The sequence below is a fragment of the Cucurbita pepo genome, chromosome 4 (assembly GCF_057944985.1).
Source record: "Cucurbita pepo subsp. pepo isolate OVF chromosome 4, ASM5794498v1, whole genome shotgun sequence".
Lineage (NCBI taxonomy): Eukaryota > Viridiplantae > Streptophyta > Magnoliopsida > Cucurbitales > Cucurbitaceae > Cucurbita > Cucurbita pepo.
The window spans coordinates 5,012,168-5,084,256 of NC_141801.1; the positions used below are offsets into that span (position 1 = coordinate 5,012,168).

At 37.1% G+C, this 72,089-nt stretch overlaps 5 protein-coding genes across 5 annotated transcripts; 2 read left to right on the forward strand and 3 right to left on the reverse strand.

Moving 5' to 3' along the window:
• Positions 1-228: 228 nt before the first annotated feature.
• LOC111794028 (Peptide chain release factor 2) lies at positions 229-7,964 on the reverse strand. The gene is made up of 7 exons (XM_023676132.2): positions 7,488-7,964; positions 6,994-7,206; positions 6,269-6,370; positions 1,380-1,517; positions 877-1,181; positions 643-796; positions 229-538 (listed from the first exon to the last, which is right to left on the reverse strand). Exons 1-7 carry the CDS (start codon positions 7,857-7,859, stop codon positions 416-418), a joined length of 1,407 nt encoding a protein of 468 aa, XP_023531900.2. The 5' UTR covers positions 7,860-7,964; the 3' UTR covers positions 229-415.
• Positions 7,965-8,699: 735 nt separating this feature from the next.
• On the forward strand, positions 8,700-9,881 carry LOC111792117 (uncharacterized). Its single transcript, XM_023673451.2, has 4 exons — positions 8,700-8,775; positions 8,870-8,934; positions 9,028-9,253; positions 9,444-9,881. Exons 1-4 carry the CDS (start codon positions 8,700-8,702, stop codon positions 9,563-9,565), a joined length of 489 nt encoding a protein of 162 aa, XP_023529219.2. The 3' UTR covers positions 9,566-9,881.
• Positions 9,882-14,432: 4,551 nt separating this feature from the next.
• On the forward strand, positions 14,433-15,360 carry LOC147792823 (uncharacterized). The gene is made up of 2 exons (XM_087123135.1): positions 14,433-14,783; positions 14,884-15,360. The coding sequence occupies exons 1-2, from the start codon at positions 14,433-14,435 to the stop codon at positions 15,358-15,360; spliced, it is 828 nt and encodes a 275-aa protein (XP_086979261.1).
• Positions 15,361-26,003: 10,643 nt separating this feature from the next.
• LOC111793735 (uncharacterized) lies at positions 26,004-28,665 on the reverse strand. Its single transcript, XM_023675761.2, has one exon. The coding sequence runs from the start codon at positions 28,570-28,572 to the stop codon at positions 27,406-27,408; it is 1,167 nt and encodes a 388-aa protein (XP_023531529.2). The 5' UTR covers positions 28,573-28,665; the 3' UTR covers positions 26,004-27,405.
• A 30,352-nt stretch (positions 28,666-59,017) lies between these two features.
• LOC111792696 (disease resistance protein RGA2-like) lies at positions 59,018-62,712 on the reverse strand. The gene has a single exon (XM_023674250.2). It carries the CDS (start codon positions 62,690-62,692, stop codon positions 59,249-59,251), a length of 3,444 nt encoding a protein of 1,147 aa, XP_023530018.2. The 5' UTR covers positions 62,693-62,712; the 3' UTR covers positions 59,018-59,248.
• Between the last annotated feature and the right edge of the window lie 9,377 nt (positions 62,713-72,089).

Below are 72,089 nucleotides of genomic sequence, written 5' to 3' on the forward strand. Positions count from 1 at the left end.
AGGGTGGAACACAATTTGTTAAACTAGATGAAAGGGATGTAAGATGAAATGCACGTTGACCAGATGTTGGTGAACAACAACCAACACATAAAAAAGAAAGATAACAAAAACCGCCAACCCTTTCTTTTGTTGTGGATCATCTACTTCACTGTTTAATCTATGAACTTATCATTCTTCATTTATTCACTAACATAAATCTAAATCTATTTCGACTGTTCAACACCTGCCTTTAATAATAAGTCCCTAAACTTTAAAAGTTATCAAAGGTACTTGAACCTAATTGGTTCCTTAATTTTGAAAGTTTAGTCAAGAATCAATCTATTATACATAAAATCAATATTATGCTCTAAACTATGGTTTAATAAAATTCAGATGCTAGATTACCATCAATTGTAGTACAACTTTAATGTCCATCTTAATCTTTGTCCAAGGATGTCGACAAATAGTTCAAAATGAAGCTGTCAAGATCTCCCTCAAGAACCGAGTCAGGATCCGAAACCTCATAATTGGTACGAAGATCTTTTACCATTTGGTAAGGCTGAAAAAATCAAGCAATTGGTATATTTAGTAATGACTGAAGAATAATTCATAAACAAAACACTAGAGGTAAAATCAAATTGCACCATGCTAAAAACAACTCACATGAAGCACATAACTACGGATTTGGTTTCCCCAAGTGATATCAGATAAACTCTGTGTGTGCTGTGCATTCATCTGAGCTTGTCGTGCCATCTCGAGCTGATTTAATCGAGACTGAAGTACCGCCATAGCTGAGGCCTTGTTTTGATGTTGCGATCTGTGTTATTTCCCATTCCAATAAGCAATGATCCAGCAGTAGTTTTATTCATCATGTGAACTACCTTTAGTCTTTCTTACCTTTCATTTTGACAAGTTGCTGTAATCCCTGTGGGTATATGGACTATCCTCACGGCACTATCAGTGGTGTTAACACTCTGACCACCAGCTCCTCCAGATCGGAAACGCTCAATTCGAAGATCTGATTCATTGATCTGTACATGAGTTGAAGCATCACCTGTGATTGGAATGACAGCTACAGCAGCAAATGAAGTATGTCGTCGCTTGTTACTGTCAAACGGAGAGATGCGAACCAATCTGTGAACGCCCACTTCCGCTTTAGCATATCCAAAAGCATATTCGCCATCTAATTTTATTGTCGCTCGCTGGAATAACAGAATAATTTGTCAAAGCTAGTGGTTTATAACTCAGGCCAGAGCTTGAATCTGTTCTGGCTAACTTATGATTAATAGACCTAAGATATAAGAATCTTTAACTGTTAAAACATTATACTAGCTACCAAGAACATTTTTGTAAGATGTCACAATGAAGAAATGGACAAATGAAGTTAGCAGAGAGTGAACCTTGATTCCTGCAATCTCACCCGGCATTTCTTCCATAACAGTAACCTTGAAACCGCGCCGTTGAGCCCACATTATGTACATCTGCATGACCATTGCTGCCCAGTCCATGCTCTCAGTACCTCCAGCTCCAGCTTGTACCTGTTCGATCAACAAATATGCAAAAGGTTGCTGCCTGTACCTCTATATTTATGTGAAATAACAAGAGAGAAACTTTTCTGTATATTATTATGAGAAGAACGGTTCCAAAATAGAAGAAACACTCATTTAAAATAAGGAAATAATATTCCAGAAATATAATACTACAAATACTGATTAACTAAAAACGAAAATAACCAGCACTCCCCCTCGAGCTGGTTTGAAGATATCTTCCATTGCCAGCTTGTCGTTCATCTTATCAAATTGTAACTTTGGGAGCCCCTTTGTAAGTACCATCACAAATTTGCTCTGTCATAATAAGGTATGGAACGCATATTACTCGTGCATCAATCTTCTCCTTTATAAAAGGTTTATCAACCTTTTATCCATATACCCTCGCAAATTCCATGGACTGAGGACCTAACTCAAGTTTAATACTACTTTTGGCTACTACATTTTATTTTTTGCTTCGCCAGATAACTAGATTCCCTTCAACAAAAGAGCAGTGTAACCTGAATAGATTATCATGTGGTGTTGCTTGCCCAGTCAGCATCATTGTAAACTTCAATATGCAAATAGTATGCTTCTTAAGCAGTATACATTTTCCTAGAGTACCTTTGAAGTATCTTAGGATTATATCATTGCTTCAAAATGAGTTGGTATGGGAGCATGCATAATTCGACTTACCATGCTAACTACTAAAGCAATGTAAGTTAGTGTGTGAGACAAGTAAATGATCCTTCTCATAAGTTGTTGATATTTTTCTATCTATGGGAGTTTATGTTGTTTTGCATCCAAGTAACCTTGTTTCTTCAAATAAATCAATGATATACTTCCCTTGATTGACAAGAATTTCATCTTTCGACCTACGAAATACTTCAAGACTCCCAAGTCCTTGATTTGGAGTTCCTTAGCCAGTTTTTCCCTCAAGGTTCAATCATGCCTTGTTATTCTCTGTAAGAATAATGTCATCAACATATACTATTCAAATAGAAATCTTGTCATTTTTAGTATGTCTATAAAAAATAGTATGATCTGCTTGACTTCGAAGAAATCTATAGCTCGTGACTGCTTTTCCAATATGTTCTAACTACGTGCTATAGGAGACTGTTTAAGGTTGTATAGAGATATATTTAACCTACAGACTTTGTTAATCTGCATTGACAGCAATAGATAACAGAACTCTATTGAAGTTAATTTTGGCTGCAGGAGCAAACGTTTTTTGATAATCAATTCCATAGGTCTGAGTAAGGCCTTTAGCAACAAGTTGGGCTTTGTGTCTTTCAACACTAGTGTCAGCTTTGTACTTTATAGTCACACCCATTTGTATCATACTGTTTTCTTATACTCTAGTAATTCAACTATGTCTCGTGTGCGATTTGGTTAAGAACATTCATCTTTTCAATAACTGCTATCTTCCAATTTGAATCATCTAGAACCTCTTGCATATTCCATGGAACAAACATATTGGCTATCTATCCTAAAGGTAAAAGCTCTATGACTATTGCACAACCTATAGTAAGAAAGATAGTTTGCTATAGAATATTTGGTACAATCTTGGGTACCTTTCCTATGGGCTATTGGAATATCAAGACCAAGTATATTAGATTAAAAAATCTAGGGAAAGATGAAGAAATGGGAATCCAGTACATGGGTCCTTGGAGTCTTTCATTGGAGTACTTGGCATTAAAGAACTAGAAAGGTTAACCTTGAGGCTATGATATTAGGAAGAGGAGAAGAATTACTGAACTTATCTTCTAAGTTTAGTATCATCTCCCCTCGAAGAGAATTTTTTCCAAAAAAATATTCAATTTCCAAAACAGGAGACATCCAAACTTTCAAGTACGTTTTGGTCAAAGGGTCAAAACATTTATAAGCTTTATTGTGAGAGACATAATCTAAAAAGATGCATTTAACAGTTTGAGAATCTAGTTTAGACCGAAAAAAATTAGGAAGGTGAACATCAGCAGTACATCCAAAAACTTTGATCGATAAGTCAGAAAACGAGAAGACAATGGGGGAAAAGGTCTTTAAGTGATCCAGGGGTTTTAAATTTCAAAATTTTTGTAGGCATTCAATTAATAAGGTATACAACCATGAGAATAGTTTCTCACCACAAAGAAAGAGGAACATGCATAGAGAACATAAGAACACAAGCAACTCGAGTAAAAGTCAATTTTTTCATTCAGTAATACCAATTTGTTAGTCAATTTTTTCATTCAGTAATACCAATTTGTTGGGGAGTGACTTGACGCGTAAATGGATGAAAATCCTCAAACTTGCAGAAATCAATCAAGTACTCATTGAAATATGCATCGTCATTATCAGAGTGCAGAATGCTAATTTTAGTTTGAAACTAAGTTTCAATCATGCTGTAAAAATAAATAAAAAAGATCATTCACCCTAGACTTTTTTGTTAATAAATAAATCTAAGTTAAATAGGTGTGATCATCACTATGAGTCAAAACTTTAGAGGTCCTCAAATATCACTATGAGTTAAGTAAGACGGTGAGGAAGCCTTGTAAGGCTTGGCAAAAAAAATATGGATCAGTGATTTATTTGCAGAGATACTTCCAAAATGAAAAACTGAACAATCAATTCCTTTAAACTAAATTTGGGAACAAATACTAGGTATGAAAAACTGGGATATTTAAGTCTACGATGCCAAAGCATTATAGTTTCTTTAACAGAAGTAGAACTAATACTACTCAAGCTCTGAGCTCTTTTATGACTAGATGGAGATTCATCGAAGTAGTAGAGACCACCGAGTCTTCTAGCACACCTAAACATCTCCCCCAAGTCCTGATCTTAAAAGATGTAATGGGAATCAAAAAGGTAACACGACAATTACATCCTTAGAGATTTTACTCACAGATAACAAATTATAGGCTAATTTAGGAACATGAAAAATAGAATGTGAAGTAATGTGTGAGGTAATTTAATGGTTCCTTTTCCCACAATAAAAGTGAAACTACCTTCGACAATTCAAAATTTTCCATTACAATACAAGTTTGGAGGAAATAGTCATATGATCAAAAGTTCCAGGATCTCGAATCCCTCAAGATGAGTTGAGACAAGAGAGAGTTTGAGGATAATAGCCTGTTTGTGCCAACGAAACACTAGAATTACCAGATGATAAAGTGGACTTTAACAGTTTCAAGACTTGATCAACTTGTTCTTTGTTGAAAGGGTTCAACAATATCAACACGAGATCAGTGTTCTTCTCACTTTGCTTAATTACTCTTCCTATTTTCCGGTTTTCTGTGAAGTTTCCACCACATTCACGAGTATGCCAAGGTTTGTTACAGCAGTCACGTCAGACACGAGGCATTTCATGGGTCTTGTTTGATTGATCAGAAGCCTTGTATGTGGTAGCTTTAACCACCAAAGCTGAACTTTCTATTGAATCGATGAGTTTCTTCCTACTCATAACATTCTGGCGATTGTTTCCAACGCACTTTATTGTAATGGTTGGGAGGTTAGTTTTACCAAGTATTCCGCCTCTAACCTCATCAAATTCAACATTGAGGTCAGCCAGAAATTTGTAAATATAACCATCCTCCATTATTTACGTGTGGTGTTATTCTCCATAAACTTCCATTAATACGTATCAAAGAGATCGAGGTCTTATCAAATCCTCTTTAGGGACTTTAGAGAGTGAAAATACTGTGTAATTGGGTTACCTCCGTCATATGTCACCCAATTTGAGATTCAACTCAAATACTTGCGACTGATTTTCCAAATCTAAATACATCTAAGTCACACTATCCCGTAGTTCGCTTGCAGTATAGTAACAATGGTTACAACTGATAACTTCTACCATGGAATTAACAAGCCAAGTCATAAACATGGAGTTTTAAGCATCCCACACAACAAATGAATGACCATCTTTGGCAGGCACTATTTTATCTCCAATAAGGTAGTCAATCTTCCCTTGTCTACAAATATACATGCGAACACTTTGGGACCAATGAATAAAGTTATCTCCATTGAGTTGAATGGATATAATTTGGATAGTAGGACTGTTGGAATGGATGCGATTTATTTGAGACTTCAGCAACTGAAAACTTATTTCCCAACATTATTGCTAAAATCAATAGGCTTCAAGGCTGGCAAAAAAATAGAAGCCAAGTCCACAGAAGAAAATAGCAAGAAAGAAATGATTGAGAGCCAAAAACTAGGGCAAGTCAGCACGATACATAGGCTGAGCAATGGCAGTGGCGCAGATTACAAACAATGCAGACAGCAACGGTTGATGGTCACAGATTATGGCGGTCAGCATCAAACGCAGCAGCGGCGGTCTCTGACCGCGAACTCAAGGTCTTGTGTGTGATGTGTAATGTGAGGTCGAGATGCCAAGGGTAGACAACTTTGTCAGTAGGCAGCACTAGGTAAACACAGACAATTAGCGACAGCGACAAAGATGTCAGCAGCGCAGCTTGGGTTAGGGTTTCTAAAAATTAGGATTTTCTGCTTTGATACCATATATGAAATATCAAGAGAGATGACATTTTCTGTACATTATTATGAGAAGAAAAGGGTTCCTAAATCAAAGAAATCCTCATTTACAAATAAGGAAATAATGTTCCAGCAATATAATAAAATAAATATAGATTACCTAGAAAAGAAATAGCCAACAATATTATTCACTGTTAACATTTTTCAAAACTTTAATCCGGCAATGAACAAAGTAATGCTACATATGAGAAAATTCACACAAGAATCAAATATTAGCAGCAGAAAGTTAAGCTGACCTCAATATAACAAGAGCAAGAATCGTTCTCCCCAGCTAACAAAGCTTCAAGCTCTTTCTCTTTTGAATTTCTTCTCATACTCAGTAGAGCATTTAGCGACTCCTGTAAAAGGCCGTGCATATTACAGGATTAAAAGAAAAGAAAAAACTGTCTACTCTCTAAAAAATTTGGTCTAAATTCAAATGAAGATATTTATCTCACCGAGAACAGATGACAGCTTCAGACATGCACGAAGTGTTTGGTAAAGGGAAAGGAATAATACGAAGCAATAATAACAGAAATCTCTGTCGAACCTAGAACTCTCAATAAATATATACCAAAATGGAAAACTCTATATTTCCTACCAGTTTCTAGTAATCAGAGCAATGGTGTTTGCATTATTCTCATTATTCTCATGACGCACCCACTAATTCTCAAGGAGACTCAATCACTCCAATGTCAGCTCCAGGAGGCAACAAGAGTTTAAGTTAATAAGTTTGAACCCAGAACTCTGATCACCAAACATCTCGGGTTCTTAAGGGCATATAAGATAAATCTTTCTCTCACTATAAAAGTATCAAGTTCAGGACATTTTTATTTACTCTGTTCTCGATTGTGAAAAGACATTGACTACATGATTACATAACATACTGAGAAGAATGGATGCACAAAACTCAGCACCTTCAAAGAGAAAAAAAAAAACAAAAAGAAAGAATTCATGCCTAGAAGACGAATTTAGAGCCCACCGATTCCAACTCTGCATCATTCTCTTCTCTGGCAAGCTTTATCATGTCGATGTGCTCAAGCAATTCTCTCTCAAATGCCTTTATCTCTTTAATCTTACCCATAATAGAACCATGCTCCCGACTTATCTTCCCTGCATGTGCAGGATCATCCCATAGATCAGCCTTATTCAACTCCACAGATAACAATTCCAATCTCATCATCAGCTTCTTCCACTGCCATCGCCAAAGATTCACAGCCATTACAAAATGATAATCAAAACTTTGAGGCCCGTTTCATAACCAACTTTCATTTTATGTTTTTGAAAATATTCCAACCCAAGTTCTGAAAGCTAAAAAAAGTCATTTCATAACCATTCCAACTTTTTATAAACTAGAAGGTAAATGTTATGAAATGCAGTAAGCATTTAAAAAAAAAAAAAAAAAAAAAAAAAACATCAACCGACTGAAAAGCAGAAATAGTTGATAAATTCTGATTAGGAGATCAAGCAAAAAACCTGTAAACGCTTCTTGATTAGATGAATGGATTGGGCAATTGCAGCAGCATGGCTCCTCCAATCGCTCTCGCTCTCCTCAAGAATCGTCCATCGATTTCCAATAATTCCTTCGACTGTAAGCCCATCAGCTGTTGAGGGCTCAATCGCAACCTGCGTTGAAAACAAGCGCAACGCGCTAAAGGGGAACCCAGAAATGTTCTTAAAATCAGAAACCCCACAATTGAACAGGACATAATTTTGAGGCGTAGCTGATGAACATTGGAGCTCAGTGAATAACCGGCGCCTGGAGATTAATACCCCTCCGTGATTGGAATTGCGGAAGAGGGCATAGACTCGATTGCACAATCGTTTTCCGAGAGCAAAAGTGGACATATTTCGATTTCAATTGAATTAAGAATCACAGACTTTCATAACCAACCGCCATGCCCTCCCTCTTACTCTCCTGGGTTTAGGGTTTTGGCGCTCCAGATTCATTTTACTTTTTTTATTAATTTTAAATTTAATGGTATTAATTTTCTTATTTAAGTTTTAATTTCTTTTAAACAAAAAAAAAAAATAAATAGTAAATTTTGATTTTCTCCTAAATATTTCCCTACACATCTTCCAGACCATGTCTGAATGTCTCGATTCGGTGTACATGTCCAAGTTGGGTTTGGTTGAGAAATTTTCTTATCCAATTCAAAAATTTGGGTGGGTTGGATCGGTAACCTAACCAAAAGATCTTCGCAACCCAACCCAACCCAAAAATTTTCACAACTCAACCCAATTCTCTATTTTCGTTAAAAAAAATTATTTATCCACATGTAATTATTGTAATGTAATTTGAGATAAAATATATTAAAAGTTCACGAACAAACTCAAATCAATCTATAATTATTAAAAAAATATTAACATAGTTTAACATTATCATAAAACTTTATAGGACAGTTAAACAAGGAGGCTTCTTGAGAATTGATCAAAGTAAAAAAAATATAAATAATGGAATTATAAGTTAGATAATGTGATTATTTGGTGTATCCATAGCTTATTTTATTTTAATACAAAGTTGTTGGCCTAAACTCAAAATATGTGTATGATTTTATCCCCAACACAAAAACTACCATTCCCTTTTTCCACATCTTGCGTTGGCCTAATTCCCAACTCCCATCTCCCATTCTTCTTCTATTCACTTAACTATATATTCTCACAATTCTTAGTTTCCTCACAACAACAATGGCTTCCCCACTTCCCATCCTTCTCCTTCTCCTTCTCCTTCTCCTTCTCCTTCTCGCCCTCTACTGCTCCTCAGGTCTTCCTCTCGTTCCGATTCGATTCGAATATGGTTAGTTCTCGCCCATATAATCATCCATTTGGTTAAATGGTTGTTGTTGTTGTTGTGACAGTTTGTGGTGAGGAGCTTCAAGGACAAGGGGTGACCCAAGCCTTCCAATGCTTTGACAACAACCTTGTGTGTTCTTATCTCTCTCTCTCTCTCTCTCCTTTGGTTTTGTTTTGTTTGATGAGTTTCACTTATGCACATTCCTTCACTTTTGTTATATAGATATACAATGGGTGTGAAAGTGCATATAGGTTGAACCCAACTGGGAATTTGAATGTCCCTCTCCAGGCTACTAATTTGTTTTGCAATGGGCCATGCCTCATTGAAACACAACTTCTACTTAACTGCCTCGATCATGCGTTCCATAACTTCTTGTTCTACAACAAAGCCACCGTGCTTGGCGTTCAAAACGCCCTTCGCGCTGGATGCAGCTACTCAACCCAAAGAGGTATATATACGTGTAGTCATATTTAGGAGTCTAACATTGGCTAATTACGTGGATGATCATAAGTTTATAAGTAAGAATACGTCTCCATTGGTATGAAGCTTTTTTAGGGAACCAAAAGTAAAGTCATGAGAGTTTATGGAGACTTATAGTTTCTAGCATGTTGTATAACGTAAGTTGTTCATTGCTGCAGGGAACTTCAATCCAGGATATTTCATGCAAGGCGAAATCAGTAAAGGCCACACCGCCTTACAAAAATGGGTCACACTATATTATGTTCTTTTTCTTATTGGGTGTTGTTTTTTTATCTTATAAGCATCACGCTAAACTTCATCTAAGTTCAATTTCAATATTCGTTCATCAATCTTATGGTCAGATTTCATTTCCAAAACGTCACTAAGATTTCAAATAATCGACATTATTTTAATTCAATTCAAAAGAATTTTTTGGCCTTCTGTAAAAACCGGTCGAGAAAACGGCCAACAATATTGAATGAGTCAAAAAATGCTCATTTGGGTCTCGATCACGTGGTTGGGATATCGAGCAATCAAGAGAAAGAAAAGAACAAAACAACAAACATAAGAACGGAGGAACTTAAATATATACTAAAATCAAGTTTAGTAGCTACATTTGTGTGTTTGGAGGCTTCACCATCACAAATGGGTCACATGAAGAAACATAATGTTTCAAGTTATGCTCTTTCAACTTCTCTATGTACTCTTCTCTCTTCGCAAATTTAGGCTTCACTTTGTCTTCTTTCTTCGCCGCCAAATACATTGTATCGAAATCTACTTATCTAGATCGTTACCGAAATCTAGAATCGCTATCGTCATTATAATGTAATCATTTTGTGCGGAAGTAAGCGTTTGAACTTTATAAAAAAAAAAAAAAAAAAACATAAACTTCATCTTAAAACTATCATGGACTTACGTGTTCGAAAACATATTTAAAACGACACAACGAAAAGCTAAATGAAATAAATAAATGTTAAAATTAAAAACATCTTATTCTAACCTAATGTTAAGAAAATAATTATAACTAGTCGATGTACGTGTCATCGTATTAGTCTATATTCCTTAGGCGACTATTTTAAACGAGCTAATTGGAATTGTATTTACTGTTCTAGACACGGTCCACACATGCGAGTATGGACTCACCGGTCGTTTTGCACACCTCCTAGACCCCTGTCTTGTGAGGCGGGCCTTCTCTGATAGTTGTTAATGTCGGACACTCGTTTAGGAATAGAGACCGCCGCAACATCAGGATAAACATAATGATCGTTTCCCTGCCTAACCATGCAGCATCATATAAATATAATTATTATTTTCCTGTCTGTCGTCACAACATTATGATAACCATAATGATCATTTTTCTGTTTCGTAACGTACGTCTGACAATTGTAAAAAGGGGTATTCCCCGATGCATGAACATACAATAATGCATGAAGTCCCAACAATTTTCATTTTTCATTATCATGTATGACAACCCCTCTAGCGTTTTCCTTCCTATCATATCATTATCATAACTTTTCATGTAATTTTGGGATTGTGTATCATGTCGAAACATCTTATTGCATGTCATTCATATCATATATCTTATCATGTCACGTGTTTCATATCATAAGCATATTGTGTCTCCCAACATATTATGTCATATCGTACATGTATCATATCATAAAGCATATCACAATATGTGTTGTATCATTAAACGTATCGTACAATAACATATATCATATCATTCACATAACATATCATAGTCATATCATTTCGTCAAATGCATCGTACCATAACATATATCATATCATTCACATATCATATCATAACATATATTATATCTCAAAAATTTCGTCAAATTCATTAGGTCATAACATATATCATAAACATTCACACATATCAAACATATGACACGTGCAGAACCACATGGCACGTGTCATCATACAACAGTAATTTCTAACCATGCCGATAGGAAGACCACTAACTTAGCTGGCCTTAGCCAAAGTTTTATCTAGCTCCAAATTTGGATGCTTTCGTCCTTCAAATTCGTTCTCACTTGTTGAGATTTCACCTATTTTGAATACCACTTAATTATCTTATTAAAGATCGAATTTCATGTTTTCATTGTTTCTAAATTGTGTTCGAAAGTAAAACTTCATAAAAGAATATTTAAATATTATTTCATTAGGATTTTAAAAAACAATTTAACCATTTCTTTTTTTTTTTTTCTTTTGTATTTTTACTCTGTTTTTTTAATTACGTTGATATTCTTTTCAATTTTTAATCTATTCTTAGTTATGGTATGAAATAATCTTGTCCATTTTTTAAATAATTCTAATGATTTTTTTTAATTTGTCTTATAGTCATTTACTGCAACTCCTATAAACTTATTTGTATTTAATTTTTATTTCAAAGTTAAATAATTACAATAAAACTAGGGAAGCCCTAAATAACTAGCTAAGTGTAATATCTTATAGATAAAAGAAAAGGAAGATTTAAGATATATTTTATACCAAACTGACCTCTCTCTTTCTATAAATCTGCCACAAAATAGGTATGCCTATCAATTTTATTTTGCTAACATGTAACCATTCGAAAAAGAAAAAGAAAAAGAAAAAGAAAAAGAAAAAAAATACTCAGTTATTGGGCGATCGTTGTATTTCGCCGATCCCACGCGAAACAACAACCACAGCCCGTTTAGCCTTTAGCCCAAGACTCCCAGAACACCTCAGAATACCTGCAAACAGAGAAAAGAAAGAAAATAAGAGAGAGAGAGAGAGAGAGAGATTTCAAGTAATGTCGATGAGTTTCTAATTTTTCCCGACAAGCCCCAAACCACCCGAAAATTGACGTCAAACGCTCAGTTATCATCACGAGAAGGATCCCTGACGACAGCACAACTTGAGTTATTGAGCGTTTGGACCAAAAAATCGTATCTTGAGTTATTGACGCCAAGCGTTTCCGTTCCGAGAGACAGTCCGACTCCTTTCCCCTCGGCCTCTGCCTTCGACCCAGCCTAACAACAGCGGCCCAAACCTCAATCCAGCCCTGAAGCCCACGGTTCAGCTGAACCAACCCGAGACTAGACCCATGGTCCAACCAAACAGGCCTGCAACCCAAACACCTGCGGCCCAGTCCAGTAAACAAAGGCCCAACGACCAATCCGCCCCAGTAGCCTTCTGCAGCCGCGACCCGAACCACAACTCGAACCAGAGTGTGACCCGCGCCTCGGCCCAACGCCACTACACGATGTGGTGCGTTCTACTTCTGTCATGTGGCACACAGAGACGTAGGTGGTCCCTCGGCTTGGCTTAGTGCAATGAGCTTCGGCGACGCTCCGGCGGATCCAAGCAGTTGTTTCGGCTCGGCTCACCTGTTTTCAGTGTGGTTACCACTGTTTCGACCCTCCTATATCTGTTTTCGGCCCCGATTAAGGTAATCAAGGCCGTTTTAGAGCCATATTTCACATTTATTGAGTGATTGATAATTTAATTGTGAAATACTAACGGAAGGTGGCGAACAGTATGATAGGAAACAAACTCTGGCAACGTAGGAAGCAGCTCTCAAGGAACGGGAGCTTACGTAGCTAATTAGGGAGTACTTCGGCCAAGGCCAACCAAGTAAGTGGTCTTACTATAGGATAGGCTAAAGATTGTATGAATTATGATGATGTATGAGTATGATATTGTGTTGTGATGTGTGTTATACGTACGTTATTTATGTTGTGATGCATGACGTACATGTTATATTTGATGCACTTGATGACTTTTATGATGAGTAGGATGTATGCATGGCGATGTTTTCCATGTTGAGCATGCTTTATGATGTTGTGTGCCACATTGCATCACGACGTTAGATCGACATAGGACACAATCCTAAGAGTATAAAAATGATATTAATGTAAATATCCATAAGCACGTGTTACATAGTGTAACAAAGAGATGAAACTAGAGGGTTGTGTCAGAAGAGACGTATAATTGGATTGGAGGGACCTCATGCATATTGTGTGTTCATAAGCATATAGGGCTACTTCCCCTAGAGATGATGAGTGCAGATGCGCACCATATGATGATGAGCGCGAATTCGCACAGATGAGGGTGTTCATGAGGCGCATGAACTTCCCCTAGAGATGATGAGTGCAGATGCGCACCATATGATGATGAGCGCGAATTCGCACAGATGAGGGTGTTCATGAGGCGCATGACACTATGGGTGTAAAGACCCAAATCCACCGCTAGCAGATATTGTCCCCTTTTCGGGCTTTCCCTTTCGGGCTTCCCTCAAGGCTTTAAAATGCGTCTGCTAGGGGAAGGTTTTCACACCCTTATAAAGGGTGATTTCTTCTCCTCCCCAACCAATGTGGGACATCACAATCCACCCCCTTTTGGGACCAAGCGTCCTCGCTGGCACTCGTTCCTTTATCCAATCGATGTGGAACTGATAGAAGTATTATGAAAGTTTTAAATTCTCCACTATTTATGATGAGCTTTTTTAGAGTTATATTTCTCATTTAAGATGAGCATGAGACGTTGGTGGAGACTCTAGATATGTGAAAATTTAGGGTTGTTACAGTTGGTATCAGAGCTCTAGGTTTTAGATTCTGTAGACTAGCCTACGATGTAGGCTTGGTGTCACGGCCATGCTCGTCCAAGGCGTGTTGCCCATGGCCGCATGCCCATGACAAGCCAAACCCTTTATGTCTTTTCATATTCTAGTATTTTACTTATGTATTTCTAAGAAATATGACCGTTTTAGAAATACCATGTTAGGCCTGTCAGACATGAAATGCCTCAGAATGTACTATAGGGGGATACGACTAGTTGTCAACTTCTCCCTACCCAAGGTTATATACTGTGAGTCGTTGTTATTTCTCTCTTGTTTGCTTATATAACGTCTCTTTCGAAAATCTCTCTCTGCCCTCGTTTTCTAAAACATTCTCTTAAAACCGAGGCCAGAGGCTCGAGCATACGTCACTTGGCCGTAGGCGACGCAAGAACGAATTGGCTTAGCTCACTTGTCATTGGAAAGTGAGTGTCGCACAATCGCAAGTCCGCTGCCATTAAAAGTGCGATTGTGACAGTGGTATCAGAGTTTTGTTAGCTCCATGACATAGCAAAGACCAAAAATATGTCGACGACAAAGTCGAACCCAAATCACAAGCCGACTGACTTACTTTAATAGAGGAGGAAATGTTGTTCCTCAAAGAAGTCCCTGACACCATCCGCTTCCTAGAAGCACGGGTGACAGAATTGAATGGAAAAGTCGTAGAAATGGACGCAATGGGCAACCGCCTGGATGGGTTGCCAATAGCAGAACTGATGTTTCGAGTGACCTCGCTCGAAGAAAGAGTTGCTTCTACGAGCAGCCCAAGACCGTCTGGTAGCCCCGATAGCTCTGTCGCGCACAAGGAGGGATGTGGCGAAGAGTTCGACGTGCTACAAAATACAATGATGAGTTTGTTCAATGGATTAGCTGATGAATTTAGAACAACGATCGATGACATCCAAGAAAAGATGGCCGTCATGAGCACCCGAATTGAGGTGACCATGAAAGCTGTGGAGAACGTCCACGGCTGGGCAAACTAATACAGGATCCAACAAACTGAAGTTCCTAGACCCTAGACCTTTCAAAGGGAATCAGGACGCCAAAGAGTTGGAGAACTTCATCTTTGATGTCGAACAGTACTTCAAAGCCACAACGGCTTGTACCGACGACATAAAGGTGACAGTAGCCTCGATGTATCTCATAGACGATGCCAAACTTTGGTGGCGTACGAAGGTGCAAGACATCGAGAATGGATTGTGCACCATCGACTCATGGGAAGACCTCAAGAGAGAGTTGAGAGACCAATTCTTCCCCGAAAACGTAGAACATCTAGCAATGGAAAAACTAATAGCCCTAAAGCAAACCGGAAGCATAAGGGACTATGTCAGACAGTTCTCAACCCTGATGCTAGATATCAGGGACACATTAGAGAAAGACAAGGTATTCTTCTTTATAAATGGGTTACAACCATGGGCCAAAACAAAAATACACGAGAAAAAGGTCCAAGACCTAGCTACCGCAATTTCCAGTGCCGAGAGACTCCTAGACTATGGGAACGAAGCGGATTACTAACGAAGAACAACACAGGCCCCAAACACTGGGGGCAAAACATATAAACCGTCAGGTCATCGAAATGGAAGCCCTAATAGGCCAAACAGAAGTAACGACAGACCAAGCGGGTGGACAGATAGACCTCCTCAAAACAACCAAGCGGGGACATCTCGAGGACCTTACCCTTAAAAGAACCACCCAACAACACCTTTACAATGCCTGTTGTGTAAAGGCCCCCACAGACTATCCTACTTTCCTCATCGGGCCTCTCTCAGTGCACTCTAAGTGTCCATTCAAGAGAGCAACGACACAGGAGTCGGAACGATGCCAGACAAGAAGGAAGATCAAGACAACCCCCGAATGGGCGCGCTTAAATTCTTGTCAGCCCTCCAACGGAAGGTCGACCCAAAGGAGATAATATAGAAATGGCTCATGTTCATAGATGCGACAATAAACTCTCGACCAAGCAAGAGCACGTTGATAGACTCAGGAGCGACCCACAACTTCATCGTCGATCAAGAAGCACGAAGATTGGGACTCACCGTAGAAAAGGACCCTGGAAAAATGAAAGCCGTCAACTCCGAGGCCTTGCCTAGTGTGGGAGTTTCCAAAAGAGTCCCCTTCAAATTAGGGGCTTGGACAGGAGAGTTGGACCTTGTCGTGGTTCGCATGGACGACTTCGACGTGGTACTTGGGATGGACTTCCTCCTAGAATACAAAGTTATCTCATTGCCACTGGCGAAATGCTTGGTGATCACCGACTGCAATCCCACCATAATACCTGCAAGCATCAAGCAACCAGATAATCTTAGAATGATCTCGGCCATACAATTGAAAAGAGAACTCGCACTGTAATGCCCAAAAATAAATAAAGAAATAAACAAATAAAAATAGTTAAAAAAATAAAAATAATTAATTAATTAATTAATTAATTAATTAATTAATTAATTAATTAATTAAAATTAAAAAAATATATATATTTCCCCACTTCGGCAACTGAAAGAGAAAAAAAAAATAATAATTAATTAATTAATTAATTAATTAAAATTAAAAATATATATATATTTCCCCACCTCCGCAACTGAACGAGAAAAAAAAAAAAAAAAAATGGTCAAGCTTTCAACATAGTGCAGATTTAGAGATTTTTTGTCAGTTATTACGGTAAAATTCTATCTCGATTTCCTTCTCTTTTATAGTTATGGTTATAAGAAATTAATTTAGGATCAAATCTTCTTTTATATTTTAACCGGTTAAAAAAACAAAAAAAAAAATATATTTCGCAACTGAAAGAGAGAAAAAAAAAAAAAAACAATGGTCAAGCTTTCAACATATTGCAGATTTAGAGATTTTTTTGTCAGTTATTACGGTAAAATTCTATCCCGATTTCCTTTTCTTAAATAGTTATGGTTATAAGAAATTAATTAGGATCAAATCTTCTTTTATATTTTAACCAGTTTGTAATAATCAGATCTCATATCCAATTGATTAGATTTTTGTTAGCATTTTAAGTTAGACGAAATAAGGTTATACGGTTATATTCAATAAAATTTTAGTTGGCAGATCTATAAACTAGAAGATCATAGCCAAACAATAACTTACAATTGCCTAGTAATATCTATTTACACAATTGGAAAACCTATTTACAGAATGAAAATAATGAGATAGAGAGAGAGAGGGAGATTGAGGAAAAATTTGTTGAACAGGGTTTAACAATAAAACAGTAAATATCAGAGGGCAGTGAGCTCATTTTTAAATTTTGTCTAACACGAAATATCATAATTTTACGATGACCAATGTATATTAGGGAAATAATTTTATAGAGTTCAAACTTGAAACTGATGTCATGAGCTCATATAGGTTGACTCGGATTTCAAAGGACGGAATCGAACTTTCATTAAAGATATATTTATGACAACGACTTAAGATAGCCAGATAAGTGACCTTACTATCGGCATGGTTATATTTGATGTTGACACGTGCTATGTTGTTCTGCACGTGTCATATATATTGATGTATGAATTGTCTGTGGATCGATATGCTTCCTATATGCTATGTTATGTTATAATATGTGGTTTGTATGATAATAAATATGGTATGATGTGCTCAAGGATATGTTTGAGATAGGATACGAGAAGGATGCACAAAACGAAATGTAACGATAGGAGTAAGATACGTTCATGAAACGTTAAGGTTAGGTTACATACCAGAGTGTTATGGATAAGAGAGATTGATGAAAGAATACGGTTAGGTTATGGATAGAAAGGGATAGGTTTGTGATAGATTGATAGAACGATAGCGTTAGGGTACGTTCTTGTGACGATATGACTAAGGTACGTTACGTAATGATATGTCTGTGATAGGTATAAGAACGTTAAGGCTATGGTAAGTTAGAGAACGATATGCTATGAAGTGTTTACGTTATGACTGGTTTATGATATGATACATTGTATGCTAGATTATTGTGCTTAAGTACGTAGTTATGTGAACGTGAATGTATGTTATGTATGCTTTTAGTCTGATGTGATGTGTAATGCATATAACGATACGAGGTCCTTGAATGATTATAGCATGTTTGTATGGAATATGTGAATGTGAACAGCATGAATTGTATGACATGAAACACGGTAAACTGTCTGGAACCAAACCCCGATAGAAATGTGTATGAAATGTGAAATGAAAATGAGAATGACATGAAGCCTGGAACGTGACAGGGGGGTTATGGTCATTAAAGATAAATGTAGAAATAGGGGGACCTCATGCATTGAGGAAACAACTAGATGAGTTGTTGACGACAGGATTCATCCGCCCGGCAAAGGTGCCTTATGGAGCCCCCGTACTATTTCAGAAAAAGAAGGATGGGACGTTGCGTCTGTGCATAGATTATAGAGCCTTAAATAAGATGACAGTACGCAACAAATACCCACTGCCGATAATATCCGACTTGTTTGACCAACTTTAAGGGACCAAATACTTCACGAAGTTGGACTTACGATCAGGGTACTACCAAGTACGTATTGCCAAAGGGGACAAGTCCAAGACGACGTGTGTAACAAGATATGGGGCCTTTGAGTTCCTGGTAATGCTCTTTGGCTTGACAAACGCCCCAGCTACATTTTGCATGTTAATGAACCACGTTTTCCACGAATACTTAGATCAGTTCATCGTAGTATACCTCGACGACATAGTTGTATACAGCACTACCCTAGAGGAACACAAGGTGCACCTGAAGCTAGTGTTTGACAAGCTACGGCAGAATCCATTGTACGTCAAGAAAGAAAAATGTCCCTTCGCACAAACATGTATCAACTTCCTTGGACATGTCATTAGTTGTGGACAGATCGGTATGGATAGCGATAAGATAAAAGCTATCCAAGAGTGGAAAATCCTTACTTTCGTATCTGATGTGCGATCCTTCCTAGGATTGGCAAACTACTATAGGCGTTCGTCGAAGGGTTTTCATGACGAGTCGCCCCATTAATAGAGCTCCTGAAGAAAGACCACCCTTAGTCGTGGTCAAATAAATGTCCAATGGCCTTTGAAGATCTGAAGGCAACCATGACGAGGGGTCCTGTCCTCGGGTTAGTAGATGTTACAAAGCCATTTGAAATAGAGACAGATGCTTCCGACTTTGCCCTAGGCGGTGTCCTTATTCAAGAAGGCCACCCCATCGCTTATGAAAGTTGAAAGCTCAACGATGCTGAAAGGAGATACACTGTCTCCGAAAAAGAAATGCTGGCTGTGGTCCATTGCCTACGAGTCTGGAGACAGTATCTCTTAGGATCATAGTTCGTAGTAAAGACAGATAATAGGGCCATTTGTCACTTCTTCAATCAACCAAAATTGACGGCAAAACAAGCCTGGTGGCAGGAGACGTTGGCTGAATTCGACTTCAAATTTGAATACAAGGTAGGAAAGAGTAATTAAGCAGCCAACGCACTGAGTCGGAAGGGCGAACATGCGACCCTGTGCATGTTAGCCCATATTCACTCAAGTAAGATCGATGGATCGATGCGTAACATCATCAAAGAACATTTACATAAAGACCCATCGGCCAAAGCCATCGTCGAACTAGCTAAAGCTGGGAAGACACGACAGTTTTGGGTCGAGGGAGACCTTCTAATGACTAAAGGAAACAGATTATACATCCCAAGAACGGGAGAACTGAGAAAGAAGTTCATTCACGAATGTCACGATACTTTATGGGCCGGACACCCTAGGTGGCAAAGAACATATGCCCTAATAAAAAAAGGGGTACTTTTGGCCAAATATGCGGGACGACATCATGCAGTACACCAAGACATGCCTCATCTGCCAACAGGACAAAGTCGAGAAAGCTAAAGTCTCGGGACTCTTGGAACTTCTACCTGTGCCAACAAGGCCTTGGGAAAGTGTGTCTCTGGACTTCATAACACACCTCCCAAAAGTCAGGGAGTATGATGTCATCTTGGTTATCGTAGACCGGTTCTCGAAATATGCGACGTTCGTCCCCACTCCCAAATTCTGCTCGGCTGAACTAACAGCCCAACTATTTTTCAAACACGTTGTAAAGTTATGGGGCATTCCGTCGAGCATCATCAGTGATAGGGATGGTAGATTCATTGGCACATTCTGGACTAAATTATTCACCTTCTTGGGAACGACTTTAAACATCTCCTCGAGCTATCATCCTCAAACCGATGGACAGATGGAATGGTTCAACCGCTTGCTCGAAGAATACTTATGTCACTTCGTCGACGCTCACCAGAAGAACTGGATACAACTGCTAGATGTCGCCCAATCCCGTTTCAATTGTCAAACAAGCTCGTCTACGGGAAAGAGTCCCTTCAAAATTGTAAGTGGACGACAACTAGCCTTGCCATATATTATTGATCATCCTTATGCAGGAAAAAACCCTCAAGCTCAAAACTTCACAAGAAAATGGAAGCAGACAACAGATATAGCCCGGGCATATTTAGAGAAAGCTTCCAAGCATATGATGAAGTGGGCGGACGAGAAGCGTCGCCCCCTCCAATTCCGAGCAGGAGATCAAGTCCTCATCAAGTTGAGACCAGAACAGATCAAATTTTGCAGCTGAAAGACCAGAGACTAGTTCGAAAATATGAAGGTCCGGTTGAAGTCCTTAAAAAGATCGGGGCTACCTCCTACAGAGTTGCGCTACCCATATGGATGAAAATCCACCCAGTAATTCATGTGAGCAACTTGAAGCCCTATCACCTGATCCAGACGACGACTAGCGAAATGTAATCACGAGACCGTGCATCGATCTGAAACAAAGAGACAACAAAGAAATAAAGGAGATCCTAGCCGACAGGATTAGGAAGATAGGAAGACCTGTACAGACGATTTGTGAATTCTTTGTCAAATGGAAGAATCTCCCTACGAAGGAAACCAGCTGGGAACGCGCCGAAGACCTGGACTCCGCCACCACCCACATTGCCAGGCTTGAAAGTAGTTGGTTGACAGAGACGTCAACCAATTAGGTGGGGGAGGATGTCACGGTCATGCTCGTCCAAGACGTGTTACCCATGTAGAAAATAAATTGCTCTGATACCAATTTGTAGAAAAATAAAGCCACTCCGATACCAACTTGAGAGAAAAAAACGCTCGCTCTGAATCTAACTCGTTTAGATAACTCTCACGAATCTTTAAAGAAGGTGTCGAAAGGGGAGAGACAATGAGACAAAGAAGTTCTCAAAAGGTTTTTTTTTAATTACACACTAACTCAGACAAATCTGTTGTGCTACTCTCTGTTGTTCTTTCTTGTTCTCAGTTGTTCTTTTCTCTCTATTTTCTCTGCTTTCTTGTTCTCAGTTGCTCGATAGCTCATTAACTGTGAACTTCGTCAGGTCTTTTGACTCTTCTATAGCACACACGACATTCTCGAAGTTGTCTGTTAACGACCTCAAGATTTTCTCCACAACCCGCGTCTCGGGTAACATTTCTCCGTTCCGATTTAGCTGATTTGCCACAGTCTGTACACGTGTAATGTAGTCAGATACATTTTCTAACTCCTTCATCTTCATGCTCTCCAACTCACCACGCAGAGTCTGGAGACGCACCTGCTTGACTCGGTTGGTTCCTTTGAACACCTTTTCTAGAGTGTCCCACGCTTCTTTTGAAGTAGTTGCCCTTGCAATCTTCTCAAAGCTCGACTCGTCAACAGCTCGGAACAGCATGTATAATGCTGCTTTATCCTTTAACTGTAATTCCTTTAGAGCCTTGTTTTGTGCCATCATATAACCCGTGGTATCAATCGATTCTTCAAAACCGTCTTCGACCACCTCCCATGCGTCTTGCGAACCGAGAAGAGCTTTCATTTGGATGCTCCAATTCTCGTCTTCGTCAATCGTGGTAGCGGCATTTGTCCCATCATGTTCGCCATCAGCTCTGATACCAATTTGTAGAAAATAAATTACTATGATACCAATTTGTAGAAAAATAAAGCCGCTCCGATACCAACTTGAGAGAAAAAAAACGCTCGCTCTGAATCTAACTCGTTTAGATAACTCTCATGAAACTTTAAAGGGGGTGTCGAAAGGGGAGAGACAAGGAGACAAAGAAGTTCTCAAGAGGTTTTTTTTGTATTACACACTAACTTAGACAAGTTTGCTATGCTGCTCTCTATTGTTCTTTCTTGTTCTCACTTGTTCTTTTCTTTGCTATTATATCGATAAGTGAACCACTTCTATAAGCTTTCCTAAGGCCAAAATTGGCCTTAACTACCCATAATTTTCTCACCCATTTGCTCTCCTTTCCTGAGATAATTATGCCCTTTCGACTGAATTAAAAAAAAAATTTCATTTAAGTTTATTTTCCAACAACCGATGGCCGCATGCCCATGACAAGCCAAACCCTTTATGTCTTTTCATATATCTAGTATTTTACTTTTGTATTTCTAGGAAATATGACCGTTTTAGAAATATCATGCTAGGCCGGTCAGACATGAAATGCCTTAGAATGTACTATAGGGGGATACGACTAGTTGTCAACTTCTCCCTACGCAAGGTTATATACTGTGAGTCGTTGTTATTTCTCTCTTGTTTGCTTATATAACATCTCTTTCAAAAATCTCTCTTTCGAAAATCTCTCTCTGCCCTCGTTTTCTAAAACCTTCTCTTAAAACCAAGGCTAGAGGCTCGAGCATACGTCACTTGGCCGTAGGCGACGCAATAACGAATTGGCTTAGCTCACTTGTCATTAGAAAGTGAGTGCCGCACAATCGCAAGTCCACTGCCATCAAAAGTGCGATTGTGACACTTGGCAAGCTCCATGGTCCCAACATCAATGCCCCGTCACTGTCAGGTACGCCTTGCATAAGATAAGAAAGGAGAAACATTTTAAAACTCACATGCATTTTCTTGTTAATATTGCTGAAATTATTGTATATTTTAAGTATTTAATAATGAGTATGATATGATGTATAGCATGTTGAGTGTTTACTTCTGTGGCATTATGTATTATATAATGTGTATATTGTTATTTATATATGCATAGTATTAAGGCCTTAGACTTACGCAACCTTATCTTGGTTTCTAGAACTATGCCCAGAGAACAAAGAAGAGGAAGAGGAAGAGGAAGAGGAGGAAAGGGGGCGACCCCGTCTTAGAGGAATAGGATGAGGAGTGGCAGTAGAGAGCCCACCTCGAGAAGGATCAGAGACTGGGTCGATAAAAGTTACGCCATCCCCAGTCTTACCACCAGTTGCGCTGCCACCGCTAGCGCCTCCACTACTACAAGCTGAGCCTCCACCACAAGCTGAACCTCCACCCCAACCTGCTCTGCCACCACAAGCCGCACCTGAGGCTGTACCCCCAGCGACAGGAGTAGATGCTAGTACTAAGCTAATGTGTGAGTTTATCCAAGCCCTAATTCAAACCCCGGTAACCACTCAGCAAGCCAATTTACTAGCCAGCCAATAGGCCCAGGAACTATCACATGCATGATGCGTTTTGGTACCTATTATCATGTTGAAGGGCGAGGAGACGACTTGTTTTGGTACCTACACTTACGGCGTCTCTGTTTGAGATGAGTGATTCGTTGAATCAAACTCAGTTGGAGCCTTACCACTTCTACTACCTTTGGCATTGCCTCCTAAAGTTCTAAGGGTCATAATCTAAACCTCATGCAATAATAAAATCTAGGTTACTAGGCATTCTAACCAATGTTAACCTAATTAGGTTCATAAGATATCACTGACATATGCATATAGTTCACACAAGAAGTTAGATCATACTTGCTAACTTTACTACATACATACTTGGCCGAGTCAAGGCGTAGCTTAACTTGAGTTGTAGGGGATCCAACGACCCACTTTTTGATATCAATTTGTCTAGCAGATTTAACCAACTTAAGGCTTTGGTATCAATATGCAACCATTTAACCATCCACTTTTTGAGGTTTCAAATCATCGATTAAACTGTTTAAAGGACAATAAATGTTTTCCATTTTTAAAATAGGTTAAGGAGAAAATTTAAATTACCAAAAAAATTCATACCTAAGATAAAAATATACAAAATAAGTTGTAAAATACGAAACAAGAAAAGGACACAGATTTAATGGTCTGTACAGCTACACACCTCCCACAATCAACTACCAACCTATGATCGATCTAAAAAAACAAATAATAGAAAAAATGAGTATAAAAATTATTTAGTAAACAACCTACTTATAGGCTCTCATCAAAGTCCGTTAACCAACTAATTCATTCTCAGTAGTACATCGAAGTCTGTCATACTAATGACCAACTATCACGTTTACATCTAAGGCATGTCCCGCTACTATTACTTGTCCACTCTTTACTCTATTCTTAGCAACTAGGTCTACTCCTACTAGGGTACAGTGTCCCTGGACGAATAAAGTACGTGCACCACTGTGCCGAATTTTCCAATGTCCCTACTGGTTGGAAGCATACACTCTACTTGAGAGCGAGGGTCTACATAGGTCTCTCTACACCACCTAAGCCCCTTGGATTCATAGCAATGTGGCCCTTCTGGCCACACTTGAAACAAGCTTTAGATCCGGCCATGTGCTGCTGCTTTCCACATTCATTGCATTGTGGTTTCTCATTCCATCTGGCTTGTGGTCTGTGTACCAGTGATGGAAGATTTGGCTCCATCTGTTCGTACCGTCTTTTCTGTCCTATGATAACCGTCGGCTCTCGACGTTCTCCGACCTTGGGCTCCTCCATGGCTTTTGTAGGGTGACCTCATAAGTTGTAGGGTCTATGGCATCTACAGTATAGTGGATCTTCGTGTCTAGATTGAGCCATCTTTAATTCCGTGTCCACCTACTCCGGTGCAAACCGCTTTAGTCTCATGAATTTTTCTTGCATAGAGAGTGATAGAACGTCCACTTTGTGTCAACTGGGCGAACTCCTGTTGTTTCCGTAATCGAGTATTACTCTCCCAAAAATATCTCGTTGAATTGGGACCATGATATCACCCTCTGTTAGGGGTGAGCATCTCGTGCTTATCTTCCCACCATAGTTTTGCGTCACCCTTCAGCATAAATGACGCACACGCTACCTTCTAATCATCCAAACACTTCATCAATCGAAAGATAGCCTCCATCAACTATAGCCATAGTTGTGCCACTGTTGGATCTTCTGAGACATCGTTAAGGGTACGAGGATCGTACGATTTGAAATTCCATAGTTACCTCGCTTCTCACGTAGACTACACATTGTTGGCCTGTTAGGTAGTCACCACCGGTTGCATCACGACTTGGAATGAATGTTTGCGCATAAGAAATCACAAATCTTGCATATGATAGCGACCTTATTATTGAATGAAAAATAGGTCGTTACAATATCCTTATATATATTTAGCTAATTTGAATCTCATTCATACTTCAAATATATTTTTATTTTATTTAATGTATCTAACTATTTATTTAATATATATAATATATTAAATATTAATTTGAAACATTTCAAATTAAATCTATTATCTCATTTACGTTTATTATATCTAATATATTAAATATTAATTTGAATCCTCTAAATTTTTATTTCAATTAAATTAAACTTTTTAGTGTTATTATGAGCTAGTAAAGGAACCTACACTCTTACGCATGGTAGTAATGTAATATTACACCTTCTCCGATGAAAGCTTTATATTATACAAATTCAAGCTTTCTATAACATAAAGTTCTAGATCCACCAAAGTAGTAGCTAGCAGACCTTTTTTAATTTAGTTGATCATGTATATACTAAGTAGCTAACTAGTTTAAAAAACGAGTGGCCAATTTCTAAAGAAGTTAGCATCAAATTATTTTTGTTTGATTTTGTATTCGATTCATCAAAAGTTCTTTACATAAAAGTTGTTTTAGCAATAAGAATTAATTTGAGATTTAAAACACATGATGAGAGAGTTATGATTTGGTACAATTGAGGGCAGATGGGGAGTAAATATTGAATTGATGTTGGGGTCTCTTCTGTTTGGGCTGTCTACAAAAATGACAATTGTTTTTGAGTCACTATTTTGAGACTTCCCTCTCAATTTTTATAATACATTCAAACAACAAAACTACTAAAATTTTAGCTTATACACGACAAAGAGAGGAGAGAAGAAAATAAGGAACATGTGAACGAGAAAAATGAAAAAAGATGCATAAAGGAGTTTTAGAGGACTAAGGTAGGTGGGCATATTCAGAGAGAGAAGCTATTCACAATAAAAACAGGTGGGACCTCACCTCTTCGTTTCAATTTCAGGAATCCCTTACATCTTGACCCATCAACATCACTCACCCAACTCTTTCCTCTTTTCCTTTTTTTTTTTCCCTTTGCATCTATTCATTCCAAGCAATCCCCAACCTGTCCAAAGAGGACAACATCGGCTAACGGTGGACTTAGTCTATTACAAATGGTATCAAAGTCAGACACCGGATGGTGTGCCGGGGATGGTAGGCTTCCAAGGGTGGTGGATTGTGAGTCCCACATTGGTTAGAGAAGAGAACGAAACATTCCTTATAAGGGTAAGGGTGTTTAGACATCTTTTTTGTTCTAACTTTGAATAATAACATGTTTGTTAGCCAGAATAAGTGTGTATCTACTACTATTTGACAAATTCACATGAATTTCCAAATATGGAGAAGTGTATTACCAAACAATGATTCAAGCATCACATGAAGATATTTGACAAATTCACATGAATTTCCAAATATGGAGAAGTGTATTACCAAACAATGATTCAAGCATCACATGAAGAAGACTGACACCAAAAAGATGGAATCTAAAGATAAGCTGCCAAAAGGAGTAGACAAAATTGTGTGGGTTTGTTTTCACAGAAAAATTTGACCACACTCATTATCTCAAACTGCTTTATGCATCAATGTCTAGAAACACAGACAAAATATCCATTCACTTCCAAATAAATGAAGCTGTTTTGGAGTGTTAATAATAAGAAACAAACATTTAGGACCAAAATGAAGCTGTTTTTGCCTAAACTTTTGAATATGCTGTTATAATCTTTCCAATTTGCACTAAAATAAAAGCATTCTACCCATAGTTGTTAGTTTTCCAAAACCTAAAGGATTGTTTTTATAAGATAACTAAAGAAAGTCTTAACAAATCTTGACCTTGAATGCTACCTAAAAGCTATTCTTAAGTTTAGAACACCCAACCAAAATAGCCACTCCAATCAACTCTTGTTTTCTAATCATCCCAACAACTGACATGATCCAAACATGGACTTGAGATTTGATGCAACAAACGAAAAGTTGTGTCATCTTCCTGCAGTTAATAACAAGCATGGCCATGAGGCCTAGCCTAGCTTAGCTCAAAAGGAATTCTAATTCTTCATGGACACGAAAACAAGTAATTTATGTGGACATCAGCTTACAATGTCAGTAGAATGAATTCAACATCAACCCTTCTCTTGTTGAAGGGTGCACAAAAAAGGGCGAAACAAAGACAGATGCAGTAAGAACTAATTCATATTCCATAGGGATAAATTTACAGAGGCACCATATTGGGGGCAAAATTCAGATCGGCCTTTTTCCTTCACACTAAAATGGACAAGAAGCCATTATGCCACCATGAATCTATATATAGTTGAGAAGAAGAGTTTACCTGGAAGAGACAGAATTCAAAGCTTTGGCAAATCCACTCACAGCTCCATATCCCTTTGAGCTGAATCCCAAGCAGCCAAGCAATCCTTGCCTGTAAGGCAAGTATGTCTTCTTCTTCATCTCCTCTGAGTGAGCTCTGTTAGCCGTGTAATGACGCTCATGTGGCGATGGTGGAACAACTCTCCTCTTTCCAACTCCATTTCTAGGCTTTCCACCCCCATCTTTCTTCGCCCCAACTCTTCCTTTTGCTTTCTTCCCCACTGAAGATCGATCCACCAATGGATTTATGAACTCTTGCTTAGCAACACTCTGGTTTGCCCCTCCTGATTTCTTTTCTTTCACAGGAGTGAACGATATGTTAGACCAAAATTTGGTGTTGCTTCTTCCTTCGCTTTTACTTCTGTACAGAAAATCCTTCAGAAAAATCCATCTCTTCGAGCTCCTTCCTGCAGAAGACGATCTCGAAGAACAAGCGGAAATCGAAGGAGTACTCGCCTCAGAATTCGGAGCTGTTTCTACAACCTTCTCGATTACTTCACTCTCTTCAGAATTTTCCTTCTCAGTCACAGAGCATTCCACACTGATTCCCTCTCCATTCTCGCTCTCCGTCCACTCAATCGGCGAGTTTCTGAACGGCGACATGGATCTAGTTCTCCGCCGCTGTAGTTTATCCCTCAACCTCAGATCCCTCCCTCGAACAAACTCAACGACTCCGTCCCCTTCTTCTTCATCTCCAAGCTCCAAGTCCAGCAACGGCGCCAATGGAAGCTCCAAGTGCGTCGAAAGCTTCATCGGACGTATCTTCCCGTTATGAAACAACTCATCGGCGGAGCTCATCGACGCCGTGGAACTCGAACCGCCATTAGACCCAAACCTAGCGGAGAAATCGAACTCAAACGAAGAAGACTGATTCTCCATGAAAGTAGAAGAGGAGTTGGTAGGGTTTTTGGTGATGGCAAAGTGCATAGGACTGGCCGGAGCACTGTAAAAGAAGCCGGAAATGGGGCCGCGGCAGGGGCTGGAATGAGCACTGACGTAAGGAGTGGAGGAAGCGCTATCGAAATCATCATAAAAGAGGTCGGGGTCGATGGAATCGAGACACTCGCCATAGATGGCGGTTTGAAGCTCTGTTTGGGAGAGTGTAATGGGGGATTGGGATTCCATGAATTTGGTGCTCAGTTCACAAAGCTTGAAGGAGGCTCCCTGCTAATTAACAGAAAACAATATTTATATATTATAAAAATGTGGAAGAAACTTTAAAATATAAAAAATAAATTAGAAATGTTAAAAGAGTTAGTAATTCCAAAATAGTGAAAAATAATTGGTGTGACAATAAATGTTTGCAAATTTTACAAAGATATCATGTTTTTTCTTTTTTCCTTCTTATACTAATAAGTAGTAACATGCTTGTCCAAGACGTGTTACGCGTGATCACGTGTTAGTTGTCGCAATCATACTTGTCTAAGACATGTTCTTCGGCATGCTTGTTCTGTACTCCTTTTTACTTACTTCCTACTCGAGTCATGCTATCAAAGTTGTGGTTGTTGGTTATTTACTTTAGGACTACAACTTTGCTTTCTTATAAATTAATTTCAACACATTTTCTCGTTCACAATTTCTAAACGCTTTCTCTTAAACGTAATCGAGGCTTGATTATACATCTGATTTGTCTGTGAATTATGATTTTCACACGGCTGACTTGTTCGTCGGATTAGAACAAGTGTCGTATATTCATTGTCTCGCTACTACAAGAGTGTGATTGTGACAAGTGGTATCAGAACCGAGTCGACTCCTTGACTCGTAGTAATCAAACATGTCTGCTGCAAAACAATTGGGCAAGTCCCAAGTTGACCGATTGGTAGACATTGAAAATCGATTACTCTACTTGAGTGAAGTTCTTGATGGAATGGGGCTTTTGAGGTCTCACATGAAATGGCAGATATGATCGACGAAATGGCAGGTTGACTTGAAGCAATACTTGTCTATGAATTAATAGTTAAGGTTGAAACCCTAAAAGACAATGCCACAATTGTTGACGGCTTCGAGTGTGGGGATAACTCGATGGTCTTTGTTGCCTAGATGGAAGAATGTATCAAGAGCTTAGATAATGCCCAATAATTGATTGTTCAAATGGTCTTAGAAATATTTGAAGATTTAAGAACAATCTTTGGAGTGGTTAAGGTTGAAGTGGCGGATATGAGTGTCAAGCTAAACCTCACCATGACAGCAGTGAGGAACCAAACTCAAACTAGGGGTGTGGTCCACTTCAACAAGGTGAAGGTCCCAAAACCTAAGCCCTTTGTGGAGCTTGAGACATTAAAGCTTTGGAGAACTTTATCTTTGACCTCGAGTAGTACTTTCGAGCCACAAATATCATGGCGGAAGGGGCAAAGGTCACATTCACCATAATGTATCTAGCTAATGATGCAAAGCTATGGTGGAGATCCAAGTACATGGACATTCAAGATGGTCAATGTATGGTAGATACTTGGAAGAGCTTAAAATAATAACTCTGCCCACAGTTTTTCCTAGAGAATGTCGAGATAATAACAAGAAAGAAGTTAAGGGAGCTGAAGCATACTGTGAATATCCGCAACTACGTTAAGCAGTTTTCTGGGCTTATGTTGGATACTCGTGACTTGTTCGAAAAAGACAAGATCTTTAATTTTGTCGAGGAGTTGAAGCCATGGCGAAGACCAAGCTTTACAAATAAAGAGTCCCAGACCTTTCCATGGCCTATGTTACAAAACCAAACTTCCGTAAGTGGGGGTAATAGAAATTACTGACCCAACTCCCCCAAGGTAGTGACAATCAAGGCCTTAATCTTGCTTCATATGTAAGGGGGCATCGAGAATATGAATGCCTACAAAAGACGGCACTCTATATCTTCCATGCAAAATTTGGAGTGAATTCAGAAGCTAAGTACTAGATGAGAAATGTTAAGACACCACTAGTAGAAAGCTTGGGAAAAACCCGCATGGGAGTCCTAAAGTATTTATTTGCTTTTCATAAAAGAGTGAGAGAGATATAAGAGCTAGTCGAGCGCAGTCTTATATATGTCGAGGCTAGGGTTAACCACATAGTGGCCAATAACACTAATGTCGACTCTGGAGCCATCCATGACTCCATGGTAGAGACCGAAACAAAACAAAACACCTGAACATCCTTGGCATCGAGATACATGAAAGATGAAAGGTGTCAATTCAGCAGCACTACCTGTCTTACGAGTTGTGAAATACAACTCCAATCAAGTTGAGGACTTGGATTGGACAAATTGACTTTGTGATAGTCAAGATGGAAGACTTCAACATCAGTTAGGGATGGATGTCCAGCTTGAATACAAAATCATCCCCCATACCCTTAGCAAAATGCTTAATTGTAGCGGGGTCCAACCCGAGAATCATTCAGGCTAACACCCGACCCAAGGGGGTGGAGATTATATCGGTATTACCATGGTTGAATGGGGCTCCAGTATGTTTTTCAGTGTGAATCCCCGGACAGAAGGGGCACGTGTCGTGACGTCATTCATGGGGAGAAAATCAAACAAAAAATATAATGTCGAGCAGGACTTAAAGGTTGGCAGACCACAATACGAAAACTCGTGTGCAACCCGGTTCAGAGACCCGTATCTAACTCCACTCCACTTGCACCACGTGTCAGCGTAAGAAAATTTGAGGCTTCTAAGGGCACGCCTCCAGGTTCAAATTTCTACCCTCAACCTTGAAACGGGCAATCGTTGCACTCCACATGCTTGGCTATAAACACACGTCTAAACCCCCTCGAGTGCTTTTGTACTCATGCGTGACCGCGAGCGCGGGAGTTCTCTCGATGCATGGAAGTACGTGAACAAGTGTAGTAAGCTCTGTTTAATCGTTTTGGCCACTCATTCGCTTGCTTTTCATCCCAGTTTCAATACTGTCCTTAACTTCACTTGATTCAGGACCTACTAGTGAGTTTTCAAAAAATTTGGAGCCTCATACTAGCGGAAAAGCAAGATTCAAAGGGAACACACTTCATCTCAATAAGTAACCACATTGACTATAGGTAAGTAATACTTATAGGGATCACTACGACATGCTAGCATAGGAGCACAGTTTACCTTAAGTGGCTAGAATATGCATGACTAGGACTTAGAATAAGAAATTTGGATGAAAAGGACATGTATGTTATAAAATTAAGAAATTGCCCATAGAACAAGAAATTGAGAAGCATGACTATCTTAATGTCTTCGCTGTGTTAGAATGAAAGATGAGATTTTGTGATCTATACCCCGGATGATTGATGGATCTCCCCATTGAGTTTGTTTGATTGCATATATGATTTATGTTTTATGATTTTCATACATTAGGTGGTTGATAGGAATATCTCCCTAATATCCTTGTTAAACATGTACGAATGAGTAGAACACGTTTTTCGTGCTATAGGTGATTGATAGAAATATTCCCGTGGTAAAGCATGCATGAGAGAATTCAATTCAAATTAGGGCGTTACAGCTAGTGCAGTTTACATGTAGACCCAGGTCAGTACGTTTTCAGTAAACCTTGTACCCCAAGATCGTGAGCGATACGAGATTTAGGTCTATATGCACCTAGAGACTAGTTTGGCTCGAGGTGCTAACCTCGAACGTCCTAGAAACGAGAAAGGGGGTTTAACCTCGAACATCCTAGATGTCCTTAGTAGACCTCTACAACATTTTGATACGATTAAAATAGTTGATTAGAACCCCAAGACTAGTCGTGTTGCTATTGAGTGTAGAGTAGGAACAGGGTTGATGTCATGACAACATTAAACCAGTTAGAAAGAAGGACTAAGGACTACACAAGTAGTTAGCTCAAGACAAGGATCTCTATTGAGTAGAAACTGGTCAACCCGTAAACCAGTCCGAGTTGGACTTGGGACTACATGGGTAGGCATCAAGAAGAGAACCCCTCTTGAGTGTATGAATGGGTAAAGGTCAACGCCCCGACTCCATAAACCGATCTTGGAAGAGATTAGGGATTACATGGGTAGGTGGTTTATGGTGAACACTTCTATTGTGTGTTCGGTGAACACTTCTATTGTGTGTAGGAACGGGTCAAGGCTGACGCCATAAACTAGTCTTGAAAATGGACTAGGGACTACCCAAGTAGATGACTCATGATCAATCTCTTGGGAATTTGAGACCTACCCGAAAGGTTAGAGCGTTGTAAAGGGTAGATCTAAACTTTCCAAGGACCTGAGGAAAGTCACGAAAACCTATTAGGTTACTTAATGCATATTTTATACTCACCCTTTCCATTTTTTTCAGGTATCAACCGAGGTGGGGAGGTATTCGGGAGTTGTGCTATCACAAAGGGGTGTCGACCTGGGGCGTTAGTTAATTTGCATTCTTTTTAGAGTTGGCAATATATTTTTTTGTCTCTCACACTCATACCCCATTTACAATAACTTGGATAATATCGGGTTGCATTCACTTTTGGATTTTGAAATTTTGACACTGTTGTTGTATGTCTTTTTATTCGTGCAAAATTTAATGGTATTTTATGTATTTAAATGTCTAATTTATTTTAATTTTACTTTATTGGTTTTGACTTTCGTCTTTTCGTTGCAGATTGGCTTCTCGAAGTCTCGAAAATCTGATTGCGACACTAGTCTTCAATTCTTTCTACTTGAGTTCATAAAAGTTGTGGTTGTTGCTTATTTGCTTTTAGCCTATAACATTAATTTCTTACAAATTGTTTTCAACAAATTTCCTCTGTCGTGCTTTCTAAAACACTTTCTCTCACATGTGACTCAAAGCTCGATTATATGTTTGAATTATCTGCGAGTTATGATTTTCACACGGTTGACTTGTTCACTAGGTTAGAATAAGTAACCACTGCCACAAAAGTGCAATTGTGACACGCCATACATAACCTGTTAGGTTATGGAAACTGATGCTTATTTATAGCTTGGTCAACGGTTATATCCGGTAAAGCTATATTTGGTAAAGCTATATCCGGTAAAGCTATATATAGTAAATAGTTATATATAGTAGATGGTTAAATCGGGTAAAACTATATATAGTAAACTGAACTATATATATCCTCAAAGGGTTTGAGATGAACTTTCTGTTCTCTGTCCACTCTGTATATACCTTAAGTCATCAATAAAAACAAATCCTTTTAGCCATAGTTCTCCTTGCAATTTTCTCTATCTTATTCTTTGTATTCATCTAGATCGAGCGTGTGCGTTGTTATGCGATCCTAACATAACCTACATTTTGACCCTACTTCGACTCACGACCTACCCAATTTGAACCGTTTGCTTGCTCCACCTAGTTCATTGCCCTTTTGACCCATTTGACAATATTCAGACTACTTCGACCCTTTTTTAGATTGGTTCATCGTCGTTTACTCCTGTTCCTACCAAATTTTGTGTGATTGTTGAGAATAAAAAAACTAATAACTTTAAAAGTAAACTTATGAACTATGAAAAAAATTATAGTGGGAGAATTCTCCTCCGAAATTGAAGAATAAGAGTTTTAGAGAGAATTCTGCCCCGTGGAATACTATTTATCTCAACTAGGTTTATTTGAAATAGCACCTTCGACTAAATAATATATTAGTTATAATATTTTATTTAAATCATATTTAAATATCATAACATATTTATTTAACTAATTTCAATTGCTATCTAATATATATTTTATTATTTTAATATTTAACATATCAAAATAAATAGATATACTTTTCTCCCTTAATATATTAAATACTTATTTGAACCTTCAAATTAAATATATTTTTTTCTTTATATTTAATATATTAATATTAGTTTGAACCCTTCAAATTTTTTTAATTAAATGGATCATTTTAGTGTTACTACTATGAGCCAACTGAGCATCAATAATACAAAATTAATTAATTAAAATCTTAAATTAATCAATTTTCATTCATTTACTCTATGTCGCTCCACTGTAAATCTAGAGTTGTATTTTTATACATGTTTCAATAAGTTGTGTAATCATTATGAACAATTAGATCCTTCACAAGTTGTTCATGATTACAGTCGGATCAAAAATTTGTTTTACTCCTATAATTACATCTTACACAGTGTGTCACTACTCAATTTTTAAGGTGTCAAATCTCGGACCATGTTTAAAAAGACAAAAAAAAAAAAAAGAAAAAAGAGTATACATGTACATATACATATATGGTAAAATTGAAATCAAATTAAAACAAACAAACAACACAACAATTAAATACAAACCAAAAAGATGGTGTAATTTGACATAGAAGAGGGAACTAATCTCCAAATGAGAAAATCCATGTGAGCATAGATGTCGTATCAAAAAAAGAAAAGAAGTCGAATTGGTGCAACTCCAATGAGAACAGACATATTGTTGCAAGGTTCACAATCGTAGAAAACGAGGGAGATGCGCATCAATACCAATACCAACAAATCTACACATGTCATTACTGGTGGCACCAAAAGACGTGACGAATTCTTCAGAATGAGGGAGTTCAAGCGAGAGCGCAAGAGGATTCACAACAGATCGTAAACCCGAGAAATTTCTCTCTCTCTCTCTGAAATTTATGCAGATACACTCGAACAAGAATTAGATCCTGACAAGCTAGTGATGCTTGCATCTGAGAACCAACAATTTATTGTGAGGCACACTTGAGATGGTTTGGCAAGAGACCATGCAAAAGAAAGTTAAAGTCATCGAGAAAAATAAGATGTGGGCACTTACCGACTTTTCACCCAGTCACAAGTCTATTGGTTTGAATTAGGTTTTTTATCTTAACGAAAATTTGATCTTTTGGCAATCCCAGAAACAATGAATTGCGGCACTATCTTCGGGCTAAGTTCAACACTGTGGTTGAGAAGTTTGTTGAGCGAAGTGTAACAACCCTAAATTTCCACATACTCAGAGTCGCTACTAACGTCTCATACTCATCTATAATGTGGAAATATAACTCTTACATGAGCATCATTTATAACTTAAACTTCGAAAAACGTTTAAAACAACTTAATCTCTGGAAAACACAGTCATGGTCTTACATGTTCAAATACAAAATACTGAAATTTAGAGAAAATAAAAAAAAGTACAAAATAATTTAAACAATGAAATGCAAAACAACTTATTCTAACCTAAAACTAGGAATTTAAATATGAGTATACCCTATGCATGTGCTACAGTCTCTGCTCACAATGCCGCCGTCCTCCGTACAAGTGCGCCTTGCCTTTACCTGAAAAAAAAGATGTGGCACACAGCCTGAGTATTTCGAAGAATACTCAATAAGTGGCCCCATTACAGGGGCCATGCAAATGGAAACACATCAAATCATGATTTAGGGACCTATCTCTAATCATAGGGTGGTCACCCAGGTAATTTAAGTTTTACTATAATTGGATGTGTGAATCCCCACGACCTATCTCTAATCATAGGGGTGGCCTCCTATCTCTAATCAAATGCAAACACATTAAAAATGTGTCTATATTATTTCATGAGGCTTGAATCATTCCATCCCATTATAATTTATATTCTCTTGGTACAAATAAGAATAATTTCTCATTTCTTCCATTTTATTTCTCTGTGTTGTACCATTTTGTTTCTCTTCCCTCCCTATTTTTTTCTTTCCTACATATCACTATGCAATTGTAAGCCATTTTCAATTAATTCGTGTTTCTTCTCTTTCCTAAAAATGACTATTCAATCTATTTTGTTTTTTCTCTTTTCTAAAGACTATCCAATTAACCTAAGCCATTTTCAAAGAAAAATGGCTATGCATAGATGAATTATGATTTTCTTTTCTTTCCTCAAAATGAGGATGCAATTTATGTGCAACATTTTCAATCAATATTTTATGTCAGATACCTAAAATCTAAATAATTGTAAAAGATAAAAGAAAAAGATATCTAACTTAAAAGATAAATTTTCTATCTATTTGCAAAATATAAAAGAAAAGAGATCTATTTCTTATTTTTTCTCCTCCAGAATCTACCATTTTTTCTTTGTTTCTTTGTTTCATTTATTTATTTTTTTAATTATTATTTACTTATTATTGTTATTATTTTTTTTTTTTTAAAAAAAAATTCGGGTTCGCTACACGAAGTGACCAAAAGTGAGTTAAAGTCAATTACTTTCTACGTCGACAACAAATTTGTAATAGCATTGATGAAGAATTTGATATTTCACAAACATAGCAAATACATAGACATCCGCTTATACTTCATTCTTGAGTGTGTCAAGAAGAGGCAATCATTACGGAGTTCATATGTACTGGAGAGCAATGTACAAATATTTTCACCAAAACCCTAGGAAGGGTTAAATTTGCAGACATGCAGGAGTTCATCGAAGTGAATAACCCTCTTTCACACATAATTGGATACATTAAACCGTGTTTCACACATAATTTTCACGGAAAGATTGATTATGTTAAGTAGGTAGCAATGTTTGAATTAATGAAACATCCTTGTAAAACATATCCGAGCTGAAGACACGTGGTTGAGTGTTCTTTATTTGACGCAATTGATGCGTCAAATAAAGAAATTATAAGATAGGGACTAAGAGGGGATGTGTGGATCCCATGCATTTTGTTCCCATCCTTCAACCCTTCCTCTTTTTTTCTTTTTCTTTTGTCTTTTTTCTTTCCCCACATGATTAAATAAAAATTATTTTCTTAAAAAAAATATGATAATTTCTTTCTTTCAATATAAAGTAACAATCATATATATTGTGTTGGTTTGTTTAGTAAGAAACCATGGCTTAATTTTAATTATTAAAGTTAAATAAACTTAAATTTTAATTTTGAAAAGAATAATGGATGTTCATTCCAATAAGGATATTTTTAAAAATAAACATAAATCTTTTTCTTAGTAAAGGTTAATTTATTTGTTGGTTTAAAATACCTAAATATAAAACACCATAAATTCACTTGGTTTAGTAAATTGGTCTTGAATCTTGGAAAAATAACAAATATTCCCTTTTTTTTTTTTTTTTTTTACTAAAATTTCTTTCAAAGCTTCACATGTTATCATTTAGTTCGATAAAGGGTAAAAATTAATTTAGCTATCAGAGTCACTATTAATGTCTCATGCTCAACTAATATGCGGAATATAACTCTTAAAAAGAAAAACATCATCTATAGCAAAAATGTTGAAAACATTTAAAATATTTCTTTTTTTTGGAAAACACTGTCATGGTCTTATGTGTTTAATACGAAATACTAAAATTTAAATAAAATAAAAACAAATACAAAATGATTTAAATCAATGAAACGCAAACAACCTATTTGAACCTAAGACTAGGAATTTAAATATGCGTCTACCTTATGCACGTGTTATGGTCTCTACTCGCAATGCCGTCATTCGTACATGAGCGCCTTGCCTTAACCTAAAAAATGATGTCGCACACGACCTGAGTATTTCGAAGAATACTCAATAAGTGACCACACGGTAGAGGTCATGCTAAATGTAAACACATGTAATCATGTTCTAGGGACCTATCTCTGTCTCTTTCTCATACTAGGGGATGCCTCCAGCCCAAAAATAAATATAAAAAAATAAAAAAATAAAAAAAATTATTAAAAATAATAATAATAAATTAATTAATTAATTAAAATAAAAATAAAAATAAAAATAAAAAAAAACATTTCCCCACTCCCCTCTGGTACTTTCCCACAATTATCTCTCTTCAACCCGAGAAAGTAATTACTGCAAAAAGAAAAAGAAAAACAGTAATTGTCCGATTTAATTGAGAAAAAAAAAATGAGAACCGCCTTTACCCAGTTGAGATGCACCGGATATTTACCTGAAGATATATATTAAATCTTCATTTTCTTTTATCCTATTTTTTTTTAGAAATCACAACCAATTACAGTTATATCTTATTGAATTATTACAATGGTCTAGCTTTGAGTTAGAAACTAGATGTCAATCATTTATACTATTCTACTGCATCACGTCAGATTAGTAATATTAGATTAAATTTTTATCAGTAGCCAAATGAATAGATTAAATATAGAATGACCCAGAAAACTTATTAATAGGAAACACTAGATAAGGAAAGATTTGGAAACAGAGATCCACTGGAAATTTGGAATGCATGAGTACAGAATTAAAAGACAACAGATAAAAAAAAAAAAATTAGGGAATTAAAAACCACATACAAAGAATAGTAGAGCACGAATAACTTGAAATAGGTGTATTCACTTCTTATACAACAGTAACCATGAAAAATAAGATTTTTTAATAAAAATACAATTATAGATATATAACATTTCAAGACTTTTAACGATGGACCAATGTAAATTAGAGAAATAATGTTGTAGAGTTCAAACTTGAAACTAATGTCATGGGCTCATATAAGTTGATTCAGATTTCAAAGGACGGAATCGAACTTTCATTAAAGACATATTCGTGACAACGACTTAAGCTAGCCAGGTAAGTGACCTTACTATCGGCATGGTTATATTTGATGTTGACACGTGCCTTGTGGTTCTGCACGTGTCATATATATTGATATGTGTGAATTGTCTGTGGATCGATATGCTTTCTATATGTTATAATATGTGAATTGTATGATAATAATTACGGTACGATGTGTTCAAGGATATGTTTGAGATAGGATACAAGAAGGATGCACAAAACGAAATGTAACAATAGGTGTAAAATACGTTCATGAAACGTTAAGGTTAGGTTACATACCGAAGTGATATGGATAAGAGAGATTGATGGAAGAATACGGTTAGGTTACGGGTAGAAAGGGATAGGTTTGTGATATATTGATAGAACAACAGCGTTAGGTTAAGTTCTTGTGATGATATGACTAAAGTACGTTCACATAATGATATGTCTGTTATAGGTATAAGAATGTTAAGGCTATGATAAGTTAGAGAACGATATGACTACGAAGTGTTTACGTTATGACTTGTTTATGATATGATACATTGTGATGCAATATGTCATGGTATGATGTGTATATGATGAAATGTTATGTTAAAAGCATAGAACGTTATGTTAGGTCTCTTAAATTGTGTGTATACAGCGTGATATGAATGACATGAAATTATGATAAATGGCATGAAATATAACCCCGTTAGAATTATGTATGATTTGAGAACGGAAGAGTGAGCAACGATATGATATAAATGGTGAACGATATCTGAAACGATATGAAAAATGATATGATATGTACATAATGCTAGTGGGGTTGTATTAAACGATAATGAAAATGAAAAAGTTTTGGGACCTCATGCATTATGTGTGCTCATGCATTTGGGGGATACCCCTATCCCATCACGAGGGTACGGACGCATACATCCAATGGCAGGACAACAATCGTTATGCTTTGCATAGCGCTGCCATGATGGTTACTAGTTCTAGCGGGTGTCCGGCCTAAAGGGCTCCCAGAGTATGCCCACTGGATAAGGAAAGTGACCCAGCGGTTTGTGAACTAGCTGGTGAGCCTATACTCGCACATATGGGCTGTGTGTAGAGTATATGGTACACGTCCAAAATTACCCGTTAGGACAGCACCGTAGGGAAAACGGAATGAAAGATATGTCCCATCATCTCATTGCATGTGATTGTTGCATTTAACCCCAATAATGGGGTCACTTAATGAGTATTTCTTTAAATACTCAAGCCATGTGCTATTACATTTTTCAAATTAAGGCAAGACATTCCTATACGGCTGACACCGGCATCGCAACTCGAGACCATGACACATGCATAGGATAGTGGTATTTATTTTCTTAGACTTAGGCTAGAATAGGATGTTTTTAACTTAAACTTTTATTCATTTTATTGAGTCTTTTGTTGTGTCGTTTTAAAGATGTTTTTGAAACACGTAAGCCCATGGCTGTGTTTTAAGATAAAGGTGATGTTTTATGGAATTTAAATGAAGTCTTCCGCATTCAATGTTTATGGTATGTATACGGTAGCAACCTTAAATTAAGCAGAAAATTACGGGTCGTTACAACTACTATGGATGTGTAGTACTTCCCTACACACGCCCACACGTGTGAGTGTGAATCTCAAGGTGGCTCGCACACCCCTTGGACCCTCTCTAGTTAAGCTAGCTGTCTGTAGCGACGTCCGGAGATCAGTAGAACCCTTGGTGTCATGCTCACCATGATCACCGTCATCATCATACTGTGCGCGTCCACACTCATCATCCAAAGGGGAAGTATCCTATGCTTATGTACACACAACATGCATGAGGTCCCTCTAATTCTCATCTTAACATCTCTTCTGACACAACTGTCTCTTCTTCTATATTACATTATTAGATATTTATATTAATATCAATTTTCATGCTCTTAGGGTTGTGTCCTAGGTCGATCTATCGACATGATAGCAACATGACATTCTTCATCATCCAACATGCTTAATATGGAAAACATCATCATGTTAAGGTACATATTAGGGAGAAATATCATACTCATCATATAGTGTCATTACATGCATCAAGCATGTCAAGTACATCATACATCATCATAAAATCTACGTACATCATCATGCATCATAACTCATACATCATAGTTCATACATCATCATATAACTAGTGTATGACATAATACGATACAACTCACAAATCATAATACATCATCACAAACAATCACATATTATAAATCATATAGTTTCTAGCCTATCCTATAGTAAGACCACTTACTTGGTTGGCCTTAGCTAGCGTACTCTCTAATTATAACATTCGTTCTGTTCCTCGAGAGTTGCTCCAAATATCGTCGGGGTTCATTTTCTATCACACCGTTCAATACCTTCCGTTAGTATTTCACAATTTAATAATAATCCAACTAGTAACTGTGAAATACGACACTTAAACTGCCTCAATTACCTTAATTGGAGCCGAAAGCAGGTCCAGGAGGGTTGGAACGGTGGAAATCGAGCTAAAATAGATGTACCTGAGCCGAATAAGTCGAGGAGTCACTGGGAACCAAGCGAAGTCGAGCCAATGCCATCCCGAAGCCAACCTCCATGTGCAGAGCGAATGTAGCGCCCTCGCAGCTCTGTCGAGCCGACTACTCCCAATGTGGCTCTAACGACTTTAGGCAAATTGTGTTGCTTATTCGGCTTGGAATATCTATTTCTTAGCCCCGTTCAGCATTTTAGACTCTATCCTTCAATTTTTTACTCTCCTCAAGCCAATTTTGACCTTTCTAAAGGCATTAGAGATAAGTATGACAACTCTTTAAGCAAGTTAATGTGTTTTAGCTAAATTAGGTCTTTAGGCAGATTAAGGCGCTTAACATGCTCTAACTTAGTGACATGGATTCATATAGGTGGAGTTAGACGCTAAGGGACATGTTCAACCTAGCTACAAGGGTTAATTAGTGACTTCAGCTTGAGCTACCTAGGTAAATGATTTCACTACTATTTAAGTTGGATAAATTGTTTGAAGTATGAACGACGCGTGCCCTATGGCTCTTGCATATGTTGTACCCTATGATTGTTATGTTTGCTTACCATGTTATGATATGTTCTTATGATGAGAAATGTCATGTTATGGAATAACATGTTGACATGTTATGCAATTGATGGATGTGACATGTTACGAAAGATGGTACCATGTTGTAATGATTATGTTATGTTGAAATGAACGAAGATATGTATTGGATCGGGATACGTCTTCGTTATGATTGGTATAGACTCGTACCTTATGACATTTATGTTTGCTATGATTTTATGATACATTATTGTGTACATCATAATACTATGCGTGCTCCCTTCCCTCTGTGATATACCGATAAGGTGGCTGTTTGCTAGTCGAAGACCATGTTCAGGGGGTACGTATACGAGCTCGCTTAGGGGTCCATGTTTGCATACGTGGGTCATGTGTAGAGAAATACTACACATCCAATTCTACTTAGACTGAAAGTTGAGACTAAGACCATGAAATGATGTTTTATGATAGGTCCCAAAAATTATTGCATGTGATTGCACTTCTTGGCCTTAGTAGTGGGGTGAGTTACTAATTATTTCTTAAAATAATTAAGTCATATGCTACTCTTACTTTAAAAGTAAAGGCAAGATGTCAAAACCTCACTAAGAGAGAGTAGGTTGTGTCCCCACACACAAGACAGACAAGGGGACGATCCTCAATTGGCACCCATCTGGCCACATGTGAGCCAAGATTTAGAAGTGCCATGATGCGACCGAGTAGGATGGTTCACCATCCAACACACCAAGAATGTGCATTGAAGCTAAGCCGAGACATATGCAAAGTTTGAGAGAACGATAAAATACGAGTGTCAAAGACAAGCTCAAAGAGAATCGGGTAGGACCTTGGGCCATAATCTCAGAAGTCGAGTTACGATATGAATTTTGGCTTGCGACTCTAGATTTAAGTCCATCTAAAAGAAAGATGAAAACTCACCAAATTTGGTGTAAATCGGACACTCAATGGACTATGCACAGGGTTGTATGTTTGCTCGCCAAAATGACTTCTACTGGAGAAGGATTGGAAATTCTTCAATATGTATGATAGGGGTAGGCATGGTGTCAACTCTCCACTACCCCTGGGCACTTCTTTCTAGCTGACTTCAGGTCTCTCGACCCACTTCTAGTTGATCTCAGCACTATGGAGCCTCTTCCAATCTGTAAGGAAGTGTTGAAAACCACTTCTCGATTCGTTGGCTCTTTGGTCTTCTCTGTCGGAGTCTCTCCTACTTTCTTCGCTTGAAAATTCTTCTTCTTTGCATGAGGTCGTGTCGTCTCTTCCTGCTTGACGTCTTCTTGGTCAGGATAGTAACGTTTCAAGTTACTAACGTAGACAACAATACTAGTTTGCATCCATGAGAGCAATTGGATCCTATATGATGCTTACCCGACCTTGTGGACAACTTCGATTGGTCCATAATAATTTCATACCAATTTTTTATTCTTGTGGTTTTGACCTTTGAGTTGATCTGATCTCAATTTAATCAAAACTCTATCCATCTTGAAATTGTTGTGGTCAACGCTTCAGACTGCCCTTTCTCTTCATCGGTCTGGATAATATTCTTGCGTGAACATGTGTTGCGTTCTGAGGTTTGTCCATGTCTCCCTCCTTCGGCAGAAGTGTTGGCTTGGTGTTTCTCCCCAACCCTTGGGGGATCACTAACAATGGTCTCTGTGGTATAATGGACCCGAATGTAAGCAAGTAATTTAGCTGCTTGTAGAAGTCACCTAGCTCAGGCATAGTCATATGACATTCATTTGTGGTAGGCAACCTCGCTCCCAATATAACATCAAGCTCATGATTTATTTGCCCAGGTGGACACAAATACCAAATACCTTGTCTGACTTCTTTGTCTCACGTCACCGTGTTTATGTATCAATTGGGAGGTTTGTGTTTGGGTTGCCTCACTCAAGATTCACTTTTCAAATAAGGTAATGATAGTGAGCACGAGATCATCATGGCTAAGATTCTTTCTCATGTAGTACTGACATCATTTTCACCCTCCTGGTTGGCAGGTGTTTGTCTAGATGCTCGTCGGGTTAAGTATTTTTCTAGGGGCATGGAAATGAATTTGTGTTCTAGTAGGAAGTAAATCCCTAACACAATGTCGAAGTCATCCATCTTGACTATCACAAAGTTGTTTCATCTAGTCCAAGTCCCCAACTTGATCAGAGTTCTCATCACGACTCCTAAGACAGGTAAAGCGATTAAATTAACGACCTTCATCTTTCCTGCATCTTGATGCCAAAGGATATTAAGACATTTTTCTTTGGTCTCCGTCATGAATTTGTGGGCGGCTCTAGTATTTTCTGGCTACTCTGTGATTAACCTAGGCCTCGACATATATAAGACCGCATTTTACTAGCTCTTTTGTCTCTTCCACTCTCTTCTAAAGATCAGAGAAGTACTTAGTGCCCCATGTGGGGGTGTTCAGCGTATTCAGCTGATGAGTATTTTTGTTTCAAGCGTCCCATACTCGACTTCTTATTCACTCTGAGTTTAACTTAGAAGGTGTATAATGTCACCTTCTATGGGCATTTAGATATATGATGGGTCCCATTGCAAACAAAGCAAGACGAGAGGCCTCAACTTTGACTATGACTATTTTGGCCGTGAGATTTTCGCATTCTTCTCCTCTGCCACTAAGTCTCTCACAGTAACGACCCCGGAAAAAAAGAAAAAGAAATAAGTAAATAATAATTTTTTAAAAAAAAATAGATGATCAACCCTCTCCCCACCTTCCCCAAATATTTCCCCAACACCTCCTACGACATCAAAATGATCCAAGAAAAGGAAGAAACCAAACAGAAAGAAAAAATGGCAAATTTTGGGAAGGGAAAAATAGGAAATGACCTTCATCAGATTTAACAGGGAGGGGAAAGAGATAGAGAAGTGATGGGTAAGTTAGATCTCTTTCTTTATTTTTGCAAAAGGTAGAAAAGTTATCTTAGATCTCTTTTCAATTATTTAGATTTTAGATCTCTTGTCTAAAATCAAACTGGTTGAAAATGGCCGTACAAAATTAAAAAAGAAAATTCTTCCCAATATTCTTAGGAAAGAAAAGAAAAATCAAAATCCTTTATCCAATTAATTAGAATTAGATCTCCTCTTCCATTGTCAAGTTATTTAGATTTTTAGTTAGCAGTTAGAAATCATGTCACATCTTTGAAATCATAGATCTTTTTACTTTATACCATTATTTAGAATCAAATCTCCCTTCATTTATTAAACTGCTAACAGAATTAACCGAATTAAACCGAGAAGAAAAGAATTAAACCTGGAGATTTGAAAAGAATTAAAGAGAGAGGAAAAAGAAAAGAAATAATCATAATTGAGGAAAAAGAATTAAACAGAGAGATCAATAGAGATAAAGGAAAAATATATATGTATATAAATATATATTTTAACTAACTAAATACACAAAAGTAAAAAAAAGAGAGACAAAAAGAGAAAAAGAGAAGATTTGAGGAGTAGAATTAAAATAAATACATAAAAAATTTGACAGAGTAAATGCCTAGAGTAAAAAGGATAATGAGAAATATCTATATATATATATTCAATACTCATAAAGCCTATAATGCTCGCACGAAGTTTAACACATGGACCAGGCTAAAATTTAAAGAATTGAAATTGAAATTGAAATTGAAATTGATGTCATGGTTCATATAGGTTGGCTTGGATAAAAAAAACAAAATCGAACTTGATAAATTGGTGATACCAGTCTAAGCTAACTAGGTAAGTGGCGTTACTATAGGATAGGCTAAAAGTTGTTTGAATTATGATGATGTATGAGTATGACGTTGTGTTGTGATGTCTGTTAAATGTACGTTATTTATGTTTCGATGCATGACATACATGTTATATTTGATGCACTTAATGGCTTCTATGATGAGTATGATGTATGCATGACGATGTTATTAACATGATGATGTTTTCCATGTTGAACATGTCTTATGATGTTGTTTGCCATATTGCATCATATCGTTAGATCGACATAGGACACAACCCTAAGAGTATGAAATGGTATTAATGTAAATATCCATGAGCACGTGTTACATAGTGTAACCAAGAGATGAGACTAGAGGGTTGTGTCAGAAGAGATGTATAATTGGACTTAGAGGGATCTCATACATATTCTATGTTCATAAGCATAGGATTACTTCCCCTAGAGATGATGAGTGCAAACGTGCACCGCATGATGAGCGTGAATGCGCACAGATGCGAATGCACACAGATGAGGGTGTTCATGAGGCGCATGACACTATGAGGTTTCGCTGACCTCCAGACGTCACTACAGATTAGCTTGACCAGAGGGACCAGGGGGTGTGCGAGTGCCCTGGAGATTCACACTCGCACGTGTAAGTCGTGTGTAGGAAAGTACTACACATCCAATTTGTCCGAGACTAGAGGCCACCCTTATGATGATTAGAGATAGGTCCCTAATTCATGATTGCATGTGTTTGCATTACTATGGCCCCTATAGTGGGGTCACTTACTGAGTATTTCTTCGAAATACATAGGCCGCGTGCCACATTGTTTTTCTAGTTAAGGCAAGGCGCCCATGTACGGTTGACGGCGGCATCGTGATCAGAGACTGTGGCGCACGCATAGGATAGTTGCATATTTAAAATTCCTAGTCTTGGTTAGGACAGGGTGTTTTCATTTCATTTATTTAAATTATTTAATTTGTAATTGTTTTATCTTATTTTGAACTCCAGCCTGATGTTTGAAACATGTAAGTACGGCAGTGTTTTCTAATGTTTTAACGTATTCTTAAGTTTTAAATTTTTCCGCTAATAAAGATGAGCATTCTTAGAGTTATATTCTACATTAGAGATGAGCATAAGACATTAGTAGCGACTCTAGATATGTGGAAATTTAGGATCGTTACAGAAAATCAAGCTCTACGAACAAAGAGTTCAAGACCTTTTCATAGCCTATGTTACCACTGAACAACTATTTGATCTCAATATTGATCAACTCTAAGAGAGAGGGCAAAACTAGGAATCCACAAGTAATGGAAATATGAATTACCAATCCAACTCCCCCAGAGGTGGTGGAATTGTAAAGACCCTAAATTTCCACATATCTAGAGTCGCCACTAACGTCTCATGCTCATCTCTAATGCATAATATAACTCTAAGAATGTTCGTCTATATTAGCGAAAAAATTTAAAAACTTCAGAATACGTTAAAACATTAGTAAACACTGTCGGACTTACGTGTTTCAAACATGCTAGAGTTCAAAATAAGATAAAACAATTACAAATTAAATAATTTAAATAAATGAAATACAAACCCCCTATTCTAACCAAGACTAGAAATTTCAAATATGCAACTATCCTATGCATGCACCATAATCTCTGATCACGATGTCGCCGTCAACTGTACATGGGCGCCTTGCCCTTACCTAAAAAACAATATGGCAAGGCCTTGTCCTTACCTAAAAACTGTACATGGGCGTTACATTTTCGCCCATGGATTCAGCCTCTCAACAAAAATGAAGACCTTGTCTGTCTCATACATATCACAAATATCTAGCATAAGCCTAGAAAGCTACTTAACGTAGTCTCGGATATTGTCATTGTGCCTTAGCTCTCTTAACTTCTTTCTTACGATTATCTCGATTATCTCAATATCCCAAGTATCTACAGTACATCGACCATCTTGAATGTCCATGTACTTGGACCTCCACTGTAATTTTGCATCGTCTGCTAGATGCATTGTTGCCAACATGAACTTCACTTCTTCTGCAATGATATTTGTGGCTTGAAAGTACTATTCGAGGTCGAAGATAAAGTTCTCTAAAGCTTTGGCATCTTGAACTCCATAGAAGGGCATGAGCTCCTAGATCTTTATCTTGTTAATTATACTACATCCCTAGTTGGGGTTTGGTTTCCCACCGCTCTAGGGATCCGAATTTCTCATGGCTAAATTATACTACAAAGACTTAATCTGGCGTTTAGATCCGCCACTTTAGCCTTAACCATTCCAAGGGTAGTTCTCAAATCTTTAGACAAATATGAGACCATCTGGATGATCGTTTGTTGGGCATTATCTAAGCCCTTGACACGTTCTTCCATTCGAGCAACACAACCCATCGAGCTATCCCTACACTCAAAGCCACCAACAATCGTAGCCTTCTTTTCTAGGGCCTCAACCCTAGTCATTAATTCTCGAATAGGCATGACCTCAAGACGGCTTGTCATCTCATCGATCATGCCAGCTTTAGTAGTAATCTCATTCATGCAAGATTCCAAAAGTCCCATTCTGTTAGGAACTTCACTCATGTAGAGTAAGTGTTCTTCGATTTCAGCTAATCAATCACTTTGAGACTTGTCCAGTTGTTTTGCAGTGAACATGATTGTGTACTACTATCCAAGGAGCCGACTTGACTCTGATATCACTTGTCACAATCGCATTCTTGCGGCAGCGGGACAACGATTATGTGATATTTGTTCTAATTCAGTGAACAAGTTAGCCATGAGAAATTTGGATTTCGCGGTCAACGTCCGCGTATGCTTAATCCTCGAGTCATATTTGTGAGAAATGTTATAGAAAACATGAGCGAGAAAATATATTTGAAAATAATTTGAAAGGATTGAAGAAAACAACGTTTGAAAGTCGTTAAATGGCTATAAGCAAAGAAAGAACACCACAGCTTAAATATCATATAACTCGGGTAGAAAGAATTGACAATTAGTCACATCCTCCCATAGTACATTTTGGGGCATTTTAGCCTTGGTAGATTTAGACATGATTTTGGTGACCGGTCATACACCCCCGTATTGACACAACATAAAATAGTAAACGTCTATCTAAGACGAAAGCATGAAAAAGGAGTTTGGAATGGGCATGCAGGCATGGACAACACGTCTTGGACAAACATGGTCGGGACATCCGACATACGACCGTAGACAACACGCCTTGGACAAGCTTGACCGTGACGAGATGCACCCCTCACTCAGTTGAACTCACTCCGCCCGTCTACACTAAATACGTGATAGCACAGTTGTGGATCGTGCTCCACCTTTCTCCATCCGCCATGTGTCACTCTTTCTCTCCTCATGTCTACGTTTGTGAGGAGAGATGATCTCAGACTTTTATACCTAAGTAGGTTAGCAACCAAGATTATTTTTTTTTTCCCTTTGAACGAGACCTCATCTTTCTAAACATAATGATTTCCAAGTTTGAACTATTATTATTATTATTATTATTATTATTATTATTATTATTATTTTGTATAAGACAAAAATTAAATTTGAAGTAAGGAAGGATGATAGTGTGAGTAATAAATAATTTATTTGATTTGGAAGTTGACGATGATCATAAAATTTGTGTCAAAACTGTTGTACGGCTATGACTCTGTGGTGGAAAATGGTTAAAAGTAGAAAAGGTATATATTATAAAAACCCAAAGAGTATGGGGAACGGGAACATACCACGTGATCCAAATGGAGGTGGCAGAAGAACAATAAGTGCTCTGACGTCACAACTAAATGAAATTAAATATATTTATTTCTTTCAAAGCTCCCTTTTCTTATTCTTTTTACTTATTGCTTTTTTAGATAATTATATCATTTATTGCCAATAATTATTCATGTATCAAACTTCCTCACCAAGAAATACTCATGAATTTCATGTAAACTTATCACTTTAGTGCACGTGTTGGTCCCCCGTTGACGAATCAAAATCAGGATAGTCAGTAGCTCCTCCAGCCTTGTCGGCATATCCTGAGAGAGGAGAGTGTAGAAGCACCAACTAAATCTAGTAACTTTGTTCAATCTAGTGAAGGAGAAAGAAGGTTCATCAGGTGAAGGAGCGAAGCTGCGAGACCGACAAGGGAGGGGAAGGAGCGAAGGGTTTCATTCAGGTTCTTCAAATAGCCCTTTATCCAGGGAAATGATAGGCAGAGGTTCATGAGTTTACTGTTCAATCCGGTAATACTGTATATGATCAAGGTTCGTTCCAGGTCAGGTAATATCCATCGGTTCAGGAAGTAGCTCAGCGAATATCTTTTTCTTTCATTCTCTTCTTCTTTAATAGAAGATTGTTCTTCTCTAAACCAAGTTTTGACATGTAATAGCCAAAAATAAATAAAGAAACAAAGAATAAAAATAATTATAAAAATAGTTAAAATTATAATAATAAAAAAATAAATTTAATTAATTAATTAATAAAAAAAATAAAAAAATAAACCTTTCCCCCATCTCTCCACTCACCTTTCATCCCTTCCCACAATTATCTCTCCTCTGCCCATCTAGGCTGCAAAAAAATAAAAAATAGAAAACCTGACAAAAAAAAAAAGGAAGAAACAGAAAACAATCATCGTCAGATTTGAGAAGAAGTATGGAGATCTAGAGATTTTTGTCAGTTACGGTAAAATTCTATCTCAGAACTCCTTTTCCTTTATAGTTATGCTTATAAGAAATTCATTTAGGATCAAATCTTCTTTCCTATATGACCGTATGTAATAATCAGATCCCATGTTCAATTAATTAGATTTTTTTTAGTATCGGAAGTTATAGGAAATAAGGTTAGAATCAATATAATTTTAGCTCGCAGATCCATATAAATCTGTAAGATAGTAGACAAATTAAAATTGGCCAATAATATCGGTCTACAGAATGAAAATAAATATAGAATTAGAGTAATATCTTATTTACAGATGTTTACAAAAGTGAGAATCTATTTATAGAATGGGAATGAAAATTGTAATAGCCCAAACCTAAATAAAGAAATAAAGAATAAAAATAATTATAAAAAATAGTTAAAATTATAATAATAAAAAAATAAAATTAATTAATTAATTAATTAAAAAAAATATAAAATAAAAAAAAAATAAACCTTTCTCCATCTCTCTCCACTAACCTCTCATCCCTTCCCACAATTATCTCTCCTCTGCCCATCTGCTGCAAAAAAAGAAACAGAAAACCTGACAAAAAAAAAAAGAAAAGAAAGAAACAGAAAACAACCATAGTCAGATTTGAGAAGAAGTATTTGAACAGATTGCAGATTTAGAGATTTTTGTCAGTTATTACGGTTGACTCGAATTTCAAAGGACGGAATCGAACTTTCATTAAAGATATATTTGTGACAACGACTTAAGCTAGCCAGGTAAGTGACCTTACTATCGGCGTGGTTATATTTGATGTTGACACGTGCCCTGTGGTTCTGCACGTGTCATATATATTGATATGTGTGAATTGTCTGTGGATTGATATGCTTCCTATATGTTATGTTATGTTATAATATGTGGTTTGTATGATAATAATTATGGTACGATGTGCTCAAGGATAGGTTTGAGATAGGGTACGAGAAGGATGCACAAAACGAAATGTAACGATAGGAGTGAGATACGTTCATGAAACGTTAAGAGTTAGGTTACATACCGGAGTGCTATGGATAGGAGAGATTGATGAAGGAATACGGTTAGCTTATGGGTAGAAAGGGATAGGTTTGTGATAGATTGATAGAACGATAGCATTAGGGTACATTCTTGTGACGATATGACTAAGGTACGTCACGTAATGATATGTCGGTGATAGGTATAAGAACGTTAAGACTGTGGTAAGTTAGAAAATGATATGACTATGAAGTGTTTGCGTTATTGACTCGGTTATGATATGATACATTGTATGCTAGATTATTGTGCTTAAGTACGAAATCATGTGAACGTGAATGTATGTTATTTATGCTGCTTAGTTGATGTGATATGAATGCATGTGACGATGTGTTGCCCTTATACGATTATGGCTTGTTCTATGAGTATTGAAATGTGATTGAATGAATTGTATGACATGAAATACGGTAAATTGCATGGTACATAACCCCGCTAGGAATATGTATGATATGTAACGAAATGAGAATGAGAATGACATGTAAGCATGAAAACGTGACACGGGGTTATGTTCATTAAATGATGACTGTAGGACTAGTGGGACCTCATGCATATTGTGTGATCATGCATTTGGGGGGATACCCCTATCCCATCACGAGGGTACGGACGCATACATCCAAATGGCAGGACAACGATCGTTATGCCCTGCATAGCGCTGCCGTGACGGTTTTAGTTTTAACAGGTCCCGGTGGGCCCCCAGAGCATGCCCACCGGCTAGGGACAGTGGCTCAGCGGTGTGCGAACTAGCTGGTGAGCTCATACTCGCACGTATGGGCTGCGTGTAGAGTATATGGTACACGTCCACGATTACCTGTTAGGATTACACCGTAGGGAAAATGAAACGAAACGAAACGAAACGAAACGAAATGAAACGAAAGATAGGTCCCATCATTTCATTGCATGTGATTGTTGCATCTAACCCAAATAGTGGGGTCACTTACTGAGTATTTCTTTAAATACTCAGGCCATGTGCTACTAAATTTTTCAGGTTAAGGCAAGGCATTCCTGTACGGCTGACGACGGCATCGCAACTCGAGATCATGGCACATGCATATGATAGTGGTATTTATTTTCTTAGACTTAGGATAGAATAGGATGTTTTAAACTTAAACGCTATTTATTTTATTTCGGGTCTTTTGTTGTGTCGTTTTAAAGATGTTTTCGAAACACGTAAGTCCATGGCTGTGTTTTTAAGTTAAAGGTTATGTTTTATGGAATTTAAATGAAGTCTTCCGCATTCAATGTTTATGTTATGTATACAGTAGCGACCTTAAATTAAGTAGAAAATTTCGGGTCGTTACATACTGAGTATTCTTTGAAATACTCAGGCCGTGTGCCACATAATTTTTCAGGTAAAGGCAAGGCGCACTTATACGGAGGACGGCGGCATCGCGAGTAGAGACTGTGGCACGTGCATAGGGTAGACTCATATTTAAATTTCTAGTCTTAAGTTAGAATAGATTGTTTTGCATTTCATTGTTTTAAATTATTTTGTATTTGTTTTTGTTTTCTCTAAATTTCAGTATTTCATATTTAAACACGTAAGATCATGGCTGTGTTTTCCAGAGAAGAGGTTGTTTTAAACGTTTTTTTTGAAGTTTACGTTATCAATTATGTTCATGTAAGAGTTATATTTCCGCATTATAGATGAGCATGAGACGTTAGTAGCGACTCTGAGTATGTGGAAATTTAGGGTCGTTACAAGTACGTAGTTATGTGAACGTGAATGTATGTTTTTAGTCTGATGTGATGTGTAATGCATGTAACGATGTGTGGTCCTTGAACGATTATGACTTGTTTGTATGAATATTTGAATGTAACTGCATGAATTGTATGACATGAAATACAGTAAATTGCATGAAACATAACCCCGTTAGGAATATGTATGATATGTAAAGAAATGAGAATGAGAATGACATGTAAGCATGAAAACGTGACAGAGGGTTATGTTCATTAATGATAACTATAGGACTAGTGGGACCTCATGCATATTGTGTGCTCATGCATTTGGGGGGATACCCCTATCCCATCACGAGGGTACGGACACGTACATCCAATGGCAGGACAGCGATCGTTATGCTTTGCATAGCGCTGCCGTGACGGTTCTAGTTTTAACGGGTCCCGGTATAAGGGCTCCTAGAGCATGCCCACCGGCTAGGGACAGTGGCTCAGCGGTGTGCGAACTAGCTGGTGAGCCCATACTCGCACGTATGGGCTGCGTGTAGAGTATATGGTACACGTCCACGATTACCTGTTAGGATTACACCGTAGGGAAAACGAAACGAAACGAAAGATAGGTCCCATCATTTCATTGCATGTGATTGTTGCATAACCCCGATAGGGGGTCACTTACTGAGTATTCTAGAAATACTCAAGCCTCGTGCTACTTTACTTTTTCAGGTTAAGGCAAGGCACTCCTATACAGTTGACGACGGCATCGCAACTCGAGATCATGGCGCATGCATAGGGTAGTGGTATTTATTTTCTTAGTCTTAGGCTAGAATAAGATGTTTTTTAAACTTAAATTCTTCTTCATTTTATTTAGTCTTTTGTTGTGTCGTTTTTAAAGATGTTTTCAAAACACGTAAGTCCATGGCTGTGTTTAAGATAAAAGTTATGTTTTATGGAATTTAAATGAAGTCTTCCGCATTTAATGTTTATGGTACGTATATAGTAGCGACCTTAAATTAAGTAGAAAATTTCGGGTCGTTACAGAATCACTGTCTCTAGATCTATCATTGTGGCTCTTTACCCACTCCTAATGGTATCTTTATTAGTCAATAAAATATGCTCGAGATATTATTACTCGTGTTTATTTGCTTGATAGCAAACCAGTCCACAGGGCGCAGACCCCACTCCATCTACGCCCCTCTCTTTCTTCGTCTAAAATACACCTAGAGTCTGCATTCTCAGTTTCTGCCCTCTTCTTCCTCTCTTGTTCCTCTCTTCTTCATAGTCACCATCGAACCCTCTCTCTCTATTCTCTTTCTTCCTTTGGGTTCCCCCTTCTACTTCACGGGTTAGACATATTCTCATTGGAGCCAAGGCAGCATCATCGATCTCTGCAGTATTCGATGGCCAAGAAAATACTATGTCGACGAACTAGACGTCTCCTCCGAACCAGGTTACTGACATCTTCACAAAAAGTGTTTCTCGACCTCTCTTTGAATTTTTCAGATCCAAGCTTCACGTTCGTTCGAATCTGTCCCCCAGCTTGTGGGGCTGTTAAAGATATTTATTACTGAACTATAGTTTACCATATATATCATATTTGATCTTTTATTAAAGGTAATGTAACGACTTGAAATTTTTTACTTAATTTAAGATCGCTACTGTATACATATCATAAACATTGAATGTGGAAGACATCATTTAAATTCCATAAAACATATATTTATCTTAAAACACAACCATGGACTAGCGTGTTTCAAAAATCTTTAAAACGACACAACAAAAGACTAAATAAAATAAATAAGCGTTTAAGTTAAAACCATCCTATTCTAGCCTAAGTCTAAGAAAATAAATATCATTATCCTATGCATGTGTCATGGTCTCGAGTTGCGATGTCGTCGTCCGCCGTACAGGAATACCTTGCCTTAACCTGAAAAATGTAGTAGCACATGACTTGAGCATTTAAAGAAATACTTAGTGACCCCACTATTGAGGTTAAATGCAAGAACATGTGAATGCAATGATAGGACCTATCCTTTCAATCTATTTTCCTATGGTACTTTCCTAACGGGTAATTTGAATGTGTACCATATACTCTACACACAGCCCATACGTGCGGGTATGGGCTCACCAATCAGTTCGCACACCGCTGGGCCACTTTACTTGTTGGGCGAGCATACTCTGGGAAGCTCCTTAGGCCGGACACCCGTTAGAACTAGTAACCGTCACGACAACGCTATGCAAAACAAAACGAATGTACCCCTGCCATTGGGTGTACGCGTCCGTACCCTCGTGATGGAATAGGGGTATCCCCCTAAATGCATGAGCACACATAATGCATGAGGTCCCCAATATTTCTACTTTTATCATTAATGAATATAACCCCGCTATCATCTTTCATGCTTAACATGTCATTTCTCATTTTTCACTCTACGTATCATACATAATCCTAACGGGGTTACATTTCATTTCATTTATCATGATATCATGTCATTCATAACATGCTATATACATACAATTTAGAAAACATAACATAACGCTCCATGCTTTTAACATGTCATTTCATAACGTGCAATTCATACAACAATTACCTCAATGGTCACACAAAACAATCTAAACGTAACACATCACATCACATCACAATATATCGTACAATAAACATGTCATATCGTAAACACTTTGTGGTCATATCGTTCCCTAACTTATCATAGTCTTAACGTTCTTATACCTATCACAGTCATATTGTTACGTGAACGTACCTTAGTCATATCATCATAGGAATGTATCCTAACGCTATCGTTCTATCAATCTATCACAAACCTATCCCTTTCTACCCATATCCTAACCATATTCTTTCATCAATCTCTCCTATCCATAGCACTCCGGTATTAACCTAACCTTAACGTTTCATGAATATATCTTACTCCTATCGTTACATTTCGTTTAGTGCATCTTTCTCGTATCCTATCTCAAACATATCCTTGAACACATCGTACCATAATTATTATCATACAATTCACATATTATAACATAATATAAGCATACCGATTCATAAATAATTCACACATATCAGTATATATGACACGTGCAGAACTACAGGCACGTGTCAACATCAAATATAACCATGCCAATAATAAGACCACTTACCTGGTTAGCTTAAGTTGTTGTCACGAATATATTCTTAATGAAAGTTCAATTCTATCTTTTGAAATCCAAGTCAACCTTTGTGAGTCATGACATCAGTTTCAAATTTGAACTCTATAAAATTATTTCTCTAATCTACATTGGTCCATTATTAAAAGTCTTGAAATGTTATATATCTGTCACTGTATTTTTATTAAAATCTTATTTTCCATGATCACTGTTGTATAAAATAGTAGATAGAGTTATTTCAAGTTATTATAGTGTTTGTTCTCTGTATTTACTTTTCTCTCTCTATTTAATTTGTGGTTTTAATTCTTGAATCTTCATTTTTTTTATCCGTATTTACTCGGTTTGCCTTCTAATTTTGTTATAATGTATATTCCAAATTTCTAGTAGATCCTTGTTTCCAAATCTTTTCTTATGTTAGTGTTTACTGTTCACAATTTTTTTTTGCCATTCTATTTTTAATCTATTCATTGGCTACTTATATAAATTTAATCTAATATTAATAATCTGATGTGATTTACTAGTATAAAAGATTGACATTTAGTTTCTAACTCAAAGATAAACTATTGTAATAATTTAATGAAGATTTAACTATAATTATGTGTGATTTCTAAAAAAAAAAGGATAAAAGAAAATAAAGATTTAATATATACCTTATTGATCATATCTATCTTCACATAAATCTGGGGTGAATCTCAACGGACTAAAGGTCATTTTCATTTTTTTTTTTCTCAAGTAAATCTGACAATTGTTTTGTAACTGTTACTTCCTGGGGTAAGAATGAGTTGAATAGAGATAATTGTAGGAAGAGGAAAGGTTAATGGAGAGAATGGGAGAAAGGTTGTTTCTTTTTTTGGTTTATTTATTATTATTATTATTATTATTATTATTTTTATAACTATTTTTATTTCTTTATGTCTTTCATTATTTATTATTTTATTTATTTATTAATATTTTTTTTGGGCTATTACAGGCAAATATCGAGATATTTTCCTTCTATTATAGCTTATACACATGCATTTGATTTATTGTTATTTTCATTTATTGCTCTTTCCATTCTTTGTAATTTATTTCATTATAAATAGATAACTTTTCCCATCAATATGCTTAAGAAGTTCACTTTGCAACAAATCCATTTGATGAATCTCAGATTTCTTTCTTGTTGCAGACTCCATAATCTTTTGAACCATAACCTTTACATCAAACTCTTCAGAAATATACACCCATAGTTTCAACTCAAAACGTTTCGTGGTGCATTCATCATTGTAGATTGATTGAGCAAGTGCGGTCTTACCTAAATCCTCCCATTCCAACTATGGCAATCACTACAATATTCTCCTTGGTATTAGGATCTGTATTTAGGAGAAGATCTATAATTGATTTCGTGACGTTATCCCTTCCCATTGCTTCATCACCACATATAAAAGAATAAGTCTCTCCACTCATCCTCCATTCATCATGTGAGTAATTAACATAGGCTCGGAGAAAGGGAATTGATTTTTATAAGCATTAATATCTTTCGGTCTCTCTCTAATAATATCTTTAATTCTAGGACTCATTTTAAATCGAAATGCAATCTGATGAGGTATAGAGAAAATTCCACGAACCTCTTTGGCCCATCTTTTACCTTCGGCCATAACTTGCCACCTCAAGGTTTCATAAGCTAACTTGTCAATCAAGTCATCAACCTCTTTGACCCTTGAAATCCAATTATGTACTGCATTGCTCTTGGACTGTGGCTCCTCTGCGTCAAGAAGCACAGCTTTCATGGCTGAAATAGTATGTTCGCGCTTGTCAAGCTCATCATCCAAAACCATTACAAATTTATTCGTATTCTTCAAAATCTCAAGTGCGTTTTTTACCCTAAGAAAGATGATTATTCTAGCTTTTTCAATCTTTTACACAATTTAAAAAACGTTTACAAATTAAAGTTTGTTCAAAAGTTTATTATAAAACGAGATTAGGGAATGAGATACAAAAATATATTGACGACAACCCCTAACAGTGTCATAAGACTGACGCTCCAGGACAACCCTTCTCTATGATCGCACAACTCCCAAACACTCTTCTACCTCGACCAACATTCATTAGTCACCTAAAATGAAAGTAGTATCTCATGAGTATAAACATAATCAGTAAACAACCTACTTGTAAACTCTAATCGTATCGTTTTCATTAAAATTTGTTTGTTGCATATGTGATCTTAAATATGATAAGAGGTTAACAATCAAGTTTACTAGGAAAAATCAATTTGCAAATATAAAGTTTTATTAGTTGCAAATTTTCTTTTAAAATAATATTTCTTCGTTAGATTACGAAGTTTAAATTTAAAAACAAGTTTTCAAAATTGTACTATAGAGGATGAAAACACAAAAAGGATAAAATGACGAATTACACACTTGCATTCATCTTAACTCAAATAACTCACCCCATGGTAGATGTATAAACAAACTACAAAGAGTACTACATCCATATGTGATAGAATGTTGGTGTACATGAACTTTTGATAGAATATTACACTCATTATCAACAATTTGTTTGAAAAGTTCTGAAATACTTGAAAATTTGATTGGATGATACACCCATTTTTCATAGTTAGTCCATGTCCATCAAAGTCTCATGAAATGATACACCCATGTCTCATAGTCTACTTATGTGCCTTATTTATGAATGCAAAATATTAATAAAATGATAAATCTATGATCTTACTCAAATGAAATGTTGATTGATGTCTGACATCCTATTAATATACTCAAAATAGCATTCAAAATGATGCGTCCATGTGTTTGCCTTAAAAGAACGCTAATTGATGTATGATATACATATGATATACTTGAAATTAGAATTTGTACCAGAATGATTTGAAGCTTGATTGTTCTCATTTCCTTTTTTTTTTTTTTTTTTGCATGAAGATTTTGCCAAATGAAGAGTGAATTTTTCCGATGAACAACTTTGAAGCAATATCATAATAATAATCCTCATCCAATGTAATTCTTGGTGTCTTGCCTCTTAGGTTTGAGAATGTGCTGTAATAATCATGGTTGTATAAAGACAAGTTAGGGAAATCAATTGAAATGATTGCACGATTAATTCTATAAGGAATTATAAAAATAATGAGAGGAAAATGACTTTACATGCCTGATGATGCCTATAGTTGAGAGACGAACAAATTTTTCTTCTCTTCAATGTCTCAAAGTTATGAAATGCTTACGTGAGGAATATGAGAAATTTTTGGCCACTCTTCTCCTTTTCCTTCCTTGTACCTCTCTATCAATTTGGGGCTATTCCAGATTGTCAATGATTCTAAAGAGCGGAGGTGGTGAATCCCTTCCGGCAATGAAGTGAGCTTTGGACAATTGAAAATGGATAGGCTTGAGAGTGAAGTGAGGTTGTGTATCCATTTTGGAAGAGTTACAAAATTCGGACATGAGTTTATGCCAATGTGTTGAAGAGTTATCACATGTTGCATCCCATTAGGTAAATACTCCAACTTCGGAATTGCTCTAAGAAATAAAACGCGGAGACTTTGAAACTCTTTCCATAGTACATCATTAGTAGGATGTTGAACAAGAGCAGAAGATAATTGTAAGTTTTTGCAATCTTCTATTACAAGAAACAAAAGATTTGTGAAATGATAGAACAACTCTTTTGGTAGAAACTCAAGATCGTCAATTTTACTTAGGTAAACATGAGATAATTTAGACCGAGTAGATGAAGTATTAGCAGTCTTCTCAATTATCACATTAAGTAGTTGTAAACTAACTGCACGTATTTCCAGTAACTTCAAAGGTGCATGCCAAGGAATTGAAGCCAACTGAGGACAATCGTCGATCTTTAGTTCACAAAGGCAAGACATTGTTATAGGAAATGATGCATTATTTGGAGATCCTTCCGATGAAGTTTCACCCTTCCACCATCCTTTTAAATTGTGCATGTCTATGATGCTTAATTTCTCAAGGGATGGAAAAAATATTGATGAAGAACGATAACCATCGTTGTCAATGTACTCAATGCACGGTAATGATTTAAGACCCAAACACTTGAGACAAGGAAACTGATCAAATTGTGGGAGAACCTGCAATTGGAAGCAATCTGAAAGTTTTATGCTGACCAAGTGTAGAAGGGTATTAGATGATAACCAATCACATAGCATGACTTCTGGATATCCGCATATATCTATCTTTCGAACATTTGAATGTGGTTGTAAGCAATTTAAAACCCCTTTACATTCATTGTCCAAGACGATGTTCATATGCTCATCTTTGGAATAGTTCCAAACAAACTTTAACTCTTGAAAACCCAACTTCAGTCGTAAGTTAAAATAACTATTTTCCAAATCTTCGGTTGTACAAACTTCCAAACCTTTAATAGTTAATGATCCCCTCAACTTACTCAGTCTGTTCAACTCGCTTAAATCGCAACCAACATCTTTATTTAATATAAACAAGTTCATTGTTTGAAGATTAGTAAGCTCACCTAGTCCTTTAGGTAAATGAGTCAACGCATTGCAACCACGTAAATCAAGATGCTTAAGGTTAACACATTTTTTAATATCTTTAGGCAATTCTCTTAATAGAGAACAATCTTGAAGGATAAGTGTTTCCAAATTGTGCAACGAAGCAATTGAATCTGGAAGGAATTTTATCTCTGTATTTCCAGTAAGGCTTAGATACCTTAACTTCATCCAATTTTTTGCATCTCTCGGCAACTCTTGTAAATGCTCACACCGATCAAGGATAAGTGTTTCCAAATTATACAACTTAGTTATCGAATTCGGAAGGAACTGAAGTTCATATAGACAAATATTTAGATATCTTAAATGTTTCAACTTGCCAATAGATTTGGGCAATACTTGAAAAGTACTAAAAATGCTGGAATCAAAACTCAACGTCCTTAACCGCAAAAACTTAGTAGGAATTAGGTTAAGGACTTTTTGGGCATCCTTAGTGGGAGCATCAATAATTAATGTCCTCAAATTTTTTGCCTCATATAATAATTTCAAGTTCTCCAACTTTATACCGAAGTTATGGTAAATTGAGATGTGTCTAGTTCTTCCCGTGACGACCTTATCATTCACATCCATAGAAACATATTCTTTCTTCACTATGGAACAAGCAAGATCATTCATCAAGTCGTGAATCTTAAACTTTATTATGTCACCCATTTCATTTCTTGTGACGTCTTGAAAGAATGACCTTGATAATAATTCCATGAAATAATCTTCACCAATGTCATATGGCTCAATTATGCCAACTGATTGAACGAAACCTTGTGCCACCCACTGCTTTATCACTTCATCCTTTCGAATATTATAATCTTTGGGAAATAAAGTACAATATAAAAAACATTGCTTCAAACTAGACGGTAGATAGTGATAACTAAGCTCCAGTATTGATAGTATGAATTGTGTCTCTTCTCTTTGCTCCAAAACTCGAGAAAGCTCTTTATCCTTGAAAGTCAACCAAAGATGATGCTCTGGCTTTTTGGCATATAAAAGACGTCCTATCGTTCTTATTGCAAGAGGAAGGCCTTTTAACTTTACCACAATCTCCTTGCCAATGTCGACTAGATTTGAATTTTCAAGTTCTTTTCCTGGTTCCTCGATTCCTAAAGCCATTTTTTTGAACAATAGCCAAGCACTTTTATCATCCAATTCTCCTAAATCATAACATGAAGTCGTGTCAAAAGTCTCTGCAACTCGTCGATGACGCGTTGTGATCAAAATTCTACTGCCTGACGCACCACCCGTCAATAATCTTTTGAGATTAACCCATTTCTCGTAATCTTCATTCCACACATCATCCATGATGAGCAAGTACTTTTTCCCATTAATATGAGTTCGAAGATCACTTTGCAACGAATCCATTTGAAGGATCTCAGGTTTCTTTCTTGTTGCAGACTCTATAATCTTTTCAACAATAACCTTTATATCAAAGTCTTCAGAAACACACACCCATAGTTTCAAATCAAAATGTTTCGTTATGTTTTCATTATTGTAGACAATTTGAGCAAGTGCTGTTTTTCCTAATCCTCCCATTCCAACTATAGCAATCATCCCAATGTTCTCCTTGGTATTAAGATCTGTATTCAGGAGAAGATCTATAATTGCTTTCTTGTCGGGATCTCTTCCCACCACTTCATCATCACATATAAAAGAGATTGTCTCTCGACTCTTTCTCAGCTCATCATCTCGAGTAATTATCACACGCTCAGAGAAATAGAATTGATTCTTATCAGCATCAATAGCTTTCAATTTCTCTCTAATGTCTCTAATTTTGTGACCCATTTTAAATTGAAATGCAATTTGATGAGGCAAAGAGAAAACTTGACGTACCTCTTTCACCCCTCTTTTACCTTTGGCCATAACTTGGTGCCTCAAAGTTTCATAAGTGAACTCACCAATCAAGTCATCCACTTCGTAGAAAGCATCTTTGACCCTTGAAATCCAATTCTTCACTGCATGACTGTTGGATTGTTGGTCCTCTGCATCAAGAAGCACAGCTTCCATTGCTAAAATAGTATGCTTGAGTTTATCAAGCTCATCATGAACGCCCCAAAACAATTGAAACTCTGTGATAGCAGGAGAGCCCAATTTGGTAACAAGGGATGCCGCAACATTGAATAGAATCGATTCCGCCATTGCAACCACTAACAAAACATCCACGCATTACAAATATATATAAATATAGTTTGTGGGCAGCTAAGAACAGTCTTTATTTTAATTTTTTATACCCTTATTTAAATGTCAAGTGGGATAAAATATATTGTGAAATGAAATTAAATATTCAACCATTGGTGGGAGAGATGCCTCTTCGATTCCCCAAGTTGTCAACTTCACAATTATTAATAGCCGGTTTAGGTTCAAGCCTATGATTAGTAGATATTATGATATTTTATTTCAAACTTCCCCTTAAGACTTTAAAACGTGTATGCTAGAAGAAATTTCCACACTCTTGTAGAGGGTATTTTGTTCTCCTCTCCGATCAATATGGGCCATCACACCGCATCTCGTCCCATCAAATGAATTTCATCTTTTTTAGAGAAGATATTTGAATTATTGTTTTCTCAACTCTAAAAATAAAAAACAAAATCAAGTTTTTTATAATAATTTTTTCAGTTTTTAAAATTTTGGCTGATTTTCTTATTAAATTGTTTCATTTCCTAATTTTCCTTTTCATTTTCCTTTTAATAAATTTCTTCAATTTTCAATAAATAAAGGAAAAAAGAGAAAAAAAAGATATTTTGTTCATTAAAATTTAAATAAATAAATATAACTAAAAAGTTTCATTATCAAATACATTTGTTTGATAGGTCTGTTGATGTACTTGAAAATTTGACAAAATGATACACCCGTTTTTTTTATAGTTCGTTGTCGTGCTTGAAAGTCTCCTAAAATGATACACCCTTGTTTGATATTCTACTTATGTACTTCATCGATGGATGCGATCTTTTTGTCCACCGATTCATCCACATATAGGAAGGATTATATTTCTAAATACTCCAAACAAAAATTCAAAACACCCCTTTATGAATACAATCTCTGATCTATAACAAAAGTCCAAACCATCTTTGATGTCAAATATTAATAAAATGATACTTCTATGATTTTACTTAAATGAAATGTGGATTGATGTCTTGATATATGACGGATGTACTTAAGGAATGCTAATTAATATTTGATATACATATGATATACTTCAAATATTAATAAAATTATACAACCATGTGTTTAATTCAAATAGTCGACCAAAGTAATAATAAAATAATACACCTATTTATATGCCTAAAATGGATGTTGATTAATGTTTAATATATTCAATATATTACTAAAATGAGTCATGTTCTTACCTTATTTGATGTAAAGAATTAAAATTACAAATCAGTAGGCACACATAGTAATAACAATAATAATAGAATTGTGGAGCAATATAATAATAATTCTTGGAGTCTTGTATCTTAGATTTAAGACGGTGCGGTAGAATAAGAAAAAAAAATGATTGCATAGGAAAAAGAGTGGATCCTGATATCTCAAATGAATTAGCTTATTAAAAAAAAGTCTTGTCTATTGGAAGATCTATCTCGTGTCTAGTACTACACAATTCCACTCTGCACAGTTCCACGCTTGCCTCGAAATGACCTAGCCCAATAGGAAAATCTCAATTCATTGGGCCTTTCGATATAATCAAATAGAACTCAAGGGTACCATATTCTAGGAACCTAAACAATGTGATTTTGCATAATTAATTTTAAGGAAATATAAATATAATGAGAGAAAAATGACTTTCCATAGGTGGCGATGGCCATAATTGATGGATGAATAAGTATTTCTTCAATTGCCATAGTCGATGGATGAATTAGGGGTATGTATACGAGCTCACCTAAGAGTCTATGTGCATGTACGTAGGCCATGTGTAGTGAAGTACTACACATCCAATTCTACCTAGACTAGAAGTTGCAACCAATGCCATGAAATGATGTTTCATGATAGATCCCAAACACGATTACATGTGATTGCATATCTTGTACATAATAGTGGGATCACTTGACTAAGTATTTCTTAAAATACTCAATTATGGTGCTCCTCTTACTTTTAAAGTAAAGGCAAGACACCTTTTGTAACCGTCCTAAAATTTCCCTATTTAATTTAAGGTTATTAATATATCTTAAATGTAGAATTTATACAATTTACTTTAAATGGACTCTTATTATAAATGCAACATCAATTTGCCATTTATCACCTCATGAATAAACTAATACAAGGGAAAGAAAGGAAAAACAATTCTGAATTAAACATCCTATACTAACCTATGGTTTATTAATGTGATTACAGTTCAACATATACTAACGTATACTAATAATGCGAACGAAAATTCAACCTACACTAACTTATACTACGAATGCAAATGAAATTCAACCTATACTAACCTATACTACGAATGGAAAACAACTATCCTATGCATGTGCCACAGTCACGGGATGTGCAATGCTGCCGTCGGTCTCACATGGGTGTCTTGCCTTTATCTGAAAATATAGTAGCACGAGGCTTGAGTATTTCTAGAATACTCAGTAAGTGGCCTCCCTATCAGGGTTATGCAACAAGAACATGCAAATGCTATGATAGAATGTATACCATATACTCTACACACAGCCCATACATGCAAGTATGGGCTCACCAGGCAATTTGCACGCCGCTTGGACCCTTTTCTTGTCGGACAAGCCTTCTCTGGTAGCTCCATTTTTGTCGGACGCCCATTAGAATTAGTAACCGTCACGACAGCATTATGTAAAACATAACGATACTTCGTCTATCTAATGGATGTACGTGACCGTACCCTCGTGATGGAATAGGGGTATCCCCCCAATGCATGAGCACACAAAATGCATGAGAGGTCCCAACATTTTTCCGTTTTCAACATTATTAAAATATAACCCCTCTATCATTTTTCATGCATATCATATTGTTTCTCATTTTTTAGTTTACATATCATACATAATCCTAACGAGATTCTATTTCATGCCATTTATCGTGATTTCATGTCATACATATCATGTTGTTTACATACAAATTAGGAACATAACCACACATTTCATGCTTTCAAGACAACCTATTATGACGTACAATTCATGTCAAAAATCATCCAGAAATCACATAACGTCATAAGCCAACACATCACATCTACTATATCGCACGTCACATCAACACCAAAAATAGCATACATTCACATTCCACAAGCTTACGTATTAAAGCATAATAGTCTAACATACAAGTTAATGACAGGTGCGAATCCACGGGCACGCGCCAACATACATCATAAAACTGCATAACCTATGATGGTAGGGCCACTTACTTGGTAGGCCTTAACTGAAGTACTCCCTAAAATATAAACTTAAGCTCTTAGCTCCTCGTATACGTCCTATGCTTCCGTTGGTGGTTGGTTCCTATTGGATTATTTGACACCTTGTTAGTATTCTACAAACATAATTAATTCTAACTTAAAATTTGTGAAATAAGGCCTTAAAATGAAGTATTTTACCTAAAATTGGGTCAAAATCAAGTCAGGGAGGGCTGAAACGGTGCGGAATAGGTCGAAAATGGGTTTCTCGAGCCGAATAAGCCGCTAGAGCCGAGAAGCCGCCGTCGAGCCGGTTAATCTGCCGGAGCCGAGGGTTTTGCGCCAAGTTGACATGTGGCACAATCAGAAGCGACCGCTTGTGCAAGCCGGAGTCGGGTCGAGGTGCAGGTACGGGTTGTAATCTCGGGTCTGAGCTGGTGAGTCTTGAGTTGAAACACTTCCCCCCTGCATCGAAAGAAATGAGATTTTCGAGGATACAACACTCCAAAAACCCGTCCTCAGTTCGGATTGTAGCTCATTCGTAAAGAAGATCCATCCCTCCCTAGTGAAACTCAATGTCACTTTTAGTGATTGAATAAGTAAAGAGAATCTGTGGACTTGGTCTGGGTCACAGCTGTGGTGCTCGGCTGGCCTCTGTGTTATTGGGTTCAGTCGTGGGTTAAAGGGCTGAGCTGTGTTATTGGTTGTAGGGTTTGGACTAGAGCGGTTTGGTTTCGGTTCGGGTCGCGGGTCGAACTTCGTCTCCCTCGCCCGAATACTAGAGAATTTTTTGGCGACTCTCTCTCTCTCCTCGGTTACGTCGTTTCGATGTCCTTTTTCCTCCGTTTTCGAGTTTCCTCCTCCCCTTAATCCTGTTTATGGTATTTGTTTGTGTGAATGTTTTCTGAATCCACCACACCTAAATGGTGGTTAGAGTTCTCTTATTTATAATCATTTACAGAATACATAAATATTGTAAATTACAAATAATATGGAAATAACAATAAAAGGAAAGAATAATAAATGAATACAATCTATTTACCTTTAATAAAAGGGCAAATATGGTAAGTCGTAATGTAAGGCAAATATCTAGATATTTGCCTTATAATGAACGGTCAACTATCCTTAACACGCCCCCCCCCTCCCCCCCCCCCCCCCCCCCCCCCGCAAGCTGAGCGTCGGATTTGAACGAACATGAAGCTTGGATCGGAAAAATTTAAAGAGAGGTCGAGAAATACTTTTTGTGAAGATGTTAGCAACTTGGAGATGAGAAGGTACATATTGTGTGCGAAGTTTGCCAGCGATAACAAGTTCTCGAAGGAAATGATAATCTAGTTCAACATGTTTGGCTCGCTTGTGAGAAACGGGATTAGAGCTAAAAAAAAATAGCACTTTTGTTGTCACATAAGAGTAAGGGCTGCTGTGAAATAGGGACCTCGAGGTCATGCAAAAGATGCGGAACCCAAAGAAGTTCAGCAGCAGTTGTGGCAAGAGCACGATACTCAGATTCACAGCTGGAGCATGAGATAGTAGGTTGCTCTTTGGCACTCCAAGAAATGAGATTGTTACCAAGATAAATAGAATAGCCGGATGTAGAACGACTAGCATACATACGTGAGTATCGGGACAACCAGCCCAGTCAGCATCCGAATAAACGACTAGTGTACTAGGAACAATGGATGGACGAATGGTAAGACCAAAGTGGAGTGTTCCTTTGACATAGCGAAGAATACGTTTGACAGCAAGAAAGTGATCTGCAGTAGAGGCATGCAAGATTTGACTGACAGAATTGACAGCATAGGCAATATCTGGACGCGTAATAGTCAAGTACTAAAGGGCGCCAACAAGAGATCTATAGAGAGTAGGATCAGACAAAGGATAACTATCAGCAGTCAGGTGTTGAGAAACAACCATGGGAGTGTGGATTGGTTTGCTATCGAGCAACTGAGCACGAGTAAGAATATCTCGAGCATATTTTAACTGACTAATAAAGAGACCATCAGGAGTGGGTGAAGCTTCAAGACCAAGAAAGTAACTGAGAGAACCCAAATCTTTGGTAGCAAACTCAAAATGAAGCTTGCGAGTAAAGCTGTCAATAAGAGATGAGTTGTTGCCGGTAACAATAATGTCATCAACATAAAGAAGCAAATAGATAAGGTTAGATTGCTGATGAAAGACAAAAAGGGACGTGTCAGCGCGACTACAAGAAAACCCAAGTGTGAGAAGAAATGAGCTAAAACGCTAAAACCAGGCGCGAGAAGCTTGCTTTAAGCCATAGAGGGCTTTCTTTAATAGACAAACATGAGTGAGAAATCGAGGATCAATATACCCAATGTAACGACCCGAAATTTTCTACTTACTTTAAGGTCGCTACTGTATACATACCATAAACATTGAATGCGGAAGAGTTCATTTAAATTCCATAAAACATAACCTTTAACTTAAAAACACAGCCATGGACTTACGTGTTTCGAAAACATCTTTAAAACGACACAACAAAAGACCCGAAATAAAATAAATAAGCGTTTAAGTTTAAAACATCCTATTCTATCCTAAGTCTAAGAAAATAAATACCACTATCATATGCATGTGCCATGATCTCGAGTTACGATGCCGTTGTCAGCCGTACAGGAATGCCTTGCCTTAACCTGAAAAATGTAGTAGCACATGGCCTGAGTATTTAAAGAAATACTCAGTAAGTGACCCCACTATTGGGGTTAAATGCAACAATCACATGCAATGAAATGATGAGACCTATCTTTCATTTCGTTTCGTTTCGTTTTCCCTACGGTGTAATCCTAACAGGTAATCATGGACGTGTACCATATACTCTACACGCAGCCCATACGTGCGAGTATGGTCTCACCAGCTAGTTCGCACACCGCTGGGCCACTGTCCCTAGCCGGTGGGCATGCTCTGGGGGCCCACCGGAACTCGTTAAAACTAAAACCGTCACGGCAGCGCTATGCAGGGCATAACGATCATTGTCCTGCCATTTGGATGTACGCGTCCGTACCCTCGTGATGGGATAGGGGTATCCCCCAAATGCATGATCACACAATATGCATGAGGTCCCACTAGTCCTACAGTCATCATTTAATGAACATAACCCCGTGTCACGCTTTCATGCTTACATGTCAATCTCACTCTCATTTCGTTACATATCATAAATATTCCTAGTGGGGTTATGTATCATGCAATTTACCGTATTTCATGTCATACAATTCATTCAGTTACATTTCAATACTCATACAACAAGCCATAATCATATAAGGGTCACACATCGTCACATGCATTCATATCACAACAACTAAGCAGCATAAATAACATACATTCACGTTCACATGATTTCGTACTTAAGCACAATAATCTAGCATACAATGTATCATATCATAACCAAGTCAATAACGCAAACACTTCATAGTCATATCGTTCTCTGACTTACCATAGCCTTAACGTTCTTATACCTATCACAGACATATCATTACGTGACATACCTTAGTCATATCGTCACAAGAACGTACCCTGATGCTATCGTTCTATCAATCTATCACAAACCTATCCCTTTCTACCCATAACCTAACCGTATTCTTTCATCGATCTCTCCTATCCATAGCACTCCGGTATGTAACCTAACTCTAACGTTTCATGAACGTATCTTACTCCTATCGTTACATTTCGTTTTGTGCATCCTTCTCGTACCCTATCTCAAACATATCCTTGAGCACATCGTACCATAATTATTATCATACAAACCACATATTATAACATACCATAACATATAGGAAGCATATCAATCTACAGACAATTCACACATATCAATATATATATGACACGTGCAGAACCACAGGGCAAGTGTCAACATCAAATATAACCACGCCGATAGTAAGGTCACTTACCTGGTTAGCTTAAGTCGTTGTCACGAATATATCCTTAATGAAAGTTCGATTCCATCGTTATCCTTAATGAAAGTCCATTGAACTCCAAGTCAACCTATGTGAGCCTATGACATTAGTTCCGAGTTTGAATTTTTACAAAATTGTTTCTCTAATTTATATTGATCCATGTGTTATACTTCATGCGAACGTTAGAGTCTTTGCCTGAGTTAGGTCTTGAAATATTTATATACGTTTGTGATAGTATTATTTTCATATAAACCATTTAATACCCATTAAAATTTTCCAGATATTCTATTTTCTCTTACCGTGTTTAATACTCTTTAACATTTTCCAGATAATTTCAATTATATTCACAATCTTCCCTCCCTGTCTCTTACTTTATTTCCCTTCTTTTAATTATCCCCGATGTTTGAGGATGACTTTTAATATCATTAAATAATATAAAAGGAAAACTACTGAAATGCAAAATCCTTTCAATATCATTAAATAAAATAAAAGGAAAACTATTGACCTCTTCAAATGCAAAATCATTTTCTAGCAAAATATCTCTCACTGCCAAAACTAAATTTGAACCTTTTTTGTGTTTGTTTTTGACGAGAGAAGAAATTCTGATACGTTAAATCTGTTTAACCTTTCTCCTTTAGTTTTGTTGGTTACCTTTTCAATTAGGTTAGCAATTATTTTGGCCAATTTAATAGATTCTATTTTTTTTTCTGCTATTGATCTGACGATCTTTCTAACGTAAATTGCTCAATAAAACTAAATAATTGGTAAAAAGAAAGAAAAAGAGGAGATCTGAGATATAACTTACAAATAAATCTCAAATCTCTCTCCCAGGTAAATCTTGAGCAAACCCATCTCCTATAAATTTGACGCAGGTATTTCTGTTTTCTCAAATCTGACATTTTTCATTTCTGTTTCATTTTTGCAGGAACTATCAGGTGGGGTTAAGGAGAGATTGTTAGGGAAAGTGAGCAGGAGAAATGAGGGAATAATTATTTTTATTTACTTATTTATTAATTTATTATTATTATTATTATTATTATTATTTTACATAATAATAATTTTTTGTTCTTTATAATAATTTTTATTTTTTTATTTTTTTTTTTGCTGTTACACCCAAGAGGTTGTTTCATATGAACATGTTCAATAAGAGTTCCATTGAGAAAAGTATTCTTGACATCAAGTTGTCGAAGAGACCATTTATTTGTGACTGCAATAGAAAGCACAACACGAACAGTGGTAGCTTTGACAACCGGATTGAAAGTGTCAGTGTAGTCAAAACCAGGAACCTGAGTATAACCTTTGGCAACAAGACGAGCCTTGAAACACTCAACGGATCCATCAGTCAAATATTTAATACGAAACACCCATTTAGAGCTCACTATGTTGGTGTTGGCAAGGCGAGGAACCAAAGTCCAAGTATAATTTTGTTGTAACGCTCGAATTTCTTCATCCATGGCAGTAACCCAAGCAGGATTCTTAGCCGCAGATTTGAATCCTTTTGGCTCAGTGGATGCAAGAAGAGCAGAAAGAAGTCCAGATGAGCCCAAAATACCAAGATTTGCTGGATGACGAGTCTTGAATATACCAACCTTGGCTCGTGTGATCAGAGGATGAGTGCCCAAAGAAGAGGAATCAACAATAAAGGTCAAATTAGAAGTCGAGGGTGGCAAAGTGGAACCTGCAAGAGAAGTATCAACCTGCACAGACTCATCCACAAGGTCAGAACAAATATCACACGGGGATGAACTGGATCGAGGAATGTGCGATGATAAAGTGGTAGGGGGGGATGAATCAATATGATAAAGATGTGGTTCTAGGAAATTTGAAATAGGAAGAGAGGAAAGAGGTTGGGCCTAGGATCTAGGGATAGCAAGAAAGTGAGTTTCATCAAATTGAGCATGGCGGGTGATATATAGCTTAGTGGTGGCGGGATCAAGACAGCGGAACCCTTTATGAGCTAGACTATAACCCAAAAAAATACAAGGAATGCTGCGGGGAGAAAGCTTGTTAGTCATATAATCACGCAAATAAGGATAAATACGACAACTAAAGGGATGAAAATTGTCATAATGTGGAGTGTAACCATAAAGGAGTTCAAAGGGTGACTTACCTCCAAGAAGTGGAGTAGGCAACCGGTTGATAATATAAGCTAAAGTGCTGAAGGCGTCAACCCAAAAACGAGGAGAAAGATGAGAGTGAAAGAGAAGGGCAAAGCCAGTCTCAGTCACATGACGATGTTCTCTCAGCATGACCATTTTGAGCAGGTGTATATGGACAAGAGAGTTGATGGTGGATGCCA

Excerpts from the sequence above, each read along its gene's own strand:
- LOC111792117 (XM_023673451.2), top strand. The coding sequence starts at position 8,700 with ATGGCTTCCCCACTTCCCATCCTTCTCCTTCTCCTTCTCCTTCTCCTT. Across the intron at positions 8,776-8,869 it reads CGCCCTCTACTGCTCCTCAG|TTTGTGGTGAGGAGCTTCAA; the intron begins GTCTTCCTCTCG and ends TTGTTGTGACAG. Across the intron at positions 8,935-9,027 it reads AATGCTTTGACAACAACCTT|ATATACAATGGGTGTGAAAG; the intron begins GTGTGTTCTTAT and ends TTTGTTATATAG.
- LOC111794028 (XM_023676132.2), bottom strand. The coding sequence starts at position 7,859 with ATGTCCACTTTTGCTCTCGGAAAACGATTGTGCAATCGAGTCTATGCC. Across the intron at positions 1,518-6,268 it reads CTTGCTCTTGTTATATTGAG|GTACAAGCTGGAGCTGGAGG; the intron begins GTCAGCTTAACT and ends TTGATCGAACAG. Across the intron at positions 539-642 it reads TCCGTAGTTATGTGCTTCAT|CCTTACCAAATGGTAAAAGA; the intron begins GTGAGTTGTTTT and ends TGATTTTTTCAG.
- LOC147792823 (XM_087123135.1), top strand. The coding sequence starts at position 14,433 with ATGTTGTTCCTCAAAGAAGTCCCTGACACCATCCGCTTCCTAGAAGCA. Across the intron at positions 14,784-14,883 it reads TCATGAGCACCCGAATTGAG|GACGCCAAAGAGTTGGAGAA; the intron begins GTGACCATGAAA and ends AAAGGGAATCAG.
- LOC111793735 (XM_023675761.2), bottom strand. The coding sequence starts at position 28,572 with ATGGAATCCCAATCCCCCATTACACTCTCCCAAACAGAGCTTCAAACC.
- LOC111792696 (XM_023674250.2), bottom strand. The coding sequence starts at position 62,692 with ATGGCGGAATCGATTCTATTCAATGTTGCGGCATCCCTTGTTACCAAA.